This window comes from Macaca fascicularis, chromosome 11, assembly GCF_037993035.2.
Source record: "Macaca fascicularis isolate 582-1 chromosome 11, T2T-MFA8v1.1".
Taxonomy (NCBI): Eukaryota; Metazoa; Chordata; class Mammalia; order Primates; family Cercopithecidae; genus Macaca; species Macaca fascicularis.
This window is the reverse complement of record NC_088385.1, coordinates 138,444,700-138,516,788: the sequence shown is the minus strand read 5'-3', so window position 1 is coordinate 138,516,788 and position 72,089 is coordinate 138,444,700. Positions and strand designations below refer to the sequence as shown.

The 72,089-nt window shown below is 51.9% G+C and overlaps 2 long non-coding RNA genes across 2 annotated transcripts; both read right to left on the bottom strand.

The window, feature by feature from the left end:
• Positions 1 to 26,854: 26,854 nt before the first annotated feature.
• On the bottom strand, positions 26,855 to 30,574 carry LOC141407988 (uncharacterized). The gene is made up of 2 exons (XR_012419790.1): positions 30,443 to 30,574; positions 26,855 to 27,481 (listed from the first exon to the last, which is right to left on the bottom strand). It is a non-coding gene; the product is annotated as an uncharacterized lncRNA (long non-coding RNA).
• Positions 30,575 to 35,002: 4,428 nt separating this feature from the next.
• On the bottom strand, positions 35,003 to 62,475 carry LOC135966362 (uncharacterized). The gene is made up of 3 exons (XR_010579666.2): positions 62,326 to 62,475; positions 61,362 to 61,457; positions 35,003 to 37,906 (listed from the first exon to the last, which is right to left on the bottom strand). It is a non-coding gene; the product is annotated as an uncharacterized lncRNA (long non-coding RNA).
• Positions 62,476 to 72,089: the final 9,614 nt, after the last annotated feature.

Here is a 72,089-nt window from a genome sequence, read left to right as displayed (position 1 = left end):
GCGCCCGCCCTGGGTTTTCTACCCTGGGGACACGTAATTGATGGGCTAACTCGAGGTAGGACATCCTGTTCTAGGAGGGTCAGGAATGGAGGCTGGGTTGCTCCAGTCCCTCCTTATCCTGGGATGTTGCATTCCTCAGCACATTCTTCAGTTGTTTGGAAACCACAACTGAGAAGGGGAAGGCTGGGTCAGTCACACACATGCGGGGACCATCCTACACCAGCCAGGTTCTGGGATCAGGTCCCTCCCTTCCCTTCCCTGCCTGTTGTCCTTTGAGGGGAAACACAGCACTCTGTTGGATGGTACAATGGGGCACAGCCCTTCTGGGGTATAGACAGAGACCACCCACTGTCAGATGACAGGGCCTCCTGGTTCCTTTCTCCTGGTTTCCCTATATCAGTGATTCCGAAGCTCTGCCACACATTGGGGTCACCCAGCAGCTCTAACTGCTCCCCCACCACATGCCAACTAGCTCTCAGAAATTTTGGGGGTGCAAAGCAGGCATCAGAACCTTTTAAAGTCCTCAGGAGGCCGCACTGTGCAGCAGGTGTGAGAACTGATTTATCAAAGTAGCAATTCTCAAGCTTGATGAGCACAGGGACTCCTGGGGGTCTTGTTAAAATGTTTTTTCTGATTGGATGAGTGAGGGGGAGGGCCCAAGAATTCAAATCTTTAATGAGCTCCAGGTGGTGCTGATGCTGCAGGTGGAGACAGGGGGCCCCAGGGTGTCCTGAAGCCCATTCTTGACACACCATTTATTTTGGAAGGATTTTGGAGGGAGCACTTGGAATTTAAACCACCTTAGTTTAAACAGCAGCAACAAACCACCCTCAAAATCCCACTACTGATGGGCAAATGCTGCTCCTGCTTTTCAGGGGATGAGCTAAAGTAAAGCCAGCTGTGGTCTCAAGCACAGACACACAATGAAGAAGAGGCACATGGCAGAGAAATTCCTGCATCTTGGTGCATCTCAGCGCTCCCAGGCGGAAAACAGTCAAAAGATCAGCAACCTTACTCTTATTCTCCCCTCAGAGTCTCCGGGTGATCTCAGGGAAGAATCCTTGCTAGGAGCCCATGAGGAATGGGGAGCAGACCCGAATGTTCGTAAAACCCAGGCTCTTTTCTGGAGAGAAGACAAGACCCAGGGCTTCTCAGAGCTGCTTCTGCTTGGGTGGTTCTTGTTCCTGACAAAGGATCCTGCAGACGCTGCACAGCTCTGAGCACCTCTGAGAAGTTTGCAGCAGTCAGCGGTAGTTTGGTGTGGTGCGTGACTCAGACCTGAAAGTCATCCATAGTGAGTGTGGTGTGTGACTCAGACCTGAAAGTCATCTATAGTGAGTGTCCAGAACCAAGGAATGGGAAGAAACCAGTGGCTGGGGCAGTGCAGGTGGTGACCTGGGAAGGTAGGTAGGGTCAGATCATGGGGAGAGGGCTCCTCAGCCTTGATAGAAATTTTATTCCAAGGACTGTGGAAGAATCGGAAGTGTCCCAATGTGGGAGGGACACCATCTGGCTACATCTGAGGAAGGTTTGTCTGGAGGATGATAAGATGGGGAGTAGGGGAGCAGAAGAGGGAGACGGATTACTTCATCTCAGCGGGAGAAGCAGGGTGACTTGAGCATCTCCGTACCCACTTCTCCATTTATGTTTCTCCACAACACATCATCTGACATGGTATGTATTTTACCAACGTATTAATTTATTGCTTGTTTCTCCCCATTAAAATGCAGTGCTCAGGAGGGGCCATTTTGCTTTGTTCACTTTTGTCCATGGTACCTGAAACAGTCACTGACACACAACAGACACTCATCAAACATTGGCTGAATAAATTGATAAATGAATGAATGGATGATAGATGGATGGATGGGTGAGTGGATGGTTGAATTGGTGTGTGGGTGGATGGGTGGGCAGGGTGGGTGGATAGATGGATGGATGATGGATGAATGGGTGGATGGATGGATGGATGGATGATGGATGGATGATGGATGAATGGGTGAATGGGTGGATGGATGATGGATGAATGGATGATGGATGGATGGGTGGATGGATGATAATGGATGGGTGGGTGGATGGATGATGAATGGATGGATGGATGGGTAGATGGGTGGATGGATGGGTAGATGGGTGGATGGATGGATGATAGATGGATGGGTGGATGGGTAGATGGTGGGTAGATGGGTGGATGGATGGATGATGGATGGATAGATGATGGATGGATGGCTGGGTGAATGGATGGGTGGGTGGATGGATGGATGATGGATGGATGGGTGGATGGATGGATGAACGATGGATGGGTGGGTGGATGGATGGATGGATGATGAATAGGTGGAGGGGTTTGATGGATGGATGGATGAGGGATGGGTGGGTGGATGGATGGGTAGATGGGTGGATGGATGGATGGATGATGAATAGGTGGGGGGTTGATGGATGGATGGATGAGGGATGGGTGGGGGGTGGATGGATGGATGAGTGGATGATGTATGGATGGATGCATGCATGGATGGGTGGATGGATGGATGGATGATGGATGGATGGGTGGGTACGTGGATGAATGGATGGATGATAAATGGGTGGGTGGGTGGATGGGTGGATGGATGGATGGATGAATGATGGATGGGTGTGGGGGTTGATGGATAAATGGATGATGGATGAGGGGGTGGATGACCTAATGAGTGACAGACCAATTACTGGACCTCTGGACAGAGGCAGTCTGGAAATTTATGACTTGGCCTTTCATTCTTGATTTTCTCCTTCTAGATATTTCTTGCTCTCTAAAGCCCTGCTCAGGGGTCTCCAGGCTCAGACAGTCCCCCAGTTTGTCCCCACTATTGCCACCTGCTCTGGCAGAAGGTCCTTCACAAGGTCCCCTTGCCTAGGCTCTTAGAATGGAGGGGAACTTGGGCTCCATTCACACAACTTCTCTTTGAGCAGATGGAGAAACTGAGGCACATGGGGGCGATAATTTTCTCAAGGCCTCTTGGCTGAGTGCTGGTGATCAGTAGAACAGACTGCCAGCCAACTCCTGCCTAGTAGTGTCCTGTTCCCTTCATCACATGCCCCACCTGTGTCCTGGCTGGGACTTTGCATCCACCTCTGACTAGTGGAGCTTCTCCCCTGTGTCAACACGGCTGCCTCTCAGTTATCCCTCTGTCTTCTTCAGAAAGCTATGTCCTCTCTGTATCTTATTGGTCCTGTATCCCCAAGGATGATGAGCACAGTCTCCAGGAGGATTCATGGCCTGGTGTGGCCTCCCTGGTAGGGGTCCAGTGAAGGCTGAGCAGCTGTGATGGGGCTGGCAGGGGCAGGAGGGATGGCTTCTGGGCGCCCCGATCCAGCTCTGATCCGGGAGCCCAGAGACTCAGGTGTCTGCACTAAGGCAGGGACAGGTGCAGGGGTGTGTTCCAGGGGACCCAGGTGTGGTGACCTTCAGGGAACACACCCACCCTGAGGGCACCACCTGCCACTGGAAACAGCTGTTTTCCTGTGGGCGCCAGCCCTCCCTCCGTAGAATCACTGATGGGTAATTTCCTAATGTACATTATGTTTACTTCTGTTCCCTGTTTCCCTTGACAGTTTCTGCTACACTGCATGACCCCTGACACAGAGATTTGGGCTCTTCAGTTCCCCGTGGGAGTCCCAGTCCCTGGAACCCGGCCGGCACTCAGTGAACACTCATTGATGCAGGAATGAGGGAGGAGTGAGTGAGTGAGCGGCAGGGTGGGGCTCTGAGGTCAGGGACATTCTCCCTGGCTGGGTGTCTGTGACCGCATGTCAGCCTGTCTGCTGTGGTCCGTCCAGCGTGCTGCTGTCCTGGGAGGCTCCACCATGTTGTCCACCAAAGCCTGGCCACCGACCCACTCTCCAGCAGACCTTGCTTGGTCTTCCCACGCCCTGTGGACTCTGCAGCTCCTCTGTGGCTGTGTAAATGGGGTTGCCTCTAGATGGCTCTGGCCCAGGGCTTCCCCAGTAGACCCTTGTCCTTCAGGACTCATGTGTCCAGCCCCCAACAGGAGCTGCCATGGCAGACCGCCCAGTGGCTATCCTCTCCATTGCCCCTGCCATGGGGTGGGGGGCTTGGCCACGTGCTGCCTTCGGGATTCTGCGTGTGGGACGTGCCACTGGCCTCACCAGGCATCCAGCCCCCCACACACCCCTAGGCCTCCTAGACATGGCTTTCAGTGTTCTAGCTGCTCCCAGGAGGACACTCCTCCAGGCACTGAATCTCAACCAGGGTGTCTCAGGCCCCCTCACATGGCCGGGACCCACAGCCTGACTTTACTATGGTTACTCTGCTGTCTGCTCCCGACACCCTGCAGCTCTGTGAGCCTTGCCCACGTGTCTCCTTTGGCCATCAGGTCCAACTGACCCCCATCATGGACAGGACATTTGACTCTGAAGTAACAGGGGTGGCGGCTCCCACAGCATCACCCCCCACTGAGTCCCATCTCTGGTGATGGAATGTTGGGCTCAGTCTTTTCCTGGAGTGGTGGGTGGTGACGATGGGTGCCTTTCAGCCTCCCTGAGAACCAGTGTCATCAATGGCACCATTTAGACCTGAGGCATGCCCCCGACCTCTGTGAATGATCCTGAACTCCAGGACACCCCCACAGAGTAAGCCCAGAATAGCAAGCACGGGTAATGAGCCTGTGAGTGACAGTTTACCGTTGCAGGAAAAGAAATGGCAAATGAACAGCGGAGATAAACAGGTCCGTTAGGGAGACATTAAAAGAAGAAAATAAAATCAACGTTACCTTCCCTGCTAAATTTCCCACAACACCCCTGGGCGGCCGTCCCTGAGGGCACCCAAATGAGGTGGGGAGGGCTCCTGCCAGATCCTCCCCTTGCATCCGCAGTGATGACTCAGCTCGGCAGGACAGGAGAGGCTCTTGCTCCAGCAATAGCATGGAATTCGGCGACTCAAAGGGCAAATGTTCCTGGGGTTTGCTCTGCATTTGCTGCTTCCAGCTTTTCTTCTTAAACTACATTCGTCAGGGTCTTTGTGGCAAGTGACAAACACAACTGAAGCTGGCTTAGGTGAAAAAACAAATACAACCCATGTGCCGTTTCGTGGGACGGGAGCCTCTGTCCAGACCTCAAGGGCAGTCGTTTCCGTCTCTCAGGCTCTCTCCAGCTTTAACTTGCTTTCCTCGGTCGCCTTTCCTCACAGGGTTTTCTCCGTGCGATGCTCTCAGCCATCCCAGGCTGACACCCCAGCAGCCTCCCAACTGCGGTGGAGAGAGAGCTCCCCGCTTCTGCCGGTGCCCACAAAGGTCTGGAATTCAGCCTCCTGGCCTGGCAGGGGCCGTGAGCCCATCTCTAACCCATCGCTGAGTCCAGGGCCAAGGCTAATGCTGAGCAGGCCTGGGCTACAGGAGCTGGGGTGGAGGATGGACCAGCCTCCTTCAAATCACAGGTGATGGAGGGAAGGTGGGAAAGGGAAAGGTAAGAACTGTCTCAAAGGGATGGAGAACAGACGTTTGGCAGGATCCAACCGAGTGTCCACAAACGAGGTTAATTCCTGTGCACTGCAGAGTGAGATCCTCAAGTCAGGAGGAAAGAGGACATGGGTCATTCCAGACAGAATTAACTTTGGGCCCTTCTCCTGCAAGGTGGACAGTCTTCTCTCCTTCGTCCCCGTATCAGATTCCCCCAGAGCATCATGTCCGCTGGAACAAGGGAGCTAATACATTCAGACCAAGGTGGGAGGAACTGAGTCTGGACTTATGGCTGTTTGGTCAGGGTGGGCGACAGACCCTAACAGCCAACCTCACTCCTGTAGGGACTTCAACCAGTATGAGTCGAATGTTCATTTGGGACATTCCAAAGTGGGGCACAGGATCACCACCCACCCCACAGTCAATCAGGGCCCGGGCTCTTGCGGCGACTCCCTCCACTGTCCTCTGAGCCCCTGGGGTCCTCTCTGTCTAACTGGCTCCTAAGGAAGAGAAAATGTGAGAATTGCAGGCTTTTCTTCATGGGCCTGCCTGGAAGTGCTGCGCTCTGGGCAGAGCTTGGTCGCCTGACCCCACCTGACACAGGGAGGCTGGGAATGGGCTCTAAGTGTACCCAGGAGGGAGGGGGCATGGGCCCTGTGGCACTGCAGACTCTGCCCCTGTGAGGACCTTCCTCTGCAGGCACCCACTGTTTACCAGGGGACACCACATTGGGCAAAGGACAAAGCTGTCCTGGAGTAATTCCCAGCATTCCCCAATGGGGCCAGTGCATGGGGAAGAGGATGAAGTGGGGGAAGGGGAGGGGCTGGTGCATGCTGGGGTCTCCCCCTCTATAATGGCAACCCTATCCGTGGTCTCAGTGTCAGAGCACCCATCCCCTGGGACCCAGCCAGGCTGTCATGGGGGTGAGGACAGTCAGAGCTCAGAGAACTCACCCTGAGGAGCTGAGATTAGGTTGGCTCCGTGCCGGGGACGTCTCATTAAGACAGTCACACACCTCCTCATGAGAGCACAGCCTCCTGGGATGGCACAGTTCCTGTGCAAAGCCGAGCAGCGTCATCAGATAAGGGCAGGGTCCCGAGGAGTCTGGGCGCCCCACCAGCTGCATTTCTGGTAATTGATTTTCCTGCAGGCAGCCCCGGAGCGGGAGCCAGAGCAATGAGATGTTTAATTGCAGCCTTGCCCCTGACAACAAAGCTGCCCACCCGCTGCCTGGTGGTCCCACCTGCAGAGATGTGGCCCACTCAGGCCTCCAAGACGTCTGGGACGACTTCATAAGGGCTCAGCTGCCTCTACTTACAAATTCACCCCAAAGTCTCCGGATGACCTGGGAAGGGACCAGGGCTCCCACGGTGCTGCTGACTTGTGTAGAGAGAGAAACTCTCACAGAAGCACGACCTGGATCTAATTCCCAACGCTGGGCCCCACCCTAGCTGCTGCAATCCACTCAAATGGACACACGTCCCTTGATTTGCACAGTGGTGTCCTCAGCCAGGTCAAGACATTCTAGCTCCTGGAAATGGGGTGTTAGGAGCGCCTTTCCCAAACATGACCACCTCAGAGGGGGCTCTTGTCGTCCTACTCGTGATACGTTTATAATTGCTGGGAGCAGATTCCTCCCATTGCCCCCAGAACACAGCAGAGGCCCCGACCTGCCCCATAGCCCAGAATCAGCATCACAGACTCAGGCATCATGGAGTGACTGAGGTGACTCCCTGCAGGGGCTCCGGGGGCTTCCACCCACTCACAATAAACCCACACCATGTCCCATGGACTGTGAGGCCCCCATGGCCCGGGCTCCATCTCCCCCTCTGCTTATTTTGCTTCAGCCTCTCTGGCCTTCTTGTTGTTCCTTGAATGCTCCAAGCTCACTCCACCCCAGGGCCTTTGCACTTGCTGTGACACCTGTCTGAACAGTTTTCACAGTCTCATCCTTCCCCTCCCCAGTCAGTGTCTACTCAGAGAGGCCTTCCTTGACCTCTCATTGAATGCAGCCTCCTCACCCCAAGTCACACGCACATCACCCTCTTGATGGTCTTCATGACACTTGTTACTGTCACTGAAAGTATTTACCTATTAGCTCAGGTCATTGTTTCTGAGTCCACTGATTCCGGGATGAGGTGCCTGCTCTGAATCCTAGCACTGCCACATCCTGTGTGCCCTTAGGGAGGTGACTTGACTTCTCTGTGCCTAAGTTTCTCATTTATCAAATGGAGATCATGAGCACTTACCTCAGGTGTTGTGGTGTCAATTGAGTGACCTGACATATATGAGGTGTCCAGAATAGTATCTGGTACAAATAAGGGCCATATAATGTTTATTCATGTTGCTACTACAGTGCCTGCTTCCCCTGCTGATACTGTCATGACCATCATCACCATAATTATCACCACCATTAATATAATCATCACCACTGTCATCACCGTCACCATCACCATAATCATCACCATCACCATCATCACCATTACCTCCACATTACCATTATCATCACCACCATCATCACCATCACTGTCATTATCACCATCACCATCACCATAATCATCACCATCATCACCTCCACATTACCATTATCATCATCACCATCATTAACAAAATCATCACCATCACCATCATTACCTTTATCACCAACACCATCATCACCATTATCACCATTATCACCATCACCAATATCATCATCATCATTACCACCATCATCACCATCACCATCATCTTCACCATCACTATTGATATGATTTGGCTCTGTGTCACCATTCAAATCTCATTTCAAACTGTAATCCCCATGTGTCAAGGGAGGAACCTGGTGGGAGGTGGTTGGATCACGGCAGGGGTGTTTGGTTTCCCCATGCTGTTCTAGTGATAATGAGTGTGTTCTCATGAAAGCTGATGGTTTTAAAGTGTGGCATTTCCTCACTGTCTCTCACTTACCAGCATGTAAGATGTGGTTGGCTTCCCCTTCACCTTCTGCCGTGATTATAAGTTCTCTGAGGCCTCCCCAGTCATATGGAACTGTGAGCCAACTATATCTTCTTTCTTTACAAATTACCCAGTCTTGGGTAGTGTCTTTATAGCAGTGTGAAAACAGACTAATACACAGAATTGGGAACAAGGTAGTGGGACATTGCTAAAAGATATCTGAGAATGTGGAAGAAACTTTGGAACTGGATAACTGGCAGAGATTGGAACAGCTTGGAGGGCTCAGAAGAAGACAGAAAGATGTGGAAAAGTTTGGCACTTCCTAGAGACTTGTTGAATGGTTTTGACTAAAATGCTGATAGTGATATAGACAATGAAGTTCAGGCTGAAGTGATCTCAGATGGAGATGAGGAGCTTATTGTGAACTGGAGCAAAGGTCACTCTTGTTATGCTTTAGCAAAGAGACTGGAGGAATTTTGCCCCTGCCCTAGAGATCTATGGAACTTTAAACTTGAGAGAGATGATTTAGGGAATCTAGCAGAAGAAATTTCTAAGCAGCAAAACATTCAAGAAGTGACCTAATTTTTCCTGAAAGCATACAGTTATATGAGCTCACAGAGATGGTTTGAAATTGGAATGTATGTTTAAAAGGAAAGCAGAGCATAAAAGTTTGTAAAATTTACAGCCTGACCATGTGGTATAAAAGAAAAACCCATTTTCTGGGGGAGAAATTCAAGCTGGTTGCAGAAATTTGCATAAGTAGGGAGAAGCCAAATGTTAATCACTAAGGCCATGGGGAAAATGTCTCCAGAGCATGTCAGAGATCTTCAAGACAGCCCCTCCCATCACAGGCCCAGAGGCCTAGGAGGGTAAAATGGTTTTGTGGGCTGGGCCCAGGGCCCCACTGCTGTGTGTAGCTTCAGGACACGGTGTCCTGTGTCCCAGACACTCCAGCTCCAACTGTGGCTAAAAGAGGCCAAGGTACAGCTCAGGCTATTCCTTCAGAGAGTGCAAGCCCCAACCAACCCTTGGCAGTTTCCACATGATGTTGGGCCAATGAGTGCGCAGAAGACAAGAGTGAGCTTTGGGAACCTCCCACCTAAATTTCAGAGGATGTATGGAAGTGCCTGGATGTCGAAGTTTGCTGCATGTGTGGAGCCCTCATAGAGAATCTCTGCTAGGGCAGTGCAGAAGAGAAATGTGGAGTTGGAGCCCCCACACAGAGTCCCCACTGGGGCATTGCCTAGTTGAGCTGTGAGAAGAAGGTTACTATCCTCCAGATCCCAGAATGGTAGATCCACCGACAGCTGGCACTGTGCACTTGGAAAAGCCACAGGCACTCAATGCCAGCTTGTGAAAGCAGCTGTGGGGCTTTACCCTGCAGAGCCACAGAGACAGAGCTGCCCAAGGCTGTGGGAGCCCACCCCTTGCATCAGTGTGCCCTGGATGTGAGACATGGAGCCAAAGGAGATTTTGGAGCTTTAAGATTTCAGGCAGGTTTCCAACTTGCGTGGGGCCTGTGGCCCCTTTGTTTTGGCCAATTTCTCCCATTTGGAATGGGAGCATTCACCCTATGCCTGTACCTGCATTGTATCTTGGAAGTAACTAACATGCTTTTGATTTTACAGGCTCATAGGTGAAAGGGACTTACCTTGTCTCAGATGAGACTTTGGATTTGGGCTTTTGAGTTAATGCTGCAATGAGTTAAGACTTTGGGGAACTGCTGAGAAGGCATAATTGGTTTTGAAATGTAAAAAGGAGGTTGGGCATGGTGGCTTATACCTGTAATCCCAGCATTTTGGGAGACGGAGGCAGGTGAATCATTTGAAGTCAGGAGTTTGAGATCAGCCTGACCAACATGGTGAAACCCTGTCTCTACTAAAAATACAAAACTTAGTCAGGCATGGTGCTGGGTACCTGTAATCCCAGATACTTGGGAAGCTGAGGCAAGAGAATTGCTTGAGCCTGGAAGGTGGAGGTTGCAGTGAGCAGAGGTCATGCCATTGTGCTTCAGCCTAGGTGACAGAGTGAGACTCTGTCTCAAAAAAAGAAAATGATATGGTTTGGCTGTGTCCCCACCCAAATCTCATCTCAAATTGTAATCCCCATGTGTCAAGGGAGGTACCTGGTGGGAGGTGATTGGATCATGGGGATGGTTTCCCCCATGCTGTTCTTGTGATAGTGAGTGAGTTCTCACAGGAGCTGATGGTTTTAAAGTGTGGCACTTCCTTGCTGTCTCTTGCCTGATGCCATGCAGGACATGCCTTGCTTCCCCTTTACCTTCTGCCATGATTGTAAATTTGCTGAGGCCTCCCAAGTCATGCAGAACTGTGAGTCAAACCACCTGTCTTTATAAATTACCCAGTCTCAGGCAGTATCTTTATATCAGTGTGAAAACAGGCTAATACAATCATCACCATCATCCCATCACCATCACCACCATCACCATCATTATCACCACCAACATCATTATCACCATCATCCCATCATCATCATCACCATTATCATCATAACCATCACCATCACAACATCCTCCCATCATCACCACATTACCATCATCATCACTATCATTGCCACCATCATTCCACCACAATGAGCATAATCATCACCACCACCACCATCATCACCATCATTCCATCATCATCATAATCCCATCCCATCATTCCATCATCATCATAATCCCATCATCATCATCCTATTACCACCACCACCATTGCCATCATCATCACCATGATGATCGTCATACCATCACCATCACCATCTCCACCACCATCATTATCATCATCATCACCATCACCATCATCATCACCACCATCATCATGATCACCATCATCACATCACCATCACCATCACCATCATCATCACCATCACCATCATCATCATCACCATCACCATCATCATCACCATCACTATCACCATCACTATCACCATAACCATCACCATCACTATCAACATCATTACTATCACCATCATCATCACCATCACCATCATCATCACCACCACCATCATCATCATGATCACCAACATCACATCACCATCACCATCATCACCATCACCATCATCATCACCATCATCATCACCGTCACTATCGCCATCCCTCCATCACAGGACCATAAGCTCGGTGTGACCTGTGAGCTGTTTGTTCACTCTGCCCAGCATCTAGATCTGTGTCAGGCACACAGGATACATGTGGGGCATTTATTGAATGAACATGGGTGTTATAAAATGAGTACCTGGGCAAATATCCGGGTTGCAGTGGAATTCTGCTGCAGTGCCAGCATTACAGGGAATAGACATCTAATCGCTGGAGCCTGACATTACAGGATCAAAAATAAAAACTGCCCTTCCACCCACTCTGGATGCTGTCCTCGCCTGGCCTTCACTCCCAGCACCCTCTGAGTCACTAGGGGCTCCCTGCAGCCTCATTGATTAAATGCCCAGACTCACTAAGTGATGGATTTTGCATCAATACCATCCTGCCCTGGAAGCAGGCCTGGGCAGGAAATCTCCCTAAATAAAGATGTCCAGTGACGGGTTTGTGAGCCTGGGTGCAGGGAGGCAGGGGAGGGAGCTTCCATCTCATCAACCCAGGCCAGAGGAGGCCGAGCAGGAGGAGGTGTGGGGGCTGAAGCCTGCGCTGGCTCTGAGTTAGAGAAGCCTGGCTCAGAAAGCTGCCTGAAGGGTCTGCTGGGCACCAACCTGGAGCTGATTCTGGTGAGGAGCCCTGAGGCCTCTCAGAACTTCAAAGGAGGCTGAGAAGGTCAGTCAAGCACTGAGTTTCCATCCTGTCTGCCTGGAGGGGGCCAGGAAGAAGAGGTGGGGAGGACGTCGGGGTGGCAGTCCATGGTGCCTGGCAACCAGGACATCAGACAACACTGTTCATACAATTTAGTCCTCTGGGTTAGGGTAGGAATTTGCTTATCTAATATCAGTACTATTTTACTAAACCAGATCAAGAAAAATGTCTATGTCTCATTGATGCTTCCAATAAAAAAATTATCACTAAAAAATGCTACTTATACCTTTCTTTGATATGTGTTTGTTAAATTGTTAATATCCTTGCACATCTTACACCCCAGCAAATGATACAGATCTTTCCTCAGGATTCTCTTCTTTGGATTTCAAAAGTTCAGTGGCGGGGTTTCACATATTCCCTGGGGGCTGGTCTCCTCCAGCACTCAGCTCCCAATCATTTCATTCATTTCTTCAACTCACACAGCGGCTTCCATTCTGCTCAGGGAACACCAGGAGTTGGAAGGGAGCTTTGCTCTTGATTTTCAAAAGGAAGTTGGGGAGAGGGAGAGAGGGAGAAGGACACAGAGGAAACTGGGTTTTTCCTTGGGGGAACATACGTACTGTGGAAACATGCAGCTGAATATTCTGCTTTTGGCCTTGGGAGATTCATAATGCCGAACTGGGGGCTATAAGATTCGTGCCAGGCAGGTTCCCCATCTACAAATCAGATGAATTGGCCAAGACGGACAGGGAACTGCAGGTTGGAGAGGAAGCCAGAGAGAAGGGACTTATACTGTGATCCTGTGCTGGGTACAAACGTGGGGTGATCTGATGGGACATGGGCCCTGGCTCTTCCCAGGTAAAGATTCATATCACAAAACACCCATCCTCCATATCACACCCACACCCAACCTCCATATCACACCCATACCCACCCTCCACATCACACCCACACCCACTCTCCATATCACACCTCACCCACCCTCCATATCACACCCACACCTACCCTTCATATCACAGCCACACCCACCCTCCACATCACACCCACACCCACTCTCCATATCACACCTCACCCACCCTCCATATCACACCCACACCCACCCCCCACATCACACCCACCCACCCTCCACATCACACCATGCCCTCCCTCAATATCACACCTCACCCTCACCCTCCATATCACACCTCACCCACCCTCCATATCACACCTCACCCACCCTCCACATCAAACCCACACCCACCCTCCATATCACACCCACACCAACCCTCCATATCACACCCACACCCACTCTCCATATCACACCTCACCCACCCTCCATATCACACCCATACCCACCCTTCATATCACACCCACACCCACCCTCCATATCACACCTCACCCACCCTCCACATCACACCCACACCCACCCTCCATATCACACCCACACCCACCCTCCATACCACACCCACCCTCCATATCACACCTCACCCACCCTCCATATGACACCTCACCCACCCTCCATATCACACCCACACCCACCCTCCATACCACACCCACCCTCCATATCACACGTCACCCACCCTCCATATCACACCCACACCTACCCTTCATATCACAGCCACACCCACCCTCCACATCACACCCACACCCACTTTCCATATCACACCTCACCCACCCTCCATATCACACCCACACCCACCCCCCACATCACACCCACCCACCCTCCACATCACACCACACCCTCCCTCCATATCACACCTCACCCTCACCCTCTGTATCACACCTCACCCACCCCCCATATCACACCTCACCCTCCCTCCATATCACACCTCACCCACCCTCCACATCACACCCACACCCACTCTCCATATCACACCTCACCCTCCCTCCATATCACACCTCACCCACCCTCCACATCACACCCACACCCACTCTCCATATCACACCTCACCCTCCCTCCATATCACACCTCACCCACCCCCCATATCACACCTCACCCTCCCTCCATATAACACCTCACCCACCCTCCACATCACATCCACACCCACTCTCCATATCACACCTCACCCACCCTCCATATCACACCCATACCCACCCTTCATATCACACCCACACCCACCCTCCATACCACACCCACCCTCCATATCATACCTCACCCACCCCCCATATCACACCTCACCCTCCCTCCATATAACACCTCACCCACCCTCCACATCACATCCACACCCACTCTCCATATCACACCTCACCCACCCTCCATATCACACCCATACCCACCCTTCATATCACACCCACACCCACCCTCCATACCACACCCACCCTCCATATCATACCTCACCCACCCTCCATATCACACCTCACCCACCCGCCACATCAAACCCACACCCACCCTCCATATCACACCCACACCAACCCTCCATATCACACCCACACCCACTCTCCATATCACACCTCACCCACCCTCCATATCACACCCATACCCACCCTTCATATCACACCCACACCCACCCTCCATATCACACCTCACCCACCCTCCACATCACACCCACACCCACCCTCCATATCACACCCACACCCACCCTCCATACCACACCCACCCTCCATATCACACCTCACCCACCCTCCATATCACACCTCACCCACCCTCCATATCACACCCACACCCACCCTCCATATCACACCCACACCCACTCTCCATATCACACCTCACCCACCCTCCATATCACACCACACCCACCCTCCATATCACACCCACACCCACCCTCCATATCACACCCACACCCACCCTCCATATCACACCCGTACCCACCCTTCATATCACACCCACACCCACCCTCCATACCACACCCACCCTCCATATCACACCTCACACACCCTCCATATCACACCCACACCCACTCTCCATATCACACCTCACCCATCCTCCATATCACACCCACACCCACCCTCCATATCACACCCATACCCACCCTCCATATCACACCCACACCCACCCTCCATACCACACCCACCCTCCATATCACACCACACCCACCCTCCATATCACACCCATACCCACCCTCCATATCACACCTCACCCACCCTCCATATCACACCTCACCCACCCTCCATATCACAACCACACCCACCATCCATATCACATCCCACACCCACCCTCCATATCGCACCCACCCTCCACATCATATCCACACTCACGCTCCACATAACACCCACACCCACCCTCCATATCACACCCACACCCACCCTCCATATCACACCTCACCCACCCTCCATATCACAGCCACACCCACCCTCCATATCACACCCACACCCACCCTCCATATCACACCCACACCCACCCTCCATATCACACCCGTACCCACCCTTCATATCACACCCACACCCACCCTCCATACCACACCCACCCTCCATATCACACCTCACACACCCTCCATATCACACCCACACCCACTCTCCATATCACACCTCACACACCCTCCATATCACACCCACACCCACTCTCCATATCACACCTCACCCATCCTCCATATCACACCCACACCCACCCTCCATATCACACCCATACCCACCCTCGATATCACACCCACACCCACCCTCCATACCACACCCACCCTCCATATCACACCACACCCACCCTCCATATCACACCCATACCCACCCTCCATATCACACCTCACCCACCCTCCATATCACACCTCACCCACCCTCCATATCACAACCACACCCACCATCCATATCACATCCCACACCCACCCTCCATATCGCACCCACCCTCCACATCATATCCACACTCACGCTCCACATAACACCCACACCCACCCTCCATATCACACCCACACCCACCCTCCATATCACACCTCACCCACCCTCCATATCACACCACACCCACCCTCCATATCACACCCACACCCACCCTCCATATCACACCCACACCCACCCTCCATATCACACCCGTACCCACCCTTCATATCACACCCACACCCACCCTCCATACCACACCCACCCTCCATATCACACCTCACACACCCTCCATATCACACCCACACCCACTCTCCATATCACACCTCACCCATCCTCCATATCACACCCACACCCACCCTTCATATCACACCCATACCCACCCTCCATATCACACCCACACCCACCCTCCATACCACACCCACCCTCCATATCACACCACACCCACCCTCCATATCACACCCATACCCACCCTCCATATCACACCTCACCCACCCTCCATATCACACCTCACCCACCCTCCATATCACAACCACACCCACCATCCATATCACATCCCACACCCACCCTCCATATCGCACCCACCCTCCACATCATATCCACACTCACGCTCCACATAACACCCACACCCACCCTCCATATCACACCCACACCCACCCTCCATATCACACCTCACCCACCCTCCATATCACAGCCACACCCATCCCCCATATCACACCCACGCCCACCCCCCATATCACACCTCACCCACCCCCCATATCACACCCACACCCACCCTCCATATCACAACCACACCCACCCTCCATATCACACCCACACCCACCCTTCATATCACACCCACGCCCACCCTTCATATCACACCCACACTCACCCTCCATATCACACTCACACCCACCCTCCACATCACACCCACACCCACCCTCCATATCACACCCATACCCACCCTCCACATCACACCCACACCCACCCTCCATATCACACCCATACCCACCCTCCATATCACACCCACACCCACTCTCCATATCACACTCACCCTCCATATCACACCCACACTCACCCTCCATATCACACCATACCCTCCCTCCATATCACACCTCACCCACCCTCCATATCACACTCCCACCCACCCTCCATATCACACTCCCACCCACCCTCCATATCACACCCACACCCACCCTCCATATCACACCCACGCTCACCCCCTACATCATACCACATCCACCCCTCATGCCCTGGCCCCTGTGACAGAGGGTGGTGGGCTGGGCAGGGTGACTGACTGATGGATGCTGCTGGTCGTTCTCCACGTGCTGTCTCTCAGTCCTGGTCTCTGACCTTGGAGACAGAACACAGGGGCTGCTGCCCATAGATGCCACTAATAGTTTCTGTTGAGTTTGGTCAAGGGAGGCCCCAGTTGGAGACTGGGACAGGAGGAGGTGGAAGCTGGTGACTGCCCCCCAGCCCTTCCTGCTGTATCTGTGGTTCCAGACGCATCCATTGCTTTTGGTCAGGACACCCCCTCCTTCCCTGTCCTGGAGCCTAAGGGAGGGGCGCCTCCTGCCCTTGCTAGTCCTCAGGACACCCACATCCTTGTAGGATCTCTGTTCCCTGGCTGCTGCTCTGAGAGCAACCGCATTACACCATCCCTTGTGAAACACTTGGGCCAGTTCTGCCTCCTGCAGGGTTCTGCCTGCTGCCTGGAGGAAACCCCACCGACGGAGACACAAGGAATTGACTGTTGAGGGATCTACCCCCGGGGAGAGGGAGACACATGGCAGATTGCACTGACTCCCAGACCCAGGGAGCCTCCCTCTGCCTCCCAGACCCTTCCCCTCGGTTCCCAACGCCTCCTCTCTGCCCGACACACTCCCTCTCCTCCCCTAGAAATGGACGCAGAACTGCCTGAAACTGCAAACAGAGCTCCCAGAGCACCTGACAGGTACTCACAGTAACAAGGGCACAGCCCAGGGAGCAATGCGCCATCACAGGGAAGACTACAGGGACAGGGCAAACCTGAGGCCCCTGGGTCCCAGCCCTGGCCTCCTTCCCTGCATCGGAGGTTCCCAAAGCGGGGGACATGGACATCCCCGGGAGTGTGGGAAAGGCAGCCTCCATCTCAGCGTCTGGCTCTGGACACGGATGACCAAACATGTATATCCGAAGCCCTCCCCTCCCCCCGCCAAGCTGTTTCTGAGGCAGGTGGTCTGCAAGCCACCCCTGGGGGACACGTCCCCGGCCATACCAGGGCCACACCTCAATACCTCCTTCCTGGGACAGAGCCGGGAAGATCTCCAGGGCTGGTACGGGAAGAGCGTGGGCCCAGGAGCCATTTGTCACCTGGGTCATTATGAGGAGGTGGTGAGCATTCCTTGGTAAAGTTTATATGGTGAATGCCCCAGGAATTTATAGGTGACAGGGACAGCTATTAGCACAGGTAATTTCCCTCTTGCCATCATATTAACTGGGAGAGCTAAATGGCCATGTAAAAGTCACAGCTGTCGCTGGGAAGGACAGTGTCCTCACCCACCCGTGTGCTCTGGAAGTCAAAGCAGAACATGATCTACCGGTGGAAGGCAGCCTGAGCTCCCCGCTGTTACTAAATTATTGGCTTGACGGTGAGCGCAAGCGTTGAATTATTAAATTCAGAAATGTTGGCCCCGTTTAAGCGGACTTCCTGTAAACTCGGTGCTGGGGGAAAAGGTCACAGCAAAAACTTTGTGTGTAGATGAAAGGAAACCTGCACAGAGACCTGACCCAGTGGTCAGATGCTACAGCCAGACGCGCAGGGGGAGGGAGCCTCTCTGTCCCTGGTGCTGGGAAGGGCGCGAGGTGGTGCAGAGCCAAGAACACCAGCTGCCCAGACTTCCCAGTGGAGCTTTTTCCTGGGTCAGCCTTTGTTCTTCCTATGAGGTTTGAAGATGTTAAAGAGCAGCTGTCCAAAGCAGACGTTCATTCCAGAGCTGCTCATAGAAAGCCTCTGTTTGCTAGTTTCTGCCCTGAATAGAGACCTCCACCCTCCCACACCTGCGTGGACCTCTCCAGGGTCCTGAAAACGTCCAGGGCTAGAGCTGCAGACAGCTCCCCATGCTCAGGGAATCCAGCTGTTACTAAGCGCCTAGGGTGTGTAAGGCCACCTGCAGACACCTGCAGATAAATGAGACAGAGCTGCCTCTGCTCTCAAGAGGGAGCTCATGAGTGAGGGAGGTAGAAACAGAATTACGAAAGTCCAGAGTGATCGTCTGAATTCCACACACAGGTGCACAATGCACATGTGTCTACACACCAAGGCAGGGACTTGAACCGGGCCCTGAAAGGTAGGCGTGAGTCACAATCCAAGCAGGACACAGATGGCACACAAAGCCAGGAGGCTGAGGAGTGTTAATAAGACGTTTGCCAAGGAGGGTGCAGACAGGAGGCAGGGGTATGGGAGGAAGAGCTGAAAGCAGCAGGCCTGCCCTGCAGACCCCAGGCCAGAGAGAATGAGGGTGGAGTGTGTGGGTTGGAATCAGAAGGAGAAGGAAAGAGAGAGAAAGGCAGGGAAAGAGAAGATGCAAAGTCTACAGCAGCCACCATGACCCCACTGATAGCCGGGGACATAAATACTCCGACCTCATGCTTCCCCCTCCCTCTGGTCTCACCAGGGCTCCCATGGACTAAACCCAACCAGAAGCCCAAGGGCAAAGGCGCTGAAGAGATAGAGTCTGCACAGATGCACGTCTCTGTGGAGAGAGGGGCCTTCGGGGGAAACGGGAGAACGGGGCACAGAGGTGCAGAACTGCAGCCGGCAGAGGAGGGCAGGTCTTCCCATGGGAAGCAGCATGGGGGAGAACACAGAGTGGCTGGGGAGTCAGGGTGCACGTGGGGTGGAGTGTGGGGGCGAGTGGAGCCCTGGGAGGTGGGACAAAGGAACCACTGGGGGGCACATTGTGAGGACCTGGACACCACAAGGTGCCTCAGGCCAAGCACCCACTCAACATCGCGTCTCACTCTCTCTCTACCTGTGCCAACCCCAGGTGTGTCTACACTACCCTGGATGTCTTCCTAACCCCCAGGTGTGTCTACACTACCCTGGATGTCTTCCTAACCCCCAGGTGTGTCTACACTGACCTGGATGTGTCTCTAGCCCCACTTAGGTCCTGTATTGTTCAAAGAGATCAGTGAAGGTTTTATTAGAGAGCAGCCTGGGGCAGGTCGGGGAGGCCCTCCCTACCCCACCCTCTGTCCTGAGCCTGTGAGTTCTCTTAGCCACTGCTCTTGAAGTCTTGAGACCTCAGTCCAGGGCTCCTTTACTGGACTGAGGCTTCAAGACTTGAACCTGTTTCCGACAAAATCTCTTTCCTCAGGAGGCGTAACCAGCCACCTGGCCTGGTGCTTCTAGCCCCAGTCTAGTGGGGACTCTTCTGTTTCCAGCGGCGCTTTGGTTGGGCACAAGGCAGCCTGGTCATGAGCCTGCTGTGAGGGATGATTCTGTTAACGGAGACGGAGCTCTTCTTCCAGAGCCTGAGGGGATCCCTGTTCTCCAAGCCCACCTGAGGAGGGGTGAGGGGCAGCTGCCACGGGAAACCCACCGCCTGAGCCTGACCCCTCCCTGCACCTCAGGCCACAGCCAGGAGGGCTCTGGCTTCTTCCCACAGCCTGGCCTTGAGGACTCCCTGGTGGGGATCCCATGAGCTGCCCTTAGGGGTCTGAGCCCAACGACTGGCAGGTGGGGCAGGCCTGGTCTGGGGCCCTGGGAAGGAGGCTGGTGGGCTCTCTGCCCTTTCTTCAGGCTGTGTCCTCTGCCTGTGGGAAGGGACCTGCCTATGTCTGCGGGAATGGGATTAGGGTCAGCTCCTGCATCGGCGGTCAGGAGGCCGCCGCTGTTCCCACAGCTCCTGTCCTTAGCACTGCCCCCACCCCATGAACTCAGAGCCCACTGCGGGCAGAAGCTAAGTCATCCTTGCTTGTACCTGCTCCCGTCACCAGGTGAGCGGCACCGGAGACATTCAGCCCTGAGTGTGGTCGTGGCCTCCCCGGAGCCTCAGCGTCCTGCTCTGAGGGTCACCTCTGGCTCAGCCCGGGGACTCCAGGACACCAGTGTTGCCTCTGCCCTGCTGTGGGGTCACCTCCAGCTCAGCCCAGGACACAGGACACCAGTCCTGAGTCATGCAGGGCTTGTTGCCTCTGCTCTGCTGCTGTAACTGCCAGCTTCAGCTGCAGGAGGAGGAGGAGTGGGGACATCGGGAAAGAGGCAGGAGCTCCTTTGCAGAGAAGCTCAGAGGTTTCCAGAATGCCAAGCAGGCCTCCTGCCTCAGAGCACACCCTGCAGTTGGAATAGCAAAGCTTTGGCTTCCTGAACCCCAGACCCAGTGGGCGCTCTGCCTTGGGGAGCAGCAGACTCCAGGCTTCAGGGTGAGAATTCTGTTCTCTCTTTGCATTATAAATGTGGATCTAACAATTATAGCTGATTAGCATGCAAAAGTCAAACAACATTTGGCAGAGCCTCCTTTCACCTCTAATGGTTCCCGTCTGAGCTGCCCAAATGGTTGCCTGGCACCTGATTTCAGTGGGCCCAGGGGGTTTGCTCAGCCCTGAGGCTAAAGCGGGGAGGCAGGGGAGGCAGCAGCTGGAGCTGCTGGCACTGACTGGGCACTCGCTCTGGCCAGAGGGGACTTCAGAGGCAGGAACAGCCTGGTGGGGAGGTGTCAGCTGGAGAAGAGACTCAGGAAAGTTTGCCCTGGGCAAGGGGAGCAGAGGAGCGGGCAGTAAGGTCTGCCGGGCTGGGCAGGGAAAGGAAGGGCTTTCTCACTGTCCCCTGGAGGTGGCGAGCTCCCTGTCACTGGGAAGGTTCAAGCAGAGGTGAGATGACTGATCCATGCCCAGGAAGCTCCATCCTCTCGGAGAGGGTGGTCCCAACCAGAAATCCCCGAAGCTGCCTGATAGAAAATGGCATCCATGTAGCCCTTCACCTCCCAGGTCTCCCTGGTGAGTCTGAGTCTGCTGGGCCTGAGGGCCCTCTCGTCTCCGCTGTCCCTCTCAGGCCTGAGGGCCCTCTCATCTCTGCTGTCCCTCTCAGGCCTGAGGGCCCTGATTCTGAGCGTCCGTGAGCCCTAGGCCTGAGGCTGGCCCTGGACCCTCTCAGTGCAGGTAGGGGCTCTGGGAGGGCAGGGGTCTCGGAGCCTCAATTCTCCACCAGGGCCCCAGAACCCAGAGCAGCTCCAGGCATGTAGCGAGTTCTCACCTGGCCTTTGTGGACAGACTGAATATGAGGGAGAGGACACTGCCCCCTTCTCCTCCCCCACCCCCGGGCTAGGAGACAAGGAGCCCCACCCTGGGGCCTGGGCCACGCAGCCTGAGAAAATGAGCACTGCACCATGGGGGCGCCGGAGAGGACACAGTGCTGACTCCTCTGTCCCCCAGCCCACAGCGTCACGGGTCACGAGGGGTCTTCCCGCCAAGGACTAGCTGACCGATTCCCTCCCCTGCCTGAGCAGCTGGCAGAGAGCCTGTTTCAAAGCCTAACTCAATTTAGGAGCAGCCCTGGCCTCAGGTGTGTGCTCCTGGGCAGACGTCAGGCCCCCATTGCTGCTTCCCACTCAGGAGCCTCATGTCAACCGCTCTGCCAGGTTGGGCTGCACTGGGGCCAACAAGCACTCACTTCCTCCCAAACACGGGCCCTCCAGGGGGCTCAGAGGCGTCTCCAGCAGCGGGGTGGGGAGGGGTCCAGCAGGAGCAGCTTCACGCAGGGCTTCCGCTTGGGGGGAGCCTCAGAGGAGGGGGTCCCTCGGAGGCCACATCCCTGGGGGTAACAGGAGGATATGGGTGGGCGCTGCAGCCGGTGGGGTGTGGGCGAGACTCCAAGGTCTCCAGACACGCATGAGTTGGCAGACGGGGGTGCCTGGGCTCTGTGGGCCTGGCCAGGCTTTCCCCCGCCGGGGGCCAGTTCCATCAGGGTGGGGAGCGGGCTCTGTCTGACACGAGGCTCAGCGCTCTTCAGGCGCCTGATCCTGGAAACCCTCCAGGGGCACAAGAGCTTGATGCCCAGGAGTGAGCTCTCCCAGGGGAGAAAAAGCCATCTCTCACCCACCCCCACCTCCCGCCTGGTGCTGCTCTTCAGGAGCCTCTGCCTAAGGTCGGGGGCTTGGGGGCTGCACTTGCAATTTGCAGACAAGAGCCCCCTCCAGGGCGGCCGCTCTGACCCCATGGGAACCCAGGATTCAGCTCAGAGCACCTCTTCCTGGTACTTTAGTGAAACTCCCCAGTGCTCCAAGGGTGCAAACCCGCAGTAACCCCCACTCAAGCTCTGACCACATAGGGTCCCCATGGACTCCGTCAGAGGGGGGAGGGGCAGCGTTCTGCGCTGTCAGATGTGGTCATTTATGTCGGAGCTTTGTGGAATCATTTGAAAGTTGCTTAAGAATGTTATGTGCCTTGAGTTTACTGAACTTTCAACAGAACATTAAAACCATGTGTTTTACATAAAAATTTAAACTAAAAAAGGATTCTAGAACTGTAGAAATTAAGCATATTTCCTAACAAGTGAGTCAAGTTCATTTGAATAAGCTTGGAAAGCAAGCTGGAGACATTTCCGCCTAAGGACAACAAATTCAAAGACTTACAGGTTATTTATTCCTTTAATTTCCCCCAAATGCAGTCATAAATCCATATTATATGATTTTAATGAATATTTATTTCTCAAATGAAATATGTGGCTGTTAGGATTTTCTAATGAAAGGCAGAGGAGGAAGGAGGCTCAGTCTTTTGCAGGTTCTACTGTTCAAGACGGCCTCAGATGCTCCCAGAGCCCCCAGTGCAGGAGGCCCGGACCTATCAGGGTCTGCAGGAGGCTCTGGAGAAAGGAGCGGCCGCCCCTCACCCCACAAGGAGCAGAAGCAGGTGAGGGTGGCGCCTGCCAGGGTGCGCCACACTTCACAGTTTGCAGATTGCCTGCCCTCCACTCCCTCTCCATGCACACTCATGCCTGCGGCTGTCACAGGAACCACACCACACCCGGACCTGCGAGTTCTTGCGGTCTTTGAGTTCCAGGCACCCAGGCCCAGCTGCTGGCCTCTGCAGGTCTCTTGGGCTGGGCCAGGTGCTGCCCCCAGTGCAGGAAGGGCAGCCTGCCCACTCCCGCTCTCCAGAAGCTTCTATCTGCACCACGCCCCTGCTCTCCAGGCAGCGCCAGCTGAGCAAGGGGCTCTGTGCCTCTTCTTGCCCACGCAGGTGATTTTGCCAGCAAGATGCAGAGGCTCCCGGGAGGGCTGGGGTCTCTCAATGCTGTGCACAAACTACGGTGCCCAGGGTCCTCAGGCTCCCTCAGGGAGGGGCAGGGGTTGGGAGGGGTGGACCGTGTGAAGCCGTGGCGGAAGCCCCCGGGAGCCTACGGGAAGACAGGATTCCCCATCCCCACCTGCCCCCATTGCGCCTGTGGGGCTGTGTCTGTGCTCCCACCTCCCCGCCCAGATCGATGTGGCCCAGGGAGGTGAGTAGGGTGGTCCCAGTGCAGGCGGGGCCCTCTGGCTGGGCAGGCAGCCTCAGGGGACGGGAAGGGCCACTAAGTGCTGTAGTCAGGGCTGGACCCCAGCACCACCCTTTGTTGGAGAAGGGTTCTCGGATTTGGGGGGTTCTGAGGCCAGACCTCCACCTGGGGAGCCAGGTGGGGAAGGGCTGAGGTTCAGAGCTCCCTCCCACTCCTGGGGTGGGAAAATGACAGGACTAGAGCCTGCCCCACCCCTGGGTGCGGTTGGGTGCCCGAAAACGCTCCCGAGTCCTGTCTGGTCAGCGGCTGCCAAGTCAGTGACTAGGACTGAAGCTTTCACTTCCTGTGAATTGGAAGCCGGGTGTGGCCCACCCTGATCAGATGTCTGGGCTGGAAGCTTCTCGTAGTGAGACAAGTTAGGGGATTTCCAGGCCAATCAAGAAAAAGACAGGACCCAGGGTGGTGGGTGTGACCCCCACAAAGAGCTTTACTGGCAGTGAGGAGGGGCTGCCTGCGGGTGAGGCCCCCGACCCTAGACGGGGCAGGGTCACCCCCAGGAGGGAGCAGGAATCAGAGAGGGCACCGTGCTCCAGGGAGGTGGCTCAGCGGCGCCAGGGGCTGCAGGGCTTGAGATCCTTTATGGCCCTGAGCTTTGCCTTCTTGGTGCTGGCAGAGGCTGGGCGGTTTCCCTGGAGATGCAGAGCTCACAGCCTGCAGATGGGGGAATCCCTGCCTGTTTGGGTTGTGCCTTGAGTAACCGAGGTGCAAGGTGTGGCCTGCGCCAAGGCCCTCCTACTGGGAGGTGGGCAAGGAGGCCGACGCCAGGCTGGCACCAGCCCACTCACAGGACAGTCTGGCCTGGGGGGTCAGGCAGAACCCCCCAGCCTGGACCCAAGCAAATCGCCCACAAACCTGCCATCCAATGCACCCTCCTTCAGGGGTCAGCTACACAGGCTGGCAGGGTCCTGCTTAAGGGTGGGCACTGATTTTCACTGGTCGCCGGATACCACCCAGTGACCTTTGCTCTACAGCCTTCCCTGCGCTGGGAACCTCTGGGCTACTTGACCAAGGGAGCAGGGAGGCCCGAGCTCCTCCCCTGGGTCTTTCATGTCTGCGGGTGAAACGCTCCAGGCCGTTTATCTTTCAGGGGGGTGGATGGCAGGGGTATAGGGAGGGGTCACAGCAGGGTCCAGCTGCAGTTAGGAAGAACAAGAGACTCTGTCCGCTGCCTCCCCTGAGCCCCGAAAACCACTTGGTTGCGGCTGCAGGGTTGAGGCCTCCGTTCCCCTCTGTCCTGTGAGTCCTGCTCCTCTGGCCTCAGGGGTCCAGGCAGCAGGTGGAGAGGCTGCTTCCCAGCCGAGGCAGGAGGTTTGCGTCTCCTCTCTGTCACTCTTGTGTGACTCCACCTCAGCTTCCCTGCCCAGCCATGGCCACCATGCTGGGACCCTGGCACCCCGAAACAGGCAGACAGGGGACAGGCCCCTCTCCCCACTGGGAGCCTCGCTCCCTGAGGGCCTCGCTGCCCATCAGGCTAACTGTTAACAGCAGCGGTGACTCTGGAGAGCCCTGAGAACAGTTCTCTGCCCCGGAGCCAGGTCTTCTCCCGGCCACATAAGCACCTTGCCCCGGAACGCACAGACCTATTCAGGGGCTCAAGGCTCCCGTTTTGTGGCCTGCCCAGGCCCTCGGCGGAGGCTGCTGGGTGTGGATCAGGCTTTGGGAGCAGGGCCTGAGACTACCATTGTCAGGCTCCAAGTCCTCTCATTTATTCCCCACATGCTCAGTGACCCCTGAGGGGAGTGGCAGGGAGCCTGTGTCCGCCCTTGGGGCTCACCATGGCGTGTGCCAGTGCCCAGGCCATGTCCCTCAGAAATGGAGGGAGAGGGAGAAGTGGAGGGGGAGAGGGAGGGTGAAGAGGGAAGGGAGAGTGAGAGACAGAAATGAAGGGAGAGGGAGAAATGGGTGGGGGGAGGGAGAGAAAATAGAGGGAGGGAGAGGGAGAGGAGAGGAGCTGTTAGAATTCTCCGTAGCTCTGTCTCACGTTCGGAGTTCAGAGCGACTCACTGGGCCCTGGAGGCCCCGAGTTGGACACAAGTTCTGTCCGGGGTGAGCAGCTCATAAACGGGGCGTGGTCCATCACAGTCCCTCTCACAAATGAGAGCTTCCTTCTCAGCTCAGGGAGTGACCTACATTTTACCTTTTTATTGAAGTTCAATTTACGGATCATGAGCGTGCGCCTGGGTAGATTTTCACAGTGAACACCGCTGGGCAGCCTGCGCGCCATGCAGGTAACAACTCCGCTGGTACTGGAGAAGAGCATCCCACCCCTCCCGCCTACCACTGCCCTTCCCCAAGCCCAGCAGTGGCCGCAGCGAGCCCCGAAACTGAGGATGGCACAGGCTGACAGGTGTGGTGAGGGCCAGGGCTAGGGACAGCTGGCTGGGGACGCTGAGGAAGCTGGTGTGACGGGGGCGAGTTGGCGGCCGGCTCTCCTGCACCCAGGATCACAGATATGCGGGGACTCTGCCTCGGTTTGCCCTGGAGTTGCTCATGCCTTTGGCTTTGTTTACATTGCTTTGTGTTTCTCTCCCTTTATTCACAGGGAATCAGTCCACTGGAAAATCCAATTAAAAATAAAAAGAGATTAGAGGCATTTACTGTTACCCTATGAAAATTTCAAATAGCACTGGGAATACACTGCTTAGAATTGACTCCCATTAAAATTAAACAAATAGTTTACATTCGGCATTCATTTCCTCGGTCAGGTTTTGTGTTGTTTCCATGGGAACACGCAGCATTTGTGCTGAATGTGGTGCCCTGCCTGGCTGATGTCCTTTCATGCCTGGCTGTGGGTTCTTCCAGTGACGCCCTAGCCCTTCTTTGCCAAAGTGAGTCTCTAGTGAGTGGACGAGTCGTCCGGTGCAGCATCTTTCAAGACCAGCTTCATGGTGGGTCCACAGGAGTTTTGCCTCAGGAACCTCTGCACTCAATCTTTGGGGGAAATAGAACAGGACAAAATAGAACAGAGCAGAACGGTGCGTCCTGAGATGCAGTCTGGTGTGAGGCTTTATACATCTGCAGTGAACTGGAGCAGACTTTCCAATGAGCAGCCTCCAGGAGAATTCAGGGCTCTGTGTCAGTTCTCACTCAATCAGCAAGAAATGCCCTGAGTTCTGATGAGCGGTGCTGAGATCAGACGAGACACTGGAGAGAAAAATCCAAGAAACGAACCCCATTTGCAGCCATGTCACATGCCTCACGGTTGCCTCTGAAACAGAATTTGTGCTCTGTTGTCTCAAAAAGCGAAGACTACAATCAGGAATGGGGCAGCCGCGGCAGACCCTGAGAGAACGGGGGGCTGATGGGGGTATCCTGGTGGGGCAGCCCTGAGCCGCCCACAGCAGGGGAGGCTGTCCAGGGAGGCAGCTGGTCACTACCCTGGTGTCTGTGGTCACGAGGATCTCAGACGTGGGGTCCCTGGGGGAACTCTGGGGCTCAGTAGGTAGCAGAGTTAAGCACGTCATGCTGGCCTGAACTAAAGCACCACGTGAAAGTTCCGTGTCCCCGCTGAGCTGATGTCGCCTGTCAGGCTGTGTGTGTGGGCAGGGGATGCTCTGTGACCCTGTCTGCAGCTGGGATCTGGAGTTTCCAATGGACAGTTGCATAGAGGCCTGGCATGCCTTGTGGAATCGCACCTCCTCACTGCATAAGGCTCCCAGAATAAAGGGCTCCCACTGGCACGGTTTGGGGGGTAACCACTGAAAGGGTGTCTTGAAGACATGGGACTACAGACACCCAGGGTGGGCCGGCTGCCGAGTGCCTGCAGTGAGACCCCGCCTGTTAGGGACAGTTGACTAGGTCCTTACGAGCACCTGACAGGAGCCAGCCGAACCCCAGCCCTTTCCTGGGCATTTGACCGTGGAGCCAGAAGATTCCAGGACACTCCAAGATGCTCACACTGAGCATCTCCTCTGAGGCAGAAGAGACGTCACCTTAGGGGCTGGGGGTTTTGTCTGCCTCAGAGATTAGGTTGCAGAGAAATCTGGTTGTCGGGCAAAGAGAAAAGCAACCGCAAGGAACGCGGCAGGGGTGGGCTGTCCCTTCTCTTAAGGAAACTCTCCCTTTTCCTGACTTGTCTCCTCCATCTCTTGGGACACCCCTGGGGCCCTGTGCCGACCCCTCCTCTTCGTGCTCCTGTTCAGGAACAGAATCCAGCGGTTGGCAAGGGCTTCCTGGGAAGGGATGGGCAGTAGGGACTGGAGCCTTTGTGGCCTTACTGTCTCTGTTGCAGTCACTCAGTTTTGCCGTGGTAGAGTGAGGACGGCCACGGGCGACACACACATGAGCAGGTGTGGCATGGCTCCAGGGAGCCTTCGTTAAAGCAGCCAGCAGATCCAGCCAGCAGGACGGCTTGTGGAGCCCGATCCGTTCCCACCTCCACCGCGATCACCACGGAGATCTCAAGCTTCTACGTCTCCGCCCTGGAGCCTGCGGTCATGTCTCTGGTGGACACCTGAATGACCCTGGCACGTCTGACTTTCATCATGATGGCATTACTGAGCGCTTGCTGTGTACTTAGTCCACTGCCGGGGTTGTCTCGCTTAATTATCTGATACAGAGTCTGCAGCTTTGTCTGCCACCCTGTACTGCCTCTCACATTTACCCAGAACGAACCCTACCTGTATCCCCTCTACCACACTCCCCACGGCCTCCTGCAGACTCAGTGACGCTGAGTTTCTCACGTCTGTAATGTGAGAGTTAGCGCTGGTTCTCCCCTTCTCACTCCCACACTGATACATGTCGTCAGATCTCCTTCCAAATGTTTTCCTCATCTGCCTGCCCCTTCCCATCTCTCTTGCCGTGGCAGTGAAACAGCAAGAGAACGGACATCACTCACTCCACCTTCGTTTAAGGGCCCTTACCCCTTCCTGCACACAGGCTGGGATCGTTTTACAGCCCTGAGATGAAACACAAAGACGGCAACCACTTAGTTTTAAAAACTAAGTCTGAGATTAAAGGAGAAGCATGTAAATCACTGACTATGTTTTGTTAAAAGAGTTACAGGAGATCAGGACCTGACCAAGGACAAAGAAGCGGCCGACCTATATTTTTGCTCAACAATTCTACCTCTATGCATTTACCAGAAAACTCCTCACCAGTAATAAAACTGTACTTAACACTCACCAAGCACTTACTATGAAGGGAGCACGGCTCCAGCCTGCCTGAGGATGTTACTTTACTCTTCACAGCAGCTCTCTTGTGTAAGCACTTACGTAAGTACTGACAGTACAAATTCTCCACACTTGGCAGATGAAAGCAAAGGGGAGTTGAGTAATGGGTCCATGGTTGCTACGGTTTGGATGTGGTTCTCTTGTCCCCACCAAAACTCAGGTTGACATGGGTGTGGCGTTGCGAGGTGGGAGGTGTGTGGATCTTGGGGATGGATCCCTCACGGATGGCTCGATGCCGTTCTCTTGGTAGTGAGTGAGTTCTGGCTCTCCCAGGAATGCACTTGTTTCTGAGAGAGAGGATGCTTTAAAAGCCTGGCTTCCTGGGTCTCCCTCTCTGGCTTCCTCCCCCGCTGTGTGATCTGTTTGCACACACCTGCTGCCCTTTCACTTTTCTGCCATGAGTTGAAGTAGTCTAGGACCCTCACCAAATGCAGCTGCCCAGACTTGGACTTTTCAGCCATCAGAATCGTGAGTCAAACAAACCTCTTTTCTTTATAAACTATGAAGCCTCAGGTATTCTCTCAGAGCAACACACAATGGACTAAGACAGTGTTCACATGGGTAGTCAGTCCTTGAGCCTGGATTTGTGCCTCTAACCCATGCATCCGACTCCTGAGTCTCCTCTCTCAACCATGGCAGGACAGAGCCACTTGTACAACTACACAAATGTGCATTTTTAGGACTATTCATGGCAAAACTATAGGAGCCCAAAGTAAAACAAATTTGTAAGAGCAAAAATTCTACCAATAGAGAACGTATTAAACAAATCACAGCATAATTACGCCATGAAATATTAAGTAGCAATTACTGAAGAAGTGACCATCCTGTGTGCCCCAGAAGACTATATGTGCACACGTACGTATGTGCATGTACACGCATCACTCACACACATTCACATGACTGTGTTCAATGGCTCTGAAAAACTAGCACTGACCTGCTACGGGGCTCATCCCTGAGGGCTGGATGAAACGAGGCCTTTCATTTCTTTCAGCATTTCTCAATCTTTTGCAACTTTTACACAACTTGCTTCTTTGAAGAGGAGAAAAGAAAACCCTAAAAATAGAATAGAAAGAAAAGTGAGAGAGATGATCAATGCAGTCTGGCTGGCAAGCTCATGCCCGTGGGACTTTCACTGGGAGGCTGATTTTGTCAAGATGGAGAATACAGCTGACAATGGCACTCAGCAGAGGCTGTGGATTGAGCTTCCCCAGGAAGGTCACCCATTTCAGTCAAGTGTGTCTCAGCTTCCTGCTGCCAGTCTGTCATTCCCAGTGACTGGGAGCCGCCCACACCCTGAGGGGTTTGGCAGGATGCAAAACTCCTAGCAGGGCCCTCCAGGGCGGGCCAGTGGCACACAACAAAGGCTGGCCCCTGACTGGCCACTGTGAGTGCACGGCCTGGCTCTCCTCCCCCAGCTGTGATGCTATCACAGCCCCCGAAGCTGGTGGGGAGGGAGTCCCTGTGCGTGCACATGCCCTAGAATGAGGGGGTTCCACACCGTCTAAGGGGGGTCTCCTAAAGCAGCTTCCCGAGCGCTCTGCATGGTTAGAACTGGGGATGCAGATGTGTGCTTGACATACACATTCCTGGGCCCCCAGAGCTCCCGAACTCGCATCTCCGTGGCCGGGGCTCCAGGTCTGGGTGTGTGAGGATCATCCCCATGCCTCAGGCAGGTTGGGGAGTGCTGCTCTCAAAGGCAGTGCCCCCCGGGGCTGCTTGTAACTCAGACCCCAGATCCTTGGCCTGTACCTAGAGTCTGACTCTGCAGAGATGGTGCCAGAGATCTGCATTTCAACTGTGTCAGAGCAACCCTGCGTGGGGCAGAGGCCTGAAGATGTGCTTTGGGGAGCGCCACTTCAGAGCAAAAGAATGCTCCGCGGTGTGGGGGCAAGGGGTCGCCTGCTGACAAGGCCTTGTCCTGGCTGGAAGACCTCAGAGAGGAAGACGATAGCAGCACAGGACGGGACTGTGACCTGACCACTGCCGGAGACATTCCCATGCCAACCACGGGCTGAGCAATGTGGTCTCGCTGTGCCCAGAAGGAAGATGGGCCAAGACTGCTGAACGACTGGCAATCTCAGTCACATCTTCCCACCCCCATTTCTAGCCAGCAGCCGTGTTCCTGGAGGCACAACCCTTAGCAGATGCTTAGTGTCCTTTAAGAGGTATCTTAAGATTAGGCACATATATCTCCTACACATGCCACAAATACGCACACACATGTGCACACACACCTATACACACGTGCACACACCTCCACACGCACACACCTATACACACGTGCACACACCTCCACACGCACACACCTATACACACATGCACACACCTATACACACATGCACACACCTCCACACGCACACACCTATACACACATGCACACACCTATACACACATGCACACACCTCCACACGCACACACCTATACACACATGCACACACCTATACACACATGCACACACCTCCACACGCACACACCTATACACACATGCACACACCTCCACATGCACACACCTATACACACATGCACACACCTCCACACGCACACACCTATACACACATGCACACACCTATACACACATGCACACACCTCCACACGCACACACCTATACACACATGCACACACCTCCACACGCACACACCTATACACACATGCACACACCTATACACACATGCACACACCTCCACACGCACACACCTCCACATGCACACACCTATACACACATGCACACACCACACGCACACACCTCCACACACACACACCTATACACACATGCACACACCTATACACACATGCACACACCTATACACACATGCACACACCTCCACACGCACACACCTATACACACGTGCACACACCTCCACACGCACACACCTATACACACACGCACACACCTATACACACATGCACACACCTCCACACGCACACACCTATACACACATGCACACACCTATACACACATGCACACACCTCCACACGCACACACCTATACACACGTGCACACACCTCCACACGCACACACCTCCACATGCACACACCTCCACACGCACACACCTATACACACACGCACACACCTATACACACGTGCACACACCTCCACACGCACACACCTCCACACGCACACACCTCCACACGCACACACCTATACACACATGCACACACCTATACACACACGCACACACCTATACACACATGCACACACCTCCACACGCACACACCTATACACACACGCACACACCTATACACACACGCACACACCTATACACACATGCACACACCTCCACACGCACACACCTCCACACGCACACACCTATACACACACGCACACACCTATACACACATGCACACACCTATACACACATGCACACACCTCCACACGCACACACCTATACACACGTGCACACACCTCCACACGCACACACCTCCACACGCACACACCTCCACACACACACACCTATACACACATGCACACAGCTATACACACACGCACACACCTATACACACACGCACACACCTATACACACATGCACACACCTCCACACGCACACACCTATACACACATGCACACACCTATACACACATGCACACCTATACACACATGCACACACCTATACACACACGCACACACCTATACACACATGCACACACCTATACACACACGCACACACCTCCACACGCACACACCTATATACGCACACACCTATACACACATGCACACCTATACACACACGCACACACCTATACACACACGCACACACCTCCACACGCACACACCTATACACACACGCACACACCTATACACACACGCACACACCTCCACACGCACACACCTATACACACACGCACACACCTATACACACACGCACACACCTCCACATGCACACAGAGACAACCTCTTTCTGGAAGGCCCCAGGTCTGTGTTTCCCCATCTTCCCTCCATCCCTCTCTTTCCTGTTCCTTCCTTCCTCCCTGTCTCTTCCCTTCCTCTCTCCCTCCCTCCCTTCCTTCTTTTCTCTTTCTCCCTCTTTCTTTCTGTTTCATTCTCCTTTTTTCTTCACTTGACAATATATGGGTCCACAACTGTACATAGGGAATATGGACCAACCTCATTCTTCTTAACGTTGCCACAGTATTCTATGATATGGATGCACCATAGTTTATTTGCCAAGTTCCTTTACACAGCATTTTGATTATTCCTCATCTTGTCAAACAAAGATACTACTAAGATCCAATTAAAATAGCTTGTCTTTGTGAATCTGAGTGAGCGTATCGCTAGGATAAATTTCTAGAAGTAGAATTATTGGCTAACAGAGTAGTGCACTCGCTATTTTAATAGACATTGCCAAATTGCCTTTGAAAGAGGTTGTTTATAAACAGTATTTAATGGGCTACTACTACCACCACAATAGATACATATACCCTCCCAAACCATCCTTAGCTTGAAAGGATCTTGTCCAGATGACATTCTCCTCAAATGTATGCATTCAAGGCAAGCCTATTCAAAATCCTGGAAGATTGTTTTTGCAAAAATAAATGTGTTGATTCTAACAGGTGTGTAACCACACAAGGAAAGAGGACAGCCAAGATGAGCAGAACAGCAGCCACCGGGGTGCAGGACGGTGCCCTCAGACATTACGCCGGCGATGAAGAAACAACGTCAGAAAGACAAGCGAGGTAGTGGTCACCCCGAGGGCCTAGGAATCGTCACACATGTGCGCCAAGACTTCATTTATGACAAAGGTGACCCTGCAGGGTGGCAGGAGTCTTTCCCGTAATGCCTTGCCAATTGGATATCCATAGGCAAATAAATGGATCTTCCAATGTTCCTTATCCTCCCCCAAATCACTTCCGGGTAGAGCATAGTCCAACTGTGAAACAACTTTTAGAAGATAACAGGGGAATAACTCTTGGCCTCGTGGCAGAGATAGACGTTTAATAGGAAACAAATATAAAGGGTTAAAAAGTTATTGATTGCACTTAATTAAAATTAGGAATTTGTGGTTATTAAAAAAACGTTTTATACTATTACAGTTGGGATTAAGTTAAAAAAACACAACATGTTGTACACTTTGGGAGACTGAGGTGGGAGGATCACTTGAGCCCAGGAGTTGAAGATCACCTGGGGCAACATAGAAAGACCCTGTCTCTACAAAAATGAAAATTTAAAATTAGCCAGATGTGGTGATACACGCCTGTAGTCCCAACTACTCTGGAGACTGAGGCAGGAGGATGGCTTGAACTCAGGAGATCAAGGCATCATTGAGCTATGATCTTGCCACTGCACCCAGCTTGAATGACAGAGTGAAAGCCTGTCTCAAAAAAAAATTAGAACGTAGAGATATAAACCACCCAGGAGGAGAAGCTATTTATACACACGTAACTGGCAAAGGACTCATACCCAGAATGTATTTTTTAAAGTCTGTAAGTCAGTAAGAAATAGACAACCCAATTGAATAGTAAACAGGTGTTGTACAAAAGTTGTCAGTATTATTATAACTTTGTTTTGTGTTTCCACATTTTATTTTCTACATAGTTTAAGAGGCAGATACATTTAAATATTATTTGTTTCTGTTTTTAGACACATGACATATAAAGATATATTTCCGTGACATCAACAACTGAAGGAAGTGGGAATGGAGATGTGAAGGAGTGGAAGGTTTTGTGTTATTGACATTTAACCGGGATAAATTCATGTTAGAGTGTAGCAACTTTATTCTATCAGTCACAAAGAGAATAACTGCAGGGTATATGCAAAAGGAAATGAGAGAGGAATTTAAACATTTCACTACAAAAAATCGACTAAACACAAAAGAAGACAATGCAGAAAAGGAGGGACCAGAAAAACGATAAAGGACGTAGAAAACACATTTCAGAAGGACAGAGGTGAGCCCCTCCTGCTGCCCCCGTTATCAGTCGCCTAAGAAGGGAGGAAGTTCCAACACATGCCACAGTGTGATGCACCTGGAGGAGGTGAGGCAGGTGCAGTGGGATCCCACTCACAGGATGGAAGGAGGGATTGATGAGTGGATAGAGGGATGGATGGATGGATGGATGGATGAATTGATGGCGAGATGGATGGAGGGATGGATGGAAGGATAGATAAAGGGATGGATGGATGGATGGAGGGAGGGAGGGATGGTGAATGGAGGGATGGATGGAGAGATGGATGGAGGGATGGATGGATTGATAGAGGGATAGAGAGATGGATGGAGGGATTGATGGATGGATGGATTCATGGATGGAGGGATTGATGGAGGGATGGATTGATGGAGGGATGGATGGAGGGAGGAATGGATTGATGGATGGAGGGAATGGATGGATGGAGAGATGGATGGTGGTGATGGTTGCACAGCAAAAACAGTGTACTTAGTATCATCAAACTGTACACTTGAAAATGGTTAAGATAGTCCATTTTATGTTATGTGTATTTTACCATGATAAAAAAAATTGGCCCCCAAGCCCCACAATATATTAAGAACAGCAAACATTTAAACCGACTTTCCAGGAACCTCAAAGATGTGTGGACATGCGGCTCACTTGCTTTTGCCTTTGGGCCCAATCGCTGACCTTGCTTTGCTCTTCTTTGCTTCCCAGGGGTGCTGTGCTCCCTGGCCTCCTTGTCCTCCATTTCTGGGCAGTTCTCAAGCAGGCAGTTACCGAGGGAACAGGCATGATTACCTGCAGACGGCTAAGAGCAAGCCAAAGGGGGCCAACAGGTTAGCACAGGGGCCCCAGTCAGTAACCGATGCTCCAGAAAGGGGCTGGGACAGACATCTGTGGTCACCAGCAGTGGGCAACTTCCTTGCTGAAGGAGGAGTGACTGTTGGAGGAAAAGTCCCAAAGGCCGAGCCAAGAACCATGTCCTTATGTTGAACTTTGCTCACTGCAATAGTGAAAAGCACATGCCTGGGCGGAGATTTAAAATGCTAATGAGACATGCAATGTATGTACCAGCATGGACAGTGATGGCATCTGCAGGCCCAGGATCCCACCTACAACATGCTTAGTTCCCGCTCCTTCAGGAATAATCACGTGAGACTCCCATCAAAGGAATTTCCCAGTGCCCGTCTCACCATCTCATTCCAGGGCAGCCTTCTCTGACCCAGCTATTGGAGCGCACTTTCGCTTTGCAATAAACTCCTTTGCCCAGTCTTACTTTGGACTTGCTCCTAAATTATTTCTTGCACTGATGTCAAGAACCTGAACAGGCCCACCCACAGCATCCGTGGCCAATGGGAGGCCTCAGCAGGACACCGCGAGAGGGAGAGGTGGGGAGGCCACAGCCTGGTGCTTTTCTGTCTCGCCCCCTCCAGTGTGTCTGGCTTCTCCGGGAGCACCTGCCGTTACTGAAGTCCCAGCTTTGCCTCCGTCTTTCTCCCTTCAACCCAAGACAAAGAGCGGCGTGCTGGCTTCCTGCTGTTGCTAAATTCGGGGCTGCTGTCCGCCCCCGGGTTTGGCTTCTGAATTCTTCCGCCAGTTCTCTGCATTACATAACCTCCCCGTGAAACGTCTTGAGTGAGTTCTGTCTCTCCACTAGACCACGCCTGCAACAGTATCTGTTCTATTGGGACAGGAGGTTCGTGAGAACACACTAGTGCTGCTGCGCTCCACAGGGCTGCTGCTCACAGGTAAGTGCGCAGGAGAGCTGTTGCCACGACCCTCTCAACGTCCAACAGAACTTCACTGTGCGTGCAGTGATTTATTTTCCTTCTGCACCAACTTAGTTGGCCTTTATGCCACAGAGATGAGTCGCCTAGGACACTAATGAGGCCGTGGCTCCAGCAGACCCTGACAGTGAAGTTGTGGTCCCTGGTTAGTGGTCACTGCCTGCCACTTAGGATCTCCCTTCATTCCTCCAGGGAGCCAAGATGAATGTTTGTGCCACAGAGAGACCCACGCTTTTCATGCAACACGGCCCTAAATTCAGGCCCAGTCCCTGGCCTGGGGCTCAGCTGGAGACACAGGAACCTGGTCCTGGCTGCAGGAAGCACCGCCCGTGGGTCCAGGGAGGGGTGCTGTGTTCGTCACTGTATTTCAAGGGCTACGAAGGTGTCGCCGTCAGTCATTCTGCTATTTGTGACTTCACCCTATGTACTAACGTTAGAATGCCACTTCTGAAAAGGATGTGACTCACTCCATTAAAAAAAAAACAAAACAGTAAAGTTTTTTCTTTATGGAGCCTGCTGCCTGAGGGAACCCTGTACAGTTCTGGGGTCAAGAGTGGAGCCTCAGGCCAAGTGATTAGGAACAGGAAGAGATTCTGGGCAGAAATGATTGACGCATTTATAAAGGAGATTCTATGCGTTCCATGTCTGGAGGATGAAAATGCAGAATGTCAACTCACACAGAGCATACACTCTGTGCCTGCCCTGTTCAGGTTAAATCCACACCAAAGCTCATTCTGCAAAAAACAAAATGGAGACACAGAGTGAATAATCAGCTCCCTGCACCCCACGCTCCGTAAACCCCGACACTATCCCTCTCACTCCCAAGTCCGTGCCGCGAGCACTACCTGACCCTGCCTGACCCTGCCATAGAAGCAGGACTCCGGGCTGTTAATTTCTAGTAGGAAATTCAACAGCTCATCAAACTCATGGTTGCCTTGGCCTGGCCAGAAGAGACTCTTCTCCCCCAGAAGAAAGAGTGAAGGGTTATCAGATTCTAAGAGTCTTGGGAGGTCGCTTTGTTCAGGAAGTCACCTCCTGCATGGGGGTTCCTCCTCCCTCATCTATTCCTGGAACCCCAGGTTGGCTAGGGGCCCAAGGGGGCTTCGCTTGAGGTAAGGAGACCTCCCCAACACTGTTTTTTTTGGGGTGGGCCACACCCTTCTGGGGCCGCATTGGAGCCCGACTGTCTGCTTCCCTCTGAAGGGCCCCGGTTCTCACTGCTTACGGCGAAGGAGACCTGTGAGCCAAGGGAGGCTCCCCGCTGTGACTAGGCTTCCGTGGCCAACAACCCAGGTCCTTGTCACGGACGCTGGCATTTTGTTTTCCTGCTGGTTTGATGCCGGCATCCATTGGACAAATCAATGGTCAAAGGGAGGCAGGGAGTAGAGAGAGGGCACCGTGCATTCTGCAAGTGATTCCAGAGCCCCAAAGACAGCCGGTTCCATTCAAACAAACAACTCACTTGCTGATGTCCAGGCGAGTTGTCTAGGCGGCGTTGCAAAAGTTCCCCAAACCCTTGTGTATGTGCACATTTGGAGCCTGCGAGTGCATCTGCTCCAACGTTTAGCCAAGATGGGAACATGGGGCTGAACCTCCACCTCCCCTCCCAGCCACGTTTTCAGTTTCCACACAGGTTCCTGGGCGGAGGGGCCAATTCTACCGAACTCAGGCCCAGGAGAACTGCCCGGGGCATGTTGTTAGAACAGAAATCCTGCAGGTGCTGCCCCAACTCATTCCGTCCAGGCCTGCCAAGGTGAGTGCCCTGGAAAGAAGAACTCAGCTCCAGGCCCAGCCCCACTAGAGAGAGGCCAGGACACTCCAGGACAGTGCTGGGGAGGGCAGGAGCTGGGGCTCCGGTGAGGTGGGTTCCAGGCTGAGGGAAGGAGTCCTGGAGGGAATCAGGTGAGGAGAGGAGGAGACCACAAATGGAGAGCAGGTGTCTTCGGAGGACCTGGGGTCACCGGATGGCTTGCACTGTGCTGGGACTCCGGAGCCTGGCAGGACTGCCTCTGGGGTCCGGGGGAGCCTGACCCTTCCCAGGATCTCAGGATCTGGGCCATCCATGGAGAGGACAAAGACAGGGGCCCACTGCTCACCCAGAGATGTGGGATTGAGGAAGGGGCTGTCAGCTCGTGGACACCTCCCTGCTTCTCACACTGGCTCCACTGAGCCCCCAGATCCTTCCTGCACTGCCATGGGCCCTGCAGGCATCTTCCCTGGCCAGGAGACCCTCAGCAGTGAGTCCACTTCTCAGAGCAAATGTCCAGGTACCCCCTGTGTGGTGGCCGCCAGCCTCCCTGTCCCCTGAGCAGCCAGGTGGGTGCTCCGAGTCCAGAGTCCTGTCCATGCCCCTTCCTCTGTTCCCATCTGTCACCACCTGGGCCAGGGCCTTAATGAGGGACCCTGCAGGCAGGCCCTTGGGACACGCACCAGGGGTGAGGTGGGTCCAGCTGCCAGCAGTTGCACCCCAGGGCTCCTGGCTGTGGTGAGGGTCTGGTCTAGCCACCACCAGCTCCCAGGGTGCCTGCTGTGACCCTGGCTGAGTTCAGGAAGGGCCTCTTCCAGGTCCTCCCCTAGAAGGGGTGGGCACCTTCCCATTTCAACAGTCCTGAGAGGGCACCTTTTCCTTCTTTGCACACTTGCTGGTGGCAGCCTAGGCCCCATGTGCCCTGACAGGCCATGCTGTCACTCCAGGGCCTGTCCCCTCTGTGTTCCATCAGTGGCCACGTCTTGCTGTCCACGCTGCACACAGGACCCCAGGCTTTTGCTGCTCTGTGTCTCCCCAGCCTCATCGCCAGCCCCAACCTCAAAGGCCTCACACTTGGGAACCTTGAGGGCTGAGCCTCCAACCTCTCTGGGTCCTCTGCCTGGCCGGGGGGTCGCCTCTGCCACAGGGACGCATGGCCCAGAGCAGTCTCTCCCTGGTGGGCTGGCCTCCTGACCCAGAAAGCAGGCCAGACCCATGGCTTGAGATAGGACACTTTCCAAAACTAAATTCCTCTGCCAGCGGCGTCTCACTCAGACAGTGAGCTCTCGTAATTGCTCGATTTGGGATCTGATATTTCCTTGACAAGAGCCTGTGGATATAATGTTAATAGAAAAAAATTGTATTTGGCATTTTTGTGCTCTTCCCTGCCAAAGGCTCTGAGCCTCGGCGTTTATTGGTTTCCTGCGGCAGATGCATTTTGCATTTCCTCCTTATTACTGGGCTTAGTGGAACCCGAGCTGTTTGAGGAGGCAGAGATTATCATTTTCCACCTCCGTGCTGGGCAGTTCATCAACAGGGTGCAAATGACAGAGGCTGGATGGGGAGTGGCAGACTCGGAGGCAGAGGGCAGGCCGCAGACCAAGTGAGGGAGCCCAGTGGCCATCAGAGCCAGCGTGAACAGGAGCTGTGGGTCACAGCTCTGTGGTTCCAGCCAATCACCACCAGGGTCCAGAGTTGCCAAAACTTCCATTTGTTCAAGAGCATCTTGGCGCCGCATTCCCAGTTGAGGCCCCTGAAGTCTGCAGGTGGCCCTCAGTGGGACCCGCTGCCCTCCAGGCCCTGTCCGGCTCCCCCGACCCCACTCCACCCGCCCTAAGATGACTGGGGCCCTCCATCTGTCCAGGCTCCCTTCCCTGCTGTTTTAAAGCTGGGCTCCCAGTGGAGTCTCCCCTGGGGCACAGAGCGGGTTGGAGAAAGAGGCTGAGGTCAGGGCGTTTATTCCTCATGCGCTCCCTGCATGGGGCTGTACTGCTGGCAAGAGCTGGGACCCTCAGTCTCCAGGCCCAGCTTCTGTGGAGCGCCCCACATGGCCTCCCTGGGACCCCCAGTCTCCAGGCCCAGCTTCTGTGGAGCGCCCCACATGGCCTCCCTGGGACCCCCAGTCTCCAGGCCCAGCTTCTGTGGAGCGCCCCGCATGGCCTCCCTGGGACCCCGCAGCATGGCTCCTGCCCTGCTCCTCAGGCCAGAGGTGGGTTCCACACCACATTTGCTTGCCTAGCCAGCGCCTCTGCAAGGCACCCTTCTGTGAAGGGTTGAGTGAACTCTGGTTCCTGCCAGGGCCCCGACGGATGGAGCCTGGAATGAAAACAAAGATACCACAAGCCTCTGAACCCTCCCCATCCCCACGAGAAAACAGCCTCCCACTCAATTCACTCAAACAAACAGCCTCTGTGCCTGGGCTGACTCTGCTTTTGAACCCAGCCCAAGGTCAGGCAGCTCCCCCTTCCCTGTTTCTCATGTCTGGGACGTGGCTTGAGAGCTGTGGCCTGTCCTGGGGCTGGCGGGGGTCAGCCAGGGCTGAAGTGTCACAGATGGTGATGACTGGGGTACTGGGAGTAGTTGACCCCGGGAGAGGCTGGTCCTGGGAACTATGTCAAGGAGGATGGTGGCCATCAGGGAGCACGTGAGGGAGAAGAGGAGGCGCCTTCTCCAGAGGAGGGAAGCTTGGTGCAGGCAGCTGCTCCATTCCCTTGGGGCTTGGGCTGGGCTGTGACCCTCCGGGTGGGAAAGAAGCAGCCACCTGGGGAGACTCCAGCTCAGGGCAGGGGCGTCTGCCCAGCCAGCCACTGCCTGTGGGCCTTGTTCATAGGAGACATTGTGGTGCAGCCAGCACATGCGCTGGACTGCTCTTCTCTGGGGGCCAGGAGAGCCCAGGTGGATGTCATGGTCCTAGACAGCCCTGCTCAGCTGAGAGGGACACCTGCCATCCAGGAGTAGGGGGGTTCTCTTCCTCGACACGGAACCTACACATGGCTTCGCTGGTTGTGAAAGTGACACAAGCTTCCTGTGAAAGAAAAGCAAGAAAGGAAGCAGCGCGAAGGCATTCCCATGAAGTGGAAGGCGTGTTCAGGTCAGCGTGTCCCTCCATGCCCCACACTTCAGGCATTCCGTTCATGGTTTTACAGCTTTGACATTTCCTACATATTAATGCCATGTTTGTATTTTGAAACAAAATGGATCCTAATACACAAAAGGTCCTCTTTAAAATTACTTAACATTGTGGTGTGCGCATTTTCGCAGTGACTGTGGACCTACTGTGTGGCATTTCACTGTGTAGGTTCCCACCCCTGGCCCTGTAAAGGGGCTGGGTCTGTTGTCACTGCTCCTCCAGCATAAAGCTTCGAACAGTGCTGATCAAATGTCCCTGATCAGGGAGTGGGGGAGAGGTGGAGGCAGGGACAGCTCCCACAGGGATGCGAGGGTAGGGGCAGTGCGCAGAGGGAGTGACTCAGGGCTGGCGATCTTAGTGGGAGCAGCTAAGCCCTGCATGCTTCGGGGGCGTGGCCCTAGTCACAGGTCCTGTGAGTCTGTCCTTGTAGGGCATTTCTTCATGGAGCAAACATCTCCAAATATGAAAGCCTTTTGGCACATTTCACCAAACTGCCCCCAGAAGCTTCGAACAGTGGACACTTACCAGCCCCCAGAGGGGTCCTGAGACTCCATCCCCCAGACCCTCATTGGCATCAGCTATTGCAGTTAGTTTCAGTCTTTTCTGACCCAATGAACATGAATTATTTTCATTTTGTTTGCGTATCTTGGATAATTAATGATGTTGCTTCCATTGCGGCTCTATTGTTTTTGTGTGTCTTCTTTCTTGAACTTTTTATTCGTGCCAATCCTTTGTATACAGATATCTTTTTTCATATTGATTTGAATATGCTTTTTACATATTAAGGATACAAACTTGTTGTTTGTCATGTCTTCAAATGCTTTCCTCCAACTCACTTGCCTTACAAAGTCATGATGATGCATTCTGCATTCAGAGACTTTAAAATCTGTGCAATTCCATAACCTATCTTTCGCTTATTTTCCATGGACATTACACCTAAGTTCTTTCTTTCCTTCAAGATTTTAGATTATTTTTCTACACTTTCCTCAAAATCAAACAAAATTTACAACAAAATTAAAGCAATAACTTAAACATTATTTTAAGTGGCAGAAAAATGAATACATTCTAGTAGAAATTTCAAAGAATTTGCCAAAACCTGTGTATTTGAGGACCGGCCATTTGCCGGGCCCTGTGATCAAGGCTGGGAATGTAATGAAAAATTCTGCTTCCTTAGAGCTCATAGCTAGGAGGCATCCGCAAATTATCACATGGATAGGTATAAAACTAGCCCTGGGAACAGAAAATCCCACAGAGAACAGTGGAGAATCACCCCCTGAGAATTCTCAAATTTTCACAGAGATTAAAGTAAATGACCGCTGAGATAAATGTTGTGAAGATGAAGTGTATGAGCAGTGGTGGCCTGTGCAGGTGCCCACCGCACTCCCTGTTTAAGCTTCCCCAGAGGGAGTGATGTTGAGCTGTGATTTTGCATGAGTGGACGTTCACTCATTTAAATGAGTGATTTTAAATAAGTGGAAGCCCTGAGATCATGAGGAGGGAGAGGTCATGAGGAGGAAGGGAGGACAGTTCACATGCCAGTTCAAGGACACCTCCCAGCTCGCTCCGCTCCCTCCTGCTCTGCTCCCTCCTAGTCTCATTGTCTGGAGGTAGCTACAGTTGGAATCTGGTGTGTATCCTTCTAAAACATCTCATGTGTACCTTTAAACATAAATTTATAATGTTAATAATGGAAAAATAGAGTGACTGTGTGTATATATTTATGTTTGCTGTCTGCTTATGAAAAATTTCAAAAATGTACAGAAAGGTAGAGGATACATAAAACTCTCACATACCCATTGCCCGACATCAACAACCACAAACATTTTACCTCCCCCAGAGTCAGAGTCCCACAGGTAACAAGTGACTCTAAATGGGACAGGGAAGAGGTGTATGCAGGAATGGCTCCCACAGGCGTGGGTGGGTGGAGGAAGTCTGCAGGGCCAGTGCAGCATTTCAGGGCTGGGATCTTAGCAGGGTCTCAGCAGTGTAGCTAAGATCACTGTGTCTCCATGGCCGGGGCGGGTGGTTACTCACCCAGCGGGGCAGCAGCTGGCTCTGCATGAGGGGCTGCCAGAAAAGAACTGTAGCTCACCGAGCAGGGGTAGGGGAGCAGGTGTTCTGAGCACAGCCCCTCATCTCTGGTTAAGCCAAAGGTCTCCAGAGGACACAGAGTCCCTTTACTACTGGATATTAGGGTCAGCCTCCAGGCACAGGACTGGGTAGAGAGCACTGAAAGAGATGTATATGGAGGGAAAGGGAGGCTTGCAGCACGGTTGAGTGCTTTAAAGCAAATTGCACACCCCATGTCCTCACATTCCTAAATCCTTCAATAGTCATCCAAGTAGGGAATCTCTTCTTCCATGACTACCGTTCGACACTCATGCTTTGCAAAACAAACAACTCCTTCATTTAATCAAACACTGCAGTGGGCTCAGGGTTTGTGTCCCCACAAAATGCGTATGTCGAAACCTAATCACCACATAATGGATTAGGAGGGGAGGCCTTTGGGAGGTGATTAGGTCCTGAGGATGGAGCCCTCATGAATGGATTAGTGCCCGTATACATGGGCTCCAGAGAGCTGCCTCGCTGCTTCCACCATGTGAGGATGCAGCAAGAAGACCACCATCTACGAACCAAGAAGTGTGCCTTGTGAGATGCTGAATCTGCAGGAGCCTTGATTTTGGACTCACTAGATTGTGAGAAATAAATGTTTATAAGCCACCCTGTCTAAGGCATTTTGTTACAGCAGCTTGAACTGACTAAGACAAACACTTAGTCTATACTCAAATTCCCTTTGCCGGAGGTGTTTGAAACAGAGCGACTCCATCTTGAACAGGGACTGAATAAAATGAGGCTGAGACCCTCTGGGCCACATTTCCAGGAAGCTATGCATTCTTAGTCACAGGATGAGACAGGAGGTGGACAGAATTGGTATCACAAGATACAGGTCAAAAAGGCCCTGCTGATAAAACAGGATGTGGTAAAGAAGCCAGCCAGAACTCACCAAATCCAAGATGGCGATGAAAGTGACCTCTGGTGGTCCTCACTGCTTGTTAAATGCTAAATATAATACATCAGGTGCTAAACGTCATTCCCACCAGCGTCATGACAGTTTACAAATGCAACATTACCCTATATGGTCTAAAAGGGGGAGAAACCCTCAGTTCTGGGAAATCCCCATCCCTTTCCCAGAAAACTCATGAATAATCCATCCCTTGTTTAGCATATAATGAAGAAATAACCACAAAAATAGGCAACTAGCAGCCCTTGGTGCTGCTCGGTCTATGGAGTAGCCATTCTTTTGTTTCTTTACTTCGCTCATAAACTTGCTTTCATTTTACTCTATGAACTTGCCTGGAATTCTTTCTTGTGTGAGGTCCGAGAACCCTCTCTTGGGGTCTGCATCAGGGGCCCTTTCCGGTAATATCTTGATTATGGAAAAAACTGAATTTTAGTAGCTGATTTATTTGAATCCAGATCCAAGCAAATTCTATATGTCGTGTCAGAAAGCTCTATCTGTTAAGTCTCTTGAAATCTAGAATTGTCTCTTTCTGCCCCCACCTCCAGCTCCATTTCACAGGTCTCCTACCTCATGCTGGCTTTTTGAGGAAAGCAAGTCCCATTAGATGTTCACATTAGGATCTGCCCGATGGCTTCCGGGGCTGTTTAACTTGTTTCCCTGCCTCACACATTGCTGCAGGCTTGAAATTAAATGCCAGAGCTGATGAGATCCAGGTTTGCTCTGTGCACGGATACGTGGTAGGTGAAGCTGTATTCTTTGTACTGCAGCATATCAGGAGACACATAATGATTAAACCTCACCTTTTATGATGCTGAGACCCATCAGTGAATTCAGATGGCAACAATGATTCATTGCAAGTTTCTCTATCAATCTTCCACTTAAGAGTTTTACCATCTATTGATGACATTAACCTAGTCAATTTTTAATAAGATGTTGGAACTTCTAATTCTCTTCCTCCTCCTGAAATTATTTGCTTGAGTGCTTCTGTTTAGAAGAGCCATCCGTTATCCACTAAGGCTATGATTTATCATGAAATACAATTAATACCAGGAAGCCAGGATAAATGCTTAGTTTTCCACTTTATTTATCAATTTTCAGCATAATGGACTGGCATCCTAGCAACCTCCAGAAGCGTGCAATAAGTTTTATTGTATATATCTCGTCTGTACCACCCCTTATACACATTCTTTTACTCATAGCTTGTTTTTAATTGAAGTGAATCTCACATAACATAAAATTAACCCTTTTAAAGTGTGCAATTCAGTGCCATTCAGTACATTCACACTGTTGTGCGACAGTCACCTCCAAAACACTTTCATTCCTTTTGTCCTCCCTCCTCCACAGCCCATGGCAGCCACTTATCTGCTGTCTCTGGATTTAACTATTCTGGATATTTTTAACATAAATGAAATCATGCAATATATGATCTTTTGTTCCTGGCTTCTTTCACGTAGGGATATTCTGAAGGCCCATCCATGCTGTCACATGTGTGAGTGCTTCATTCCTTGTTAAAGCTGAAAAATGTTCCATTGCATGGACAGACCACATTTTGTTTATTCATTGATTGGCCATTTGTGCCGTTTCCAACTTCTGGCTGTTGTGAATAGTGCTGTTAGGAACATTCATCTACAAGTATCTGTTCTTTTGGGTATAGACTTAGGGGTGGAATTTCTGGTTCAGATGGTAATTCCATGTTTAAATTTTTGAGGAAGTGCTGAACCATTTTCCACAGGGCCATTTTACATACACATTGTACATACGGTGATGCATGAGAATTCTGCTTCCCCCACATCCTGACCCACTTCTTACCTTTGTCGCTATTATTATTACTGCTATGTTACCATCCTACGGGGTGTGATGTGCTTCCTCACTGAGGTTTTGATTTGCATTTCCCTAATGACCCCAGATGTTATAATCATCTTTTCATGTGCTTGCCAGCCATCTATATATCTTCTTTGGAGAAATATCCAAGTTGTTTGCCTGTTTTTAAATTCTATTTTAATTGGGTTGTCTTTTTGTTATTAGGTTGTATCAGTTCTTTGTACATTTTGACTTCTAGGTCCTTAGCAGTTACATAAACCAGAAATATTTTCTCTTATTCTGTAGGTTGCCTTTTCATTTTGTTGACAGTGTTCTTTGATACACAAAAGTTTAATTTTGCTAAAGTCAACTTTATCTATTTTTTTCTTTTGTTGCTTATGCAATTGGTGTCAAAGCTAAAAGTCCATTACCAAATCCAAAGTCATGAAGTCATTACCCCTTTCTTCTAAGAGTTTTATACTTTTAGTTCTTACATTTAGGTCTTTGATCCACTTTGTGTTAATTTTTGTATATGGAGTGGGATAGGTCTAATCTCATTCTTTGCAGGTGATTATCTTGTTTTCCCAGCAACATTTGTTGAAGAGATTATTCTCACCCTGTTGAATCCTCTTTGCACCCTTGTCAGTCATTTGACTGTGGATGCACAGGCCTGTTTCTGGACTCTCTATTGCATCAGTCTATCCTTATGCCAGAACCACACTGTTTTGATGACTGCAGCACGGTAATATGTTTTGAAATGAAAAAAAAAGTGAGTCCTCCAAACTGGTTAGTTTTAAAGATTATTTTAGTTATTTGCCATAACTTGCAATTCATATGAATTCTAATATCTGATTTGCCATTTCTACAAAAAAAGGAAAAAAAGAGAAAAAAAGAAAAAAATCCACTGAGATTGTGATTCAGAAATAGCTCAGAATCTGTAGATTGCTTTGCGAAGTTTTGATGTCTTAACAATATTAAATCTTCTAAGACATTAACACAGGGTGTGTTTCCATTTATTTAGGTCTTCTTTAATTTCTCTCATTAATGTTTTTTTTTTCAGAGTGCAAATCTTACACCTCCTCAATTAAATTTATTCCTAGTTATTTTATTCTTTTTAGTGTCATTGTGAATTGAATTGTTTTCTTAATTTCATTTTAGGATTTTTCATTGCTAGTGTGTAAGAATACAACGGAGTTTTGTGTGTTGATTTTGTATCTTGCAACTGTATTAAATTCTATTATGTTTAGTAGTTTTTTTGTGTGTGAATTCTTTAGGATTTTCTATGTACAAGATCAAGTCATCTAGGAATATAGTTCTACATCTTCATTTCCAATTTGTATGTCTTTTATTTTGTTTTCTTGATTAATTGTTATGATTAGAAATTTCAGCACAATGTTGAATGGAGGTGGCAAAAGTGGGCATGCTTTGTTCTTGAATTTAGCTGGGAAGGCTTCAGTCCTTCCACATTGAGTGCAACGTTAGCAGTAAGTTTTTCCTAAATGCTTTTTGTTATGTTGAATAAGTTGCCTTCCATTTCTTGTTTGTCGAGTTGGTTTTTTGTTTGGTTGGCTTTTGTTTTTTAAATCATAAGAGGCTGTTGAGTTTTGTCAAATGCTTTTTCTACATTAATTGAGACAATTGTAATATTTTCCTTAATTCTACTAATTTTGTGTGTTACATTAAATAATTGTTGTATGTTTAACCATCCTTGTGTTCCTGGGATAAATCCCACTTGGTTGGTTATGTTGTATAATTATTTTACCATGCTGCTGTATTACATTTTCTAGTATTTTGTCAAGGATTTAATAATCATAAGGGATACTAATCTGTAATTTTTTCTTGTGATGTCTGCCTTTGGTATCAGGATAATGCTGGTCTCATAAAATAAGTTAGGAAGTATTTCTTCCTCTCTTTTTTTTTTTTTTTTTTGGAAGAGTTTGATAATTTTGGGTGTTTGTTTAAATGTTTGTGCTGTTTACCAGCAAAGCCGCCTTGTCCTCTAGTCTTCTTTGGTGGGAGGTTCTGATTATAATTCAGTCTCTTTCTTTTTTATAAGTCTGTTCAAATTTCTATTTCTCCTTGAGTCAGTTATTGTAGTTTGTGTTTTACCAGGAATTTGTTTCACCTAAACTTCTGAATTTGTTGGCATACAATTGCTCATAGTATTCTCTTATAATCCTTTTATTTCTGTAAGGTAGGTAATAATGGCCACATATTCATTTCTGACTCTGTGTCATGGCTTTTGATGTACCCTGAGTCTTCTAATCCATTGCAGTCATTATTCTTGTTGAGTTGTGTTAACACATCCCTGTTCAGCAAGAGCATCAGGCTGGCTCCTGTGTCTGGGCGACACCACTTCATGAGTCCATGGCAGCATCTTTGATCTGTGAGACACCGAGATGGCCCAGTGTACTAGTCCATTCTCACACTGCTATAAAGACATACCTGATGCTCGGTAATTTATAAAGGAAAGAGATTTAATTGTCTCATGGTTCTGCAGGCTATACAGGCTTCTGCTTCTAGGGAGGCCGTAGGAAACTTACACTCATGGCAGGAGGCGAATGGGAAACAGGCACAGTTTTCACATGGCCAGCAGGAGAGAGAGAGAGAGAGAGCAAAGGGGGAGGTGTTACACGCTTTTCAAACAACCAGATCTCATGAGAACTTTATCACAAGACAGCACTAGGGGGAAGGTGCGAAACCATTAGAAACCACCTCCGTGATCCAATAACCTCCCACCAGGCCCCACCTCCAACACTAGGGATTAACAATTCAACATGAGATTTGGGTGGGAACACAGGGCCATACCATATCACCCAGGTGTATCTTGAATATTTCCTACTAAGGACCTGGAATCAGTTATTCAAATGGTTCAGGATCCTCCAGACGTATATCTTATGTGTCTATAATTCCCTTGACCTGGAGTGCTCTCCTGTGCCCATTTTTGGTACAGTTCATATTTATTCTTCAGGTCTTCATTTAGATGTCCTTCTTGGATGCCTCCCTTGTGCCCCACAGACTTTATCCAGCCCCTCTTGACAGTATTTTGCCTTGGTGGTATTGTTTTCAGCGGTTGGCCATTATTTGTTTAGAGTCTGGGCCTGCTAATATTAAGGGTGATTTGAGCCTGGGGCTTTCAGGGGATGCCACGTGGAGCCCAGCAATGACTGCAGCAGAGCAGAAGGCAGAGCCCCCAGGGCAGAGACTGAGGTCTTGATGACACTGCTGGGCCCTGGTGCTGGCTGTTAGCACTCCTGAGGCCTTCCCCGCAATGCTGGCAAACAATTACAACAAAACAACTTTCAGTTTAAGCCATCAAGAATCAGGTTTTAGTCGCTTGCAGCCAAAAGCCCTTAGTTATAAAATATCTTCTCCAAACTTTTTAGAATTGTCTCTTCACTGCCTGTCACCATGGCAACCCACAGTTATAATGAGATAGTTTCATGAATAATGGAGGTGAAGAGGTGGCCTATGGTGTTTGTCTCACCCAAGCTTTATCTCATTTATTGCTTCAAGATTAGATTCTCCAGCTGTCATAGGCTTCTAGATGCTCAAAGTATCTGGAATGATTGGATGTTACTCTGAAGCAGTAGACCTCATCAGGGGCAATTTAAATTATATGCGCAGGAGCAGTACAGGAGGAAGCAGATGCATTCCACAGCTGTAATCTGGGAATTTCGGCCCCAGCCCAGAGAGACTGTGGTGGAGAGGAGGGGTCAAGGGGAGTGAATGAATTATAATCTCTTCCTCCAGTCACGCCGGCTGGTCACCACAGTTCTCACTGACTGGTTCTTTTAATATTTTTTTTTCTACTTTTCAAAAAGAAATGGTATTTGCACCCAATTTAATGAGTTCCATAGCTACGAAAATTATATTCTCCCTCTTTCCTCCACTGTCCCTCCCCAGAGACCACCTTTCATTCTTTTAGTCATCTCTCGTGTTGTCTGTCTTCCCATCTCCAAATGAGACGCCTGTGCTTCCACTTCCTGATGCTTCCACGAGAGGCACCACCTTCGACAGGGGAGGTTGGGACCTGCTTCTCCTCCGCCTGCTCCGCCCACAGGCACCCCCGTCCACCCCTGTAGTTTGTGTTTTACCAGGAATTTGTTTCCCTCAAATCGAGACTGGCTGCTGACATCACCGAGCCCACCTGAGCCCCGTTCACCGTGAAGCTGACGGAGACCACGGCACTTTCCTCACCTGGATATTTCACTTTTCCCTCAAATCAGTAGCTTAAAAGAACTGCTTTGTTATCATTAATTCAACCCCAATTCTCCATAAATTGATGAAGTCAGTTTTCAAGACCTTCGCTGGGATCAGCAGTGCTGACCATTTCCCCTTCCCGCGTCCTCTGTCCTGTGCCCGTCTGGGCCCGCTCTCCCCATGCCTGCAGCTCCCTGTGCTCTGTGGTTTTCCGTCATTCTGGGTGGCCTTCGCTTCTTTCCCCAGATGGACCTCCCGGTTCCTGGAAACCTCCCTCCACCTTAGAATCAGCGTCCCTGATGGCAGCCCTGGGCCTGCTGGGTTTGGATTTCAGGGACAAGCTGGGCCTGCATCCCTCCATGTGGAGCAGCTGTCCATGCTGTCACCAGCCTGAGTGAGGACATCACCCTCACAGCGTCAGTGACTTGGTCTGGAGAGCCGTGTGTCCACTGCTGACCTGGGCCTCCCAGGAGAAGCTGCCCCATGCAGTCCTGAGGTCTGTGCTATTGCCTGGGACTGCAGGTGGAGCCATCTGCACCAGAGATGGGAGCGCGGCTGCTCTGTGACAGACGTGCAGCAGAGAGCTGCAGAGAAGGCCCCTCTGTGTCACGAGTGTGGGCTCCTGCAAAGCCAGTCCCGGGCTTCCCCAGACATCAGGTGGATGAAGCTCGCAGCGGCCCTTACTTCCAAAGCTGTCCTCAAAGAGGGCGTCCACGGCCTGCGGACCAGTGACAGCCAAGGGAGGACACTATGTTCCTGGCCACCTTCTCCACCCCTTCCAAAGTCCGCCTGGCCTCACTCTTGTATGTCAGCATCTCCCAGCCTGGCAAATGAGAGAAGACATTGATAGAAGAGTTGCATTAATAATTGTCCTTTTCCCGGCAGCTTTTAAAACATATTTTTCCCTCCATGAAAGCTTTAAGATAAATGGCACGTCGACCGTGCCGGCTCCCGCTCCGGGGCTCTCTGTTAGGAGCGGGGCTGTTTATCAACTGCCAGTCACCCTGGCCCGGCACAGCAGGGAACAGAGGCCGCTCCCCGACGATGTGCTCTGCCCAGGCTGCTCCCTTTCAGCTCAGAACGATGGAATGTGTGTTTCTGCCCCGCGTCAGGTGTGGGCTCCCTTCATTCCTACCAGCTTAGTTTCCCAGTAGCTGGGAAATACAATTTATTGTAAACCTTGCATTATTTTGTGGATAACTAACTGGAATCATGAGCAATTCATTTCCAGAGAATACGCAGGCCTTCCCAAGGCTTCCAAACGTGCATAAAAACCAATACCAGTGGTTCTTCATCAACCTACCTGCATCTCCCCTAAACCTGTTTCCTCCTCTGCAGATAATATCAGAAGACCAATTCTTTCTCTCTCTCTGTGTGTGTCTCTCCCCAGAGCCAAACCATTTGCAAATCCTGTCATCTCCAGCTCCAAGACACATCTGGAAAAAATGTCCCCCCGTCCATCTCCACTGCCACCGCTGTAGTCTGAGCTACAGTCATTTCCTGCTTGGACCAATGCCATAGACTGCAAACTCATTTCCTTCCATTCCCACCTCTCTCTGCAGTGCAGCCTAGGAGGCCTCTTGTGGGCGGAGCATGTTGCACACTGTCTTGCCTCCCCACATTACTAGTGGCCAGGGCACTTAGCAAAAGCTAGGCCCTTTTCCCTGCCTGTAAGGCACACGGGGCCTGGCCCCTGCTGACCTCCTGCAGCTCTGGCCTCCTCTCCTTGCCCTCAGCCTCCTTTCTGCTCTTCACGGGGCCACACTGGTTTCTGCTGCATGACCTTTCCCTGGTGATGCCCCTGCCTAGTATGTACCTGCCCCAGTTTGCATGCTATTGGCTCCTTGTTGGTGCCAATGTCACACCCTCCAGGAGATCTTTCCTGGCTACCTCAGCTCATAATGACCTCTCCCTAGCCACACTGTCACATGGTCCGTTCTGTTTCATCGACGGCCCTTTTGACAACCAAGGATTATGCTATTCATTTTCTCACACACTTGCAAGTCTCTCCACTGGACCAGAACATAAGTTCCATGAGAGCAGAGCCATGGCTTTCCTGGGGCTGTGTCCCAAGCACCCAGGACAGAGCCTGGTATATGGGGGTGCTTAATAACCAAATGTTGAATGAAGTCACCCAATCTCCCCGTTCAGTGGCTATTGTGAGTTCAGACAAAGGAAGAAGCCTTACCTGAGGCTTATAGGGTTGAGGTCACACATCATTGAGATTCTGAACTTGCATAGAATTCCAGCACTTCAGGAGTTTGAGAGCAGATCTGCACATATGCAGGGATGAACAGGGTGACCCCAAGGACTAAGCTCTCAGACTCCTCAGCAGGGGCAGGATGGGGACAGGGGTTGTGGCTTGGAAACTGCACATTGTGGTTGGAGGGCTGTCAGCTGATCACTTGTCCCATCTGGAACCCCCCAGCGTTTCTCTGTGCATTTCCCTTCCAGCTGCTGCCTCCTGCACCCTTATTGCTTAGGCAGCAGCATTTACAAGTGAGTCACCCTGAGTGGTTGCTGCAGTGGCAGGGGCAGGTGAGTCACCCCGAGTGGTTGCTGCAGTGGCCAGGGGCAGGTGAGTCACCCCGAGTGGTTGCTGCAGTGGCCAGGGGCAGGTGAGTCACCCCGAGTGGTTGCTGCAGTGGCAGGGGCAGGTGAGTCACCCCAAGTGGTTGCTGCAGTGGCAGGGGCAGGTCAGTGACCCTGAGTTGCTGCTGCAAGGTGACAAGTGTAGAGGATGGTCTTCAGTGATTGGATGGTCTTCAGTGATTGATTGGATGGTCTTCAGTGATTGGATGGTCTTCAGTGATTGATTGGATGGTCTTCAGTGATTGGATGGTCTTCAGTGATTGATTGGATGGTCTTCAGTGATTGGATGGTCTTCAGTGATTGGATGGTCTTCAGTGATTGGTTGGATGGTCTTCAGTGATTTGGATGGTCTTCAGTGATTGATTGGATGGTCTTCAGTGATTGGATGGTCTTCAGTGATTGATTGGATGGTCTTCAGTGATTGGATGGTCTTCAGTGATTGATTGGATGGTCTTCAGTGATTGGATGGTCTTCAGTGATTGGATGGTCTTCAGTGATTGGTTGGATGGTCTTCAGTGATTTGGATGGTCTTCAGTGATTGGTTGGATGGTCTTCAGTGATTTGGATGGTCTTCAGTGATTGGATGGTCTTCAGTGATTGATTGGATGGTCTTCAGTGATTGGATGGTCTTCAGTGATTGGTTGGATGGTCTTCAGTGATTTGGATGGTCTTCAGTGATTGGTTGGATGGTCTTCAGTGATTGGATGGTCTTCAGTGATTGGATGGTCTTCAGTGATTGGTTGGATGGTCTTCAGTGATTTGGATGGTCTTCAGTGATTGCTACAGAGGAGAGGGCACTTCACTATCTAGCTTTCAGAACACGAGCCTCAAGTTTCTTTTGCCTTGTTTCCTCTTCAGGGAAAACAGACAGAGATGGAGAAGGAGATTCCCGAGGTCATCAAGAAACACCTTGATCCAGCTTTGCTTGGAATGTTGGGGTCGATGAGCAGCAGATACGTGGCCTTTTCTGTGTTGGCCACTGGGAGCTGGGTTTCTGCCATTTGCAGAAAGAGGTTCCTGACATGCAGGCCCCAGCCCAGGCTGAGCTTGGCACACATGACCTCCCTTCCTGTCTGCCCACCTTATTGGGGCTTGCTGCTGTGGAGCTCCAGGGGGGCCCCTTCCCTGCTGGATGGAGCAGGGAGAAAGAATAGCTTCATGGCCAATACTCCTTCACCATGTTGCTTTGAGGTTACTCTAGCTGGCACTGAGAACCTGAGCTGTGGGGTCCCGATTCTGTTCGTCAGTAGGTGTGTGACCCAGGGCAAGTTTAATCTCTCTAAATTTAAATGTCTTCACTCTGAAGTGGGAAAATAATAATCTCCAGGTCTGCAGGTTGTTTTGAGGCTTAGGCAATGCTGTATATGAAAGCATTTAGCACAATGTTTTGCACATATTAAATACTCAACACATGGTGTCTGTGTCAGTGAGCAGTTTCTCTCTTTAAACAACTGCACACATTCATACAACACGTGACGGCTCAAATTCAGTAGAAGTTTATGTCTTGCCTTTACGGCAATCCAAGTGGTTCTCAGACAGGTAACTCTCTTCCATGGTGTATTTCTGAGACCCAAGCCCCTGCCATGATGTGGATCACCATCTCACTGATGTCTGTGTCTTTCCAGGAGAATGGACAAGACATCATAAAAGCGGTAATCATACTTCCTTGGGCCAGAAATGGTTTCCATCCCATCTACTGATGAGAACGCAGCTAGGTGACCACGCCTCCTTGCCAGGCAGGCTGGGCAATGTGGCTTCACCATGTACCCAGGAAGGAGGCGCAGCTGTTGGTGAGCACACAGCACAGCACCCACTTGTGGTGCCCGGTCATCAGGTAAGGCCAGACACAGCCCGGCAGCCTGGCAGCGCGGATAACCAAACCTGGAGTTGGTTTGTCGGTGAGGAGTGGAATCTGTTTCCTGAAGAGCCTGAGAAGGCAAACAACCTCCTCTACGGGAAGACGGGAGTGAGGGGCTGACCGCCGGCATTCCAGGACAAGAAATTCTGCCCCTCCGGGGTGCGTCCTTCTTCCATTCTCATGGAAGTGGCCGGCGATGTCAGGAAGCTCATGCGGTGTTTTCCACGGAAAGAACACTGGTCCTGGAATCGGCCTCCCTCTGGCTCCAGCAGGCCCGGCCAGGCCATCCCAGCCCCTCCGGCGGCTTCTCCTTCGCCCATCAGGCTTGGTCAGTCCTTCTCCTCCAGCGACCTCAGAGTGGCAGAGCCACTGGTGCAGCTGTAAATGATTGACGGCTCGGTTGTGTTGGAGGAATTGTAAACACCCTTCATAATTCATAGGGCGGACACGTACTTGGCATTTAGAATGGCCGGTACCCGCAGCCTGCTGCAGAGCTGCAGGGAGGCCTCGCGGACACGTCCCCTGCACCCTCCAGGGCCAGTGCTCAGCCGGGGTACAGGGAGGCTCTAGTGGCCGGATGAACTCAGGGCTTCAAGGCTGGCTTTTCACAGAGCTCCCTGTTTGAGGTATTAGCTTATCACCTGTTACTTAATTTTTTCTTTCCATCGACTACCTTATTTTACATAACTCAATTTTAAAAAGAAAAATTTGCATCATATTCCGAAACAAAAATCAATATCTACTGTCCTTAACACCCAATCCCAGCGAGGAGGAGGAAGTGCATCTCTGATTGGCTTGATTTGGTCATGTGCCCACCCCTTATCCAATCACTGTGATGAGAGTGTGTGTAACTCTGATTGGCTTGATCTGGTCAGGCGGTTATGTGTTATCCAATCACTGTGATGAGGATGTTTGGGACTATGATTGGCTTGATTTGGTCATGTGCCCACCTCTTATCCAATCACCATGATGAGGCTGGGCTGTATATGACTCTGATTGGCCAGCACTAGCCCACATGCTCACTGGTGATGTGAGTGGCTGGGGCAAAGTGCAGGTCCCTTTCTTCAGGGAAATCCTGATGTTGCGACAGGAGGAAGAGGAAGAGGGGGGACGTGTCACATAACATCTCCCATAGTTCTGTTCTCTAAATGCCCCTCTTTTTCCCACACTGCTGAGCAGGGCTGTTGAGGCCTGGAAGGAACTGCTGGTGAAAAGTGTGGAACTGAGCCCCTGTGCTCACCAGGTGGGCTCTGGTGAGTCCCTGTGTGTGAACACGTGTCCGGGCTGAGCCTCTGAGAGTGAGCCCCTGTGTGTGAACACCTGCCCGGAGTGAGCCCCTGAGAGTGAGCCCTGTGTGTGAACACCTGCCCGGAGTGAGCCCCTGAGAGTGAGCCCTGTGTGTGAACACCTGCCTGGGGCGAGCCCCTGAGAGTGAGCCCTGTGTGTGAACACCTTCCTGGGGTGAGCCCCTGAGAGTGAGCCCTGTGTGTGAACACGTGTCCAGGCTGAGCCTCTGAGAGTGAGCCCCTGTGTGTGAACACCTGCCCGGAGTGAGCCCCTGAGAGTGAGCCCTGTGTGTGAACACCTTCCTGGGGTGAGCCCCTGAGAGTGAGCCCTGTGTGTGAACACCTGCCCGGGGTGAGCCCCTGAGAGTGAGCCCTGTGTGTGAACACCTGCCCGGGGTGAGCCCCTGAGAGTGAGCCCTGTGTGTGAACACCTGCCCGGGGTGAGCCCCTGAGAGTGAGCCCCTGTGTGTGAACACCTGCCCGGGGTGAGCCCCTGAGAGTGAGCCCCTGTGTGTGAACACCTGCCTGGGGTGAGCCCCTGAGAGTGAGCCCTGTGTGTGAACACCTGCCCGGGGTGAGCCCCTGAGAGTGAGCCCTGTGTGTGAGCACCCGCCCGGGGTGAACCCTGAGAGTGAGCCCCTGTGTGTGAACACCCACCTGGGGTGAGCCCTGAGAGTGAGCCCCTGTGTGTGAACACCTGCCCGGGGTGAGCCCTGAGAGTGAGCCCTGTGTGTGAACACCCGCCCGGGGTGAACCCTGAGAGTGAGCCCCTGTGTGTGAACACCCACCTGGGGTGAGCCCTGAGAGTGAGCCCCTGTGTGTGAACACCCGCCCGGGGTGAGCCCTGAGAGTGAGCCCCTGTGTGTGAACACCCGCCCGGGGTGAACCCTGAGAGTGAGCCCTTGTGTGTGAACACCTGTCCAGCATGGGCATCTGAGTGTGGGCTTCTGAGTATGAACAGCATTACCACACCATGCTCTCTGAGGAATTCTCACTGTGAAGTTCCTGGTAATAAAAGTCAATCAAAACTCCATGTCCCATCATCCCAGCTCCCTCCACATTCCACATCTTCTTTCTGGTCTTAAAACAGGAATTAAAAGAAATTAAGAATGTGTAAGCAGACACTCAGTTGAATGTAAGAAAACGCAGTTCCCCCTGAGAAAGAGAAAAAGCTGGAGTCCTTTAAAAATTAACTGCCTGTGGCCTGGCACGGTGGCTCACGCCTGTAATCCCAGCACTTTGGGAGGCTGAGGCGGGCGGATCACGAGGTCAGGAGATCGAGGCCATCCTGGCTAACACGGTGAAACTCCGTCTCTACAAAAAATGCAAAAAATTAGCTGTGTGCAGTGGTGGGCACCTGTGGTCCCAGCTACTCAGGAGGTTGAGGCAGGAGAATGGCATGAACCTGGGAGGTGGAGCTTGCAGTGAGCTGAGATCGCGCCACTGCACTCCAGCCTGGGTGACAGAGCGAGAATCCGTCTCCAAAAAAAAAAAAAAAAAAAAATTAACTGCCTGTTTTTCTGTGGCTAGCGAGCCTTATCTCTCCTCCCTTCCCAGGCATTGTGAAGACCCTGTTTCTCTAGCTGTGCAGCTGCAAGGTCCCCAGGCAGATAAACTCAAGTCACAAAACATGTTTTTCCTTGAAAAGTAAGAAATGATGTAATGCATGTTTCAATTAAATAACTGTCTTTGTTTCTTGCTTCTGTAATATGCTTCCCCCTGCACAGATCCCGCCACCCCAACCTCCACACCCCGCCCCATGAAATGGTTAAAATGTAACTTAACTCTTTGTTCAGGGCTCAGTCCTTTGGGTGTTAATCTGACTAGGCCAGTGCACCTAAATAATAAATATCCTCCTCAACCCCATCGGTCGGTCTCTGATTCCTTATCAATCCTGTTACAGCCTTAGGCAGAGCCATCAGTTTGATATAATGTTTCTCGGTCTGTTTTTCGTGAACCTACACTGAGAACACATACAGAACACGAATCCTGGAATAATTCACTTGTGGAATCAAATCCAAAGCACAAGTTTGGTACCAAGGTCCACACATGAGGTGGGAATCATGCAGCAGGAAGTCCCCTGGGGAGTCCCACAGGGACCTGCATGGTGGCCACTGCCACCTGCCCCACCAGCCCAGCATGGCCCGCTTCACCCTAGTGCTTCTGCAGTTGAGCAGATGATGGTGGCTACGAACTTGGAAGCCAAACGGTCTGGATTTGCATCGCTGTAACTTCCATAAGCCCATCTGTAAAACAGATTTGTGTGGATTCAGTAGTTGAATATAGGAGAAGCCATAAGAGGGATTCCTGGCACTTCATAAATTCTCTGGTGATGTTAGAAATGATGGCAGCAAAGAGCACGATGATCACTGTTAGACTGCAGCTTCCCAGCTGGCAAGGTGCCCACACCCCAAGGGGCAGGAAGAAACAGACAGGCAGGGACTGTGTGCTCCTGCTCAGGCTCACCTTGCCGCTGCGACGCTGGCAGCCACAGTTGCCTGCAGGACCTAAGGCCACCCACAGCGTGGTGTCCAGCCTGGCTGACCTTACCCTTTTCCGAGGGACCCTAAGTAGTTGAGGATGGTCCTGGGACATGCTTGTATATTTTAGAGGTGCAGAGTGTAGAATTTAGAAGTAGAAGGCCATCGTGATTGCAATGTACTTCGAATTAATTCCAAAGAATCTAGAGAAGAAGCAAGTGCAGGAAGTTATTGGTAATTGCGGCATCCGGCTGATGGTGAGTGGGTGTTCTCCATCCCTTCTCCCTCCATTTCTACATGTTTAAAATTGTCCACAATAGAAAGATGAAAACTTGAATGAAAGTAAGTATCTTTTGCTAAAAAAAAAAAAAAATAGTAGAGGTGAGGTATTGTTGCAGGAATACATCTACCTGCACAGGTTTGAAGCAACCTCCAAGGAGCCCCAAGCAGGCCCCACTATAAATAGAGCAGGCATAACATCCTCCATTTAACCAGAGCATCCCTGAGCCTGGGGGTCTCTCATGCATCTTTGGTGAAGGTCGTTTATGAAGCATTTGCCTGCAGCGCCCTTTTGTAAATGTCTAATCTGATGTCAGGTGGTCCCTCCAATGTCAGCCTCTGGTAGAAAAGTGCTACTCGCAGAGAAAAGCGCATGCAAAACTGAAAAATAATATCCTTTCCTGCCTCCTGCAAGGGTCTGGGCTCTTGAAAAACTGCTTAACATTTCCTTAAACCCAGGGGCTATTTTCCACTCTCCTCTCCTCTCTGCGTTCCATTCAGCAATCCCGACAGGATCTAAACGAGGATGCTGCCCATTGTTTCTTTATTCAGGAAATTCTAAGGCGTTTTCTCCACGCTGAGGATTTTGAAGAGTGAATGAGAAAAGATAAACATCTTCAGAAAGAGTCTCTGGGCGCTGGCAAGCAGGGAATGAGATTTGCATTCGGGGAGGCCGGTTAGTGTGGGGGAGTTGGCAGTGTCAGAACTTGGCAGTGAACCTGAGGACGAGGACAGGAGCAGATGGGATGTTTGACTTCACCTCCTATTTTCTCCCTGATGCATTTCTGTGCAGGTCTGCTGTGCTGCACCAGCTGTGTGGCTGAGGAGGAGACGAGGAGGAGGTTCTTGGGCACAGGAGGAGTAGGGCTGGGGTGAAAGCAGCCAGCCAAGTGCGGGGGTGCGCTCGGTGGGGGAAAGCCAAAGTGCGTGGGAAAAAAAAAAGTGCTCTCCAGGACCAGCCCTGCCCACGGCCTCCTGGCCCTCAGGGGGACTCACAGAACTGACTCAACAGGCACGCACACACAGGCACACATGCATGTATACAAGACACGTGTGCATATGAATGCACCCATGCGCATGTGCATATGTACAGACGTGTGCATGACACAGACACAGAAACATGGATCTGCACATGCACACACATGCATGCACACACAGAGACACACAAGCACACATGCACACATGCATATATACGCATGCATGTATACCACAAACACGCACATGCACAGATACACAAACACATTTACACAGACACACATGCACACACATGAATGTGCACACAGAGACACACACAAGCACACATGCACACATGCATATATACGCATGCATGTATGCCACAAACACATTCACACAGACACATGCACACACATGCATGTACACACAGAGACACACAAAGCACACATGCACACATGCATATATACGCATGCATGTATACCACAAACACGCACATGCACAGATACACAAACACATTTACACAGACACACATGCACACACATGAATGTGCACACAGAGACACACACAAGCACACATGCACACATGCATATATACGCATGCATGTATACCACAAACACACACATGCACAGATATACAAACACATTTACACAGACACACATGCACACATATGTGCACAGAGACACAAGTACATGTACACGCAGCTACATACATGCACAGAGACATGCATGCACACACGGAGGAAGCAGATACAAACAAATGTACACATAGACACGTGTGCACCCACGTGCAAACACAGACTCAAGGTGCGGGAAACACCACCGCTGTGCTGTCTGCTTACCTGTGTTTAAGGACTTTTGAGTTTTTCCACCCCTGCCACATTCTGCAAACCCCGGAGAAGTGCAGCCCTTCTGGGTCATGACGGTGTCTGGTTCCCCTGCAGGAGAACATGTGGGCAGCTGCGTCATTCGCCTTCTAGGGAGACTCCTCTCCCCTCCTACCCGGGAGGACTCACCGTGGACACCTGCAGATTGCTAAGTCACCTCTCCAAGACTTCTGGAGCCTGCTTTTCCACAATTCGAATAACTGTCGAATTTCCCACAATTCGAATAACTATAGAAAGTGTCCCCATTCATTTCAGAAAGTGGAGGGCTCAGTGGAACAGCCCAGGACCTCATGTGAGGAGGAAATGGGGGCTGCTGAGGCCAGCATTAGAGCCTGGACAGGCACAATAGAATGTCCTAAGGAATTTCTGGGGATATGGCAAATTGTACTGTTGTCTAAATTTGCTCCTCCCCTGTGGCCCCAGCCCTGCTCATGCTGTTGCGTTAGGCCAGTCAGTGAATCAATGGAACCAGTTGATCGGTTAGAGGGTCCAGGTATTGCCTGCCAATGTGAGCATGTGAGGATAGTAAAGGGCTGGCCCCTAGGTTAGGCTGGGCACTCCTGATTTGAATAAATGTTACACAAAATGTCCTCCAAACAGACTGCTCCTATGCACACTGCCACCAACGGTGTGAGGGGGACTGCCCCATCTCCCCCAGGCCCTTTTCCCTTCCCTGAAGACAGCAGAACAGGTTCTATCTTTGCAATGATGAACCCAGACTCAGGCACCTTCAGTAGCTGAGCTCCCCAGAGAAGGCAGGGCCAGCCTCGTTCTGCACTTCCAGGCCATCCCACCATTGCGGGAGGCAGGGCAGGCGTGTGGAGGGGAGGGGACACAGGGAGGATGGGAGCCAGGTCTTTCCCCCAGGGCTTCCTCCATTCTGCTCCTGCCACAGCTCCTGGGCTCCCCTGCACCTCACCTGGCCCTGCTCCCTGCACTGGGCAGCTCAGGGACATCCGTGTCTGGGAGGAGAGGCTGCAGGGGAGGGGCTGGCAGGCGGCTGGCGTCCCTGTAGTCCGGCTCTTTTCTCCTCCTCACACACTGCTGTCTGCTCCCTGCTTGACTGGCCCCGAGGCGAAGGGCCCGGGGTCGCTGGTGAGGAGGGGCTGCAGCTGGGCTGTCCTGGGGGAGGGAAGAAGATTATAAAAGGCCCTCAGAGAGCTACACAAGGCGGCCTTGTTTGGGGAACAGCCTCACCCGAACTCAGGGTTTCCTCCCACATGAGCAGGAAGAGATGGCCCAGGACCTGTGGTCAGGAGGCCTGCACTGTGTGGCTGGGGTGGGGGTCGCTGTGGGTCTATTTCTAGCTCTGGCCTCTGCCCCACAGCCGGAGGCATTGAGTGAAGCCGTTTGCAACCTGAAGCATCCGGCCCCCCGGCCCTCCCTGCAGCTGTGACCTCACCAAAAACAGAGGCCACACTTCCCAGGGCGGGAGGGGCCGGAGGGCCCAGCTGTGAGGGTGGACGTGGCTGAGGCCTCAGCTCCCTGGGGGACCTGGGACAGGATGACCTTCCTCTATAACCTTCTGTGGCTCCCCATTGATGTGCAGAATAGTCCATGCCCCTCCTCACCTGGAGTTCACTACCACCACTGCCACCCTCAGTCCTACCCCTCTACACCCCACCCCTGCCACCTTGCCCTCCCTCTCTGGGCTGTGGCCTTGCCCACCTCCCTCTGCGCCCTGGTGGAGACCAGCAGCCTCCCAGGGCAGGGCAGGAGGGCTGCCCTTTGTACCTCGGTGCCCAGAGTAGGACCCGGCAGGGCCCTCACCCTGCAAAGACGGGCACAGTGAGTGCACAGGGTGAGGACGATGACACCTACCCTCGGGCATGCTGTGAGCACCCATTGCCTTCCAGCCTGGAAAGTGCTGGCCACGGTTCCTGAGCGGTCAGGATGCAGTGGGGCTGACGGCCCTGGGGAGTCAACTTAGCCCAGCCCAGCCAGCAACAGGCTCTGCCCCGAGGCCCGAGTTCAAATCCCCTCCACGCTCCAGTTGGGAGGACGGCCCACTCAGCCTCCCGGACCTCAGGGACCTCGTCTGTGAAATGGGAGTGAAAGTCACAGTAGGCGAGCCTGGGGGGGCTGCTGCGAGGTTGAATGAGGGACCAGCTCCTGGCACGATGCCCACCCCCCAGCCAGTAACCGTCACAGGGCGTCAGCAACAAGGACCATTCCCCTTCCTCCCACCAAGCCGCAGAGGGCCTCTGAGTCACAAAGGAAAGGAACGGAGAAGACGGGCTGTGCTCCCGGTGACAAAGTGTCAGCTCTAAAACCCAAATCCGCTTTACAGACTGGAAACAACCACCACGGGCTGCAGGCGCTGATCCTCAAGCCTGTGATGGGCCGAGAAGCCCAGGGACTCTGCAGGGAAACGCAGGGCCCATGGCCCTGGCCTTGGCGTTGAACCGCACGCTTTGCCCGGGTGCGTTAACACCCAGGGAGGCAGAGGGCGAGGCCAGACTGTCCCGGCACTCACTCCTGGGCCTCGGGAGGTGAAGGAGGCATCACCCCACTCTACTCCCTCTGTCCCTCCTGCGCCTGGGCTGAGAGGCGGGGACGTCCGTGGGGCTCAGACCCCAGCATGGTGGCCAGGAGTCGAGTGACCAACAGCAGGGCCAGCAGCAGACGGCAGGACTGATCTCATGTGTCAACAGCAGCAACCCAAAGACTCCAGAGACATTTTTGTGGAGGAGGCCCCTGTTGGGGAGCAGGGTCCCGACGTCACACAGGAGGAGAATTCAGCACCACATCACTGTCCTTGGGTGGCTACAGGCGGCTGCACTGGGTGTGAGAGTGTCCGCAACCCCTGAGGAACCTGCCGGACCATCAGCTCAGGAGTCCCAGGATCAGCCAGACCAGCCTCGATACACCTGCGAACGTTGGAGGACTCGCATCTCCTATTTCGGAAGGAAACATCCCAGACTAAAAAGGCTCCTACCACTGATCCTGAAGAAAAACCCCTTCCTCCTTAGAAAGGTGAAGATCTACATAATCTTTATCTTTAACACCTCTCCTTATCCCTTTAATGGAATCCTTTTACTATTTCATCATATTGTTTAGCAGCATACTAACCATACTCTTTGCGATAGGACTATATACTGTAGCTCCTACTGGGGTGAAAATCCTAATCACATCAACCTTCTTTCTATCTTCCTTCCTTCTGACAGCAATTGACTCCTACCTTTAACTCAGCCTGGATAAAATGATCTCGTCTTCCAGAGCACCCTCTTTACCTTCCGATTTACTCTTTGCCTGTCTATCCCTCCTGCTTCCTAGGATACCTCATACAATCACCCCTCTCCTTCCACTAGCTCCTAATTACCTCTACGAGACTCTCAACTTAACCCACTCTCTGTTAAACTAGTCCAGTCCTTCCCTGGCAAAGGACTGTTGGCTTTGTATCTCTCTATCAACCTCTGCTTACGTTGCCAGTCTCATTCCCGCAAAAAATTGGGTCTTTACCAACGTAACCTACAACCCTTGTTATGAAGGAAAAGACCATTTCCGACTTCTAAATATGAATCATTAGCTGACTTCCCAATCTCTGATAGGACCAAGAATACCCTAATAGGACGTGCAACCCAACTTCTACATTCTTACATTTCCAACCTCACCTATTACACAAGCAATGAAAAGCCCATACACAGCCCTGTAACCACGAATACCATCTTCACTTTCCAAGCCCCTTCATGCAGCCAGTGCAACCTGTTATCAGGCCTGCCCCTGGGGCCTCTCCTACCCCATCAGTGTAATTACACCCTACAACTTCAAGCCCCAACTGATCATAGTAACATCCGAGTCACCCAAATAGCTCCATTCAGATGGCTTATCTGCTTCTCAGGGACCCCAAAAATCATCACCTCCTCCCTGCTTAACAAACAGGCCAGGTTTTGTAATGGCAAACATACTCCCTGCATGACCATTCACCCCTGGACCCCTGCAGCAGTGCCCCCACCACTAGTGAGTGCCTTCTCATCCCCTGTTTCAATCACTCTCTCGAATGGTTCTTAGTAGATACAAAACGGTTTTTTCTCCAATGGGAAAATAGAACACAAGGAGCCACTCAGTTTGCTCCCAACACTCCTTTCCAGCCACTCACTGGAGCTACCTTGCCAAGTACCCTAGGAGTATGGGAAAATGAAAACAACAAACTCACATACCGTTTTAACATACACAGTCAGTTCTGTCTACCCAGCCAAGGTATATTCTTCTTATGTGGAACTTAGACCTATATCTGCCTCCCTACCAACTGGACAGGCACCTGTACCTTAGTCTTTCTAAGTCCCAACATTGACACTGCCCCAGGAAATCAGACCCTATCAGTACCCCTCAAAGCTCAAGTCTGTCAGTGGAGAGCCATACAACTAATACCCCTATTTATAGGGTTAGGAATGGCCACTGCTACAGGAACTGGAATAGCCAGTGTATCTGCTTCATTATCCTACTACCACACACTCTCAAAGGATTTCTCAGACAGTCTGGAAGAAATAGCAAAATCTATCCTTACTCTACAATCCCAAACAGACTCTTTGGCAGCCGTGACTCTCCAAAACCACTGAGGCCTAGACCTCCTCACTGCTGAGAAAGGAGGACTCTGCACCTTCCTAGAGGAAGAGTGTTGTTTTTACACTAACCAGTCAGGGATAGTACAAGATGCCACCCAGTGTTTACAGCAAAAGGCTTATGAAATCAGACAACGCCTTTCAAACTCTTATACCAACCTCTGGAGTTGGGCAATATGGCTTCTCCCCTCTCTAGGTCCCGTGGCAGCCATCTTGCTATTACTCACCTTCAAGCCCTGAATGTTTAACCTCCTTGTCAAATTTGTTTCCTCTAGAATTGAGGCCATCAAGCTACAGATGGTCTACAAATGGAACCCCAAATGAACTCAACTAACAACTTCTACCAAGGACCCCTGGACCAACCCACTGGCCTAAAGAGGTCCCCTCTGGAGGACACTACAACTGCAGGGCCCCTTCTTTGCCCCTATCCAGCAGGAAGCAGATAGAGTGGTCATTGCCCAATTCCCAACAGCAGTTGGGGTGTCCTGTTTAGAGCGGGGATTGAGAGGTGAAGCTGGCTGAGCTCCTGGGTCAGGCAGGGACTTGCAGAACTTTTCTGTCTAGCCACACCCCGACTCATGGGGCCTCCCTGCTCACTTCCTCTCTGTTCTCCCTACATCATGGTCCTGCCAGTCCCAGGGACTGGACACTTCCCCGAGTCTGGAAACTTCCTGAGCCAGCTCCTCCCCTCCTCCCAGGTTTCTCCACACATCACATCCTCAGAGGAGCCTCCTGAGGGCAGCCAGGATGGGTGTCCTGTACTGACAGAGGAACTTATCAGACTGGGGACTTGAAGTTAATTCTTATATATTATGGAAAGAGCCACAAACACACAGGGATGTACCCACACGTGTGTTTGTGGCTGCTCTGTGTGTGGTGGCTGAGAACTGGGAATAGTGACCCGATGTCACCCGTGGGAGGGCAGCCGAGACATGGCGGTCCATGGGCACTGCGGGATGTTCAGCAGCTGCTGCATAGAATGAGCGGAATTCCCGGGCCTGGGAGCCTGTCCCGGATACACAAGGGGTACAGTGAGAAATAAAAATGTAAACTACAAATTCAGATGCTCCTCGACTTACAGTGGGGCTGTGTCACGGCCCATCCTAAGTTGAAAATGTCCTAACTCAACATGCATCAATGCACCAAACCTATGGAACAGCATGGCTTTACCTGGCCTACCTTAAATGTGCCCAGAACAATCTCCTGTAATTTATTGAACACAGCACTGAAAGTGAAAGGATGGCTGTACAGATAATCAAAGTACGGTTCCTACTGAAAGCAGATCATTTTCACACCATTGTAAAGTCAAAAAATCATAAGTTGAACCATTGGACTATCTGTTTGTATGTATGATAATAGTCCAAATTAATTAAAAAGTAAGTGGTCCAATGGACAAATATTAATCATACAAAATAATATGGAAAAATGAAATTACAGATTTGATCAGCCTATGGGACATTTTAAAAATTTTAATATGTGTTATTATTGCAATATGATTTTCTCAGTAAGCAATTTTTTTAAGTAGAAGGAAGAGTGTGTGGCTACTGTCTGTTTCCCTGACTCAGCACTAATTCTGGAAGGGCAGGGATCTTGTTTTTCTTCCTCATGGCTCTATCCCCAGCTTTAGCAGACAGTCTAGCCCACAGCATGTGCTCAGTGAACTGGATGAACAAATGGATCCATGGGTGGATGGATGAAAGGAAGAATAGATGGGAAGGATGGATGGATGGGTGGATGGGTGAATGGTGGACAGGTGGGTGGATTGGTAGAAGCATGGATGGTTGGGTGGATGGGATGGATGGATGGATGAATTGGTGGATGAATGGTGGGTAGGTGGGTGGATGGGTGACTGGCTGGCTGGATGAATGAGTGGGTGGATGAAAGGATGGACAAATGGGTGGATGGATGGAAGGATGGATGAATGGGTGAGTGGAAGGATGGATGAATGGAGGATAGGTGGGTGGGTGGTGGGTGGGTGTATATATGGATGGATGAATGAATGAGTGGATATGTGGAAGGTTGGATGGATGGATGGATGGATGGATGGATGGATAGATGGATGCATGAATTAATGGGTGAATGGAAGGATGGATGAATGGTGGATAGGTAGGAGGTTGTATGTATGGATGGATGAATGAATGAGTGGATGTGTGGAAGGCTGGATGGATGGATAAATGGACGAGTAGATGGAAGGATGGATGAATGAGTGGATATGAGGAAGGTTGGATGGATGGATGGATGGATGGACGGATGAGTAGATGGAAGGATGGATGAATGAGTGGATATGTGGAAGGTTGGATGAATGGATGGATGGATGGATGGATGAGTAGATAGAAGGATGGGTGAAGGAATGGATATGGTTAAAGGTGGATGGGGCTTTGTCATCCTGGCGCTCAGTGCGCGGGGTGGGGATGGGTTCTGTCTGTGGGGGGAGGTGTGGGCCTCTGTGGGGGAGGCAGAAGGTGCCCGGGAAGGTGGTCACCAATCAGCTGCACATAGTTACCCCTGGGGTCTGTGCTGACTCCCACACCCACCTGCATCTCTGGGGGTGGTCCCCAGGCATGAGCATTGTCTCAGGTTCCTTGGGTTCCAGAGTGCACCAGGATTGAGAATCCCTGTTCCTGGGGCAATGCTGCTGACACGGCTGCTGGTCAGGCCGCTGGCCAGCCAAGGTCAGGGTCCAAGGGCCTCTGAGTTAGAGGAAGGGCTCCTTTTCCCAGGCAGCCGCGCTGTCCCGGCCAGGGCCCAGGAAGCCAAGAGTGGTCCCCACTCACTGCTGCTCCAGCGGCTGGCTGGGTGGGCCTGGGTCCTGTCACTGCTCCCCAGGGAGCTGTAATTAGGCTTCCCATGCAAGGAGTTGATGGAAATGGCATTTCACAACATTAATGAACTTCTGCTTTCTTTCCAGAGCCACTTAGTCCATTTAAAATGCAAATTGAAATCAATAGGAAGTGCCTTGTCTGAGTTCCATCCAGGGATGTGGTAGGTTTGTGTTGAAGGAAAGACGGGCTGTGGTTCCCCTGGGGGAGAAGACAGGAATGTTCAGACCTGTCTGTGCCTAGGGCCAGCTCAGCATTGCCCTCTGCAGGGGAGGGGCTCCCTGGGTCAGGACCTGCACAGGGACTGGAAGGGGAGTGACCTGAGGATCGTGTCCCACCAGAGCCCATGAGGCCCGAGTCCTCCAGGTTCTTGAGTGGAGTTGTTTTTATCCCAATTATCCACATAACTGCCCGAATTCCTCCCCCGTGGCCTGTGTAGGTTCAGGTCACCACCCACTGTGGGCTGCCTGGGGCATCCACACCGCTGGCCGGGTTGGCTGACCTGCTGACTCAGGTTGTGACCCCCTCATTCCCTGACTGTCTGAATCGATCGGGGAAGTGGTGGAAACAGGAAGTGTGGGCTGCTGGGAACAGCAGGTGAGGATTAATGCACCACCTGCGTGTCTCCTGGGAACGTGATGACCCTAAGATTTAAGTCAAACATTCGCTCTCAAAGTTGTCATTTTTGTGTATGTCCATCCACCTTCTCACTAATCCATCCACCATCCATCCATCTGTTCATCTGTCTGTCCATCCACTTATCTGAACTTATACTCAGTTTACTATCCAGTCTTCTCTCTTCCATGCATGTATCCATCCATCCATCTGTCAATTCATCTGCCCATCCAATTATCTGAACATATACCCAGGTTACTATCCATTCTTGTCTCTTCCATCCATCCATCCATCCATCCATCCATCCATCCATCCTTCCCTCCATCCATCATCCATCCACTTATCTGAACATATACCCAGGTTACTATGCATTCTTCTCTCTTCCATCCATCCATCCGTCCATCTGTCCATCTGCTTATCTGAACATATACCCAGGTTACTATTCATTCTTCTCTCATCCATCCATCCATCTGTCCATCCATCCATCCATCTATCCACTTATCTGAACATATACCCAGGTTACTATCCATTCTTCTCTCTTCCATCCACCCATCCATTCATCTGCCCATACAACCTCCATCTACCCTCTCATCCATTTATACACCCATCCCCTGTTTTAACCAGTCATCTGGATTTTAACCAATTACACCGTTTATCCTGCAATTATCCAGTCCTCCATTGCACACCTGTCCCTGTTTTTACCAATTTTCCATTTATTTGTCTGCCCATTTTCTCCTCTGTTCCTTAACGACCCCGTCATTCATCACTCTCCAAAGAGAGTGAGGTTTATGCCACAAAGTCAGAAGCTATTGTTCTTCCATGTTAAGAGAATCGATGTGGTCACTTAATCAGATGCCACTTTGTGTAATTGTCACATTATCACACCGGAACCACTGTTCCTGCCTGGACCCAGCCTCTGCTCCCCAAAGGAGTCAATTAGCCGTCTGACACATGATGAGCAGAGATGGGAGGAGGCACGCAGAGCAATTTATTTTATAATGGAGCTGTTAATAATGTGAAAACTGGCTAAGGGTTTCTGTCCACTGATGATGCTTTTCATGCGATGCATGTGGTTCTGCTCCTCCTGAGTCCGCCCTGAGTCTGCCTTTCTTCCACACCCCGAGCCCCTTCCATGCAAATATGCCTTTCCTGACAGCCAGGCTCGTGTGAACAGAGGAGAACTAAGCAGCCACATACAGGGTGGTGGAAACATGTCTTCTCTGGAAACATCAGCCTTCGCCCCCACACCAGGGAAGTGCTTTGAGTTTCACTGTCCTAGATGCCTTCCTGTGGGCTGTCCGCAGGCCTCTCTCTGATGGATAATACATTAAATCGTTCTTAGAATAGGCCCCAAAGGGATTTGCTCGGATGAGAAAGAAACACCAGGGGGGCTGGGAGGGTGTGCAGACCTGAGAGGTGAATCTGAGAATATCCAGGAGCTGCCACTCCCCCTGCAGGGGCGACCACGGGAGGTGCAGGAGGGAACCATGGGAGACCAAGGAAGGGACCACGGGAGACTCAGGAGGGCACCCCAGGAAAGCCCGGGGCTGGAGGTGTGGGTGAGGAGTGAGTGCAGGAAGGGGCTGAAGGTAACCATGGAATCCTATTCTACTTTCTTTCAGGCCCTCTTGGGCCCTGTTTCTAGGGCTCTGTACCCAGATCGATGAGAGGAAGATGGTGCCATTCATGGAAATAACAGGAATAGGTGTGTGAGGAGGAGCTGGCAGGGTGGGAGGTGAAGGCTCTGTCTGGGGAATCCACTCAGTGAGGAGCGCCTGGACATGGCCTCAGCTCCCACCCTCCGGACACCCACTCTGTTCTACTAAGTTGAAGGTAGAGACACCTTTCTCTTGGCAACAGGAGGTCCAGCAAGGCTTTTTCTGTTACTGTAACCCCCGTACACACACACACACACACACACACACACACACACGGCTTAAGAAGAGATGGAGACGGACAGTCACTCTACAACGATCACCCACTCTGGGCCTGGACAGGACCAGGGAGGGCGGGCACGGGCGGGAGGATTGTTTGCCTGATGGGAAGGCCCTGTAGGAGTGAGTGCTGACTCAGCTGACCACAGTGAGGGGCTCCTGGGGATCCTGTGTGAACATAGGGGTCCCTGCAGGAGAAGGAGACCAGTATCCCACCCCACGCTGGACCCGTGATGAGCAGAAGAGCCACAGGCCACCTGCGGCCGGCAGCCCCGCGCGGGGAGGGCTGGGGAGGGCTGCACAGTCGTCCTCTGAGGGGTCAGCCTGAGTCTAGAGCTGGTGCCAGCTCCCATCTGTAGACTCAGGAGAGGCCGCCCGCCGGGGTAGCCCACACGGCAGGCCCCGAAGGACCCCAGTGTGCCCAGGATAGTAACCTAGGTATATGTTTCACCCCAACATGCCCTTGGGTGGCCACATGGGGATCGTCCAGCACAGCCCCAGGCAGCCCGAGGCCGTCCCTTGTGGACACATGGGATGGCGGGTGGGCCCGGGGGCAGCCAGCCGGTGACTTTATCTCCATTCTGCAGCAGTGTCTCGGGGCCAAGAGGCGCCCAGCAAGTACTCCCCACGGGAGGGTACGGCACACGGGAGGCAGCTTCTTCTCAGCCACGCGGCACCAAGGAGGAGCGCGGCCTGAGCTGCATCAGAGCCCAGCCATGTGCGTCTTCCCTGTGTGCAGGTCTGCAGCGATGG